The sequence below is a fragment of the Acipenser ruthenus genome, chromosome 9, assembly GCF_902713425.1.
Source record: "Acipenser ruthenus chromosome 9, fAciRut3.2 maternal haplotype, whole genome shotgun sequence".
NCBI classification, from domain to species: domain Eukaryota; kingdom Metazoa; phylum Chordata; class Actinopteri; order Acipenseriformes; family Acipenseridae; genus Acipenser; species Acipenser ruthenus.
The window spans coordinates 13637368-13709456 of NC_081197.1; the positions used below are offsets into that span (position 1 = coordinate 13637368).

General features: G+C 37.0%; 2 protein-coding genes and 1 long non-coding RNA gene across 6 annotated transcripts; 2 read left to right on the top strand and 1 right to left on the bottom strand.

Annotated features, from left to right (window-relative positions):
- Window positions 1-2683: 2683 nt before the first annotated feature.
- LOC131737965 (olfactory receptor 52B2-like) lies at window positions 2684-5539 on the top strand. The gene is made up of 2 exons (XM_059030433.1): window positions 2684-2712; window positions 3648-5539. Exon 2 carries the CDS (start codon window positions 3671-3673, stop codon window positions 4607-4609), a length of 939 nt encoding a protein of 312 aa, XP_058886416.1. The 5' UTR covers window positions 2684-2712; window positions 3648-3670; the 3' UTR covers window positions 4610-5539.
- Window positions 5540-13017: 7478 nt separating this feature from the next.
- Window positions 13018-45938, top strand: LOC131737966 (solute carrier organic anion transporter family member 2B1-like). Of its 4 annotated transcripts, XM_059030434.1 has the most exons (16): window positions 13018-13075; window positions 14411-14553; window positions 17923-18034; window positions 24712-24849; window positions 26856-27018; window positions 27677-27895; window positions 28275-28373; window positions 28827-28957; window positions 33334-33442; window positions 34209-34373; window positions 36813-37011; window positions 37577-37745; window positions 39122-39291; window positions 39858-39922; window positions 41834-41954; window positions 42429-45938. In XM_059030434.1, exons 3-16 carry the CDS (start codon window positions 17948-17950, stop codon window positions 42595-42597), a joined length of 2004 nt encoding a protein of 667 aa, XP_058886417.1. In that variant the 5' UTR covers window positions 13018-13075; window positions 14411-14553; window positions 17923-17947; the 3' UTR covers window positions 42598-45938. The 4 variants fall into 4 exon arrangements, with proteins under 4 accessions (XP_058886417.1, XP_058886418.1, XP_058886419.1 ...); XM_059030435.1 differs by lacking the exon at window positions 14411-14553 and having other exon boundaries at window positions 13019-13075; XM_059030436.1 differs by lacking the exon at window positions 13018-13075 and having other exon boundaries at window positions 13732-14553.
- Window positions 45939-55415: 9477 nt separating this feature from the next.
- Window positions 55416-59276, bottom strand: LOC131737967 (uncharacterized). The gene is made up of 3 exons (XR_009329543.1): window positions 59166-59276; window positions 58789-59065; window positions 55416-56496 (listed from the first exon to the last, which is right to left on the bottom strand). It is a non-coding gene; the product is annotated as an uncharacterized LOC131737967 (long non-coding RNA).
- Between the last annotated feature and the right edge of the window lie 12813 nt (window positions 59277-72089).

Below are 72089 nucleotides of genomic sequence, written 5' to 3' on the forward strand. Positions count from 1 at the left end.
AATAGAAGGAATCCTGCTGTAGGTCAGGTGATTGCAGCAGGACCATTGGAGTGAGTTCCAGCTACTACACATGGAATGATTAGATACTAGGAAGCACAAACAGTATATAGGGTTCCTTTGAAATATAAATTACAAGCAAAGACAAAAGACCTTCAAGACTGGTGATAATAATGCTAGTGCTAATACATGTTAATATTGGATTTGGTTAGCAACACTCTTTTAATTTAAGAATTAGCAGCATGCATGTGGTTCATTTACATGACTATTATTAACATATACACATTAATAACAGAATACATGTACATGCAATGTTAATATTACAGGTGTAGTTTGAGGTCCCTTTGTCCTGAGATTCTGACCATCTAAATCCTGGTTCGGGATTAATATCTGGCTGTTGGACAGAACCAGTCCAGAACCAGTCCCTGACTCCTCTAGTTCAATGGGGAAGAGCACTGTCAGCTTGATAGTACCCATCCCAGTCAGACACAGTGGCATCTGAAGTGATATGCAACACATGCACTTGAACATGTCCAGTTGAAGACTTTAACCTACAAAACTACTCTGTTTGAGGCTTGGGTGGCAGACTCCAAGCTTGGCCTGGTCAAAATATATTGAAAGCAAGAAGACTTCAAGTACCTCAAATATAATATGATACCTTTCACACAGTAGAGCACACCGATTCAGAATATATATTAACATGTATATTTTAAACTAGGAAGTTATTCTACCTTTCTAACAAGAAAGAAATGTTCGTTCTTTTTGACAACACTAAAAATGATATCCAGAAAGATTCAACTTATTTATTTAATATGATTACAGATGAAAAGATGTAGGCCCATATATTCAAAGCGATGCGCAGTCCCCTCGCAAAATTTGTGCAGTGCAAAAACTAATATTTTCCAACACGGCACAAAGTATTTGTGTGAAGTTGGAAAATAGCAGTTTTTTGCTCAATTCGCAAATGTGTTTGTGTCTCGCAAAACCACCTGTGCATTCATTACCAATATAGCAGAAATGCACAACAGCTATCCGTGAATGCGCAGAATTGGAATACTACACGACAATGGACTGTTAACAATACCCTGCCAAGCAGCTATCATAGGTGTACAGTACATACCAATATTCCTCAGACGAATCTGCACTAAAATGTAACCTATACATAGAAAGTAGAATCAAAGCTCAACACACAGCGATAGCATTGGCACACCCGAAGTTGCATGCCCACCCCCACAAATATATAAATAAGCTACTAAGGAGAAATGAAACAATGGACCAGATGATAGTGTAGGCTATTCAACATATTACTTAAATAAAAATATATTGAAGCGACTTGCTAACTGGATAAGGTGTCAACATGAAGGAGACGGACAAAATATCTCTGTAGCATCAAACTCCACTCTTCATTTTACAAACACGCGCCTGTCAGCCGGTGTTCTGAGTACCTCCGACCCGTGCTCCTTACACTATACAGTACGTAAGCATATTTACAGAGGTGGGGAATGTGAAACAAACCGACAATGCTGAAAACACTACTCTATTCGGAAGCCCCGAAGACAGTAATCTCAGCATGGAGCCGGCCAAGAATGCTGCCTGTGGATGTAGTCTGCACATGTGTATCCTTTACTCATACTCCTGCTGAAAGCCTCTTCCAACTGCCCCCCCCCCCACCCCACTCACCACGCACCCTGCTCCTAACACACCTGTATAGCATAGTCAATAGCATGGAATGCAGATCGTGACTGTCAAAGTATGCTTCGGATATCAATGAGAAATAAATAACAATACAATAAATAAAAGTGAGTTGTGTCCTTATACCTGAGTGTGGAATTACTGGGTGAGTGGCATGAAAAGGAAAGGGAGCCTTGAGAATGCAACTACAGGGATATTTTACGGATTGAGCCCTTGGGCACTGCAGCCCTTTGCCAATGTTGCTGAGGATAGGGCACTTAGCTAAACGCATGTAATGGAAACATTCTGCACATTGCAAGCCTGTCACGCTTATCGCAAAACGTAGCCATTTTCATTCAAATTTGGCCTTCAGAGCAATTCAAATAATTTTGTTCTCAAGAATATGAAATTTGCGCACATGCATACATTTGTATATAATGTTTATCGTTTTATATGAGTACATGTTACCTATTCTAAAAAAAAAGAAAGAAAGAAAAAAAACCTGTAGATTTTTACATTTTATGCTGGATTTTTTTTTTTTTATGAAAACAATTAATGTGATGCATATTTGCCATATTCCTTTAAGGTGCATTTCCAGCTCATACCACAAGGTGCATACTTTTAACACTTTCCATGTGTTCAAAGCATCGCCTGTTTGCATGAAATGTATAACTGTCTTCAGCATATTGTTTTTCCTTCCATTAATCCTGAAGGACCTGGCGTGTTGGGCGTGGACAATAATAAAGCATAAATAGGTATTTACTGGTTTCATAAACTGCTCGACTAAACGGAGGGAATATTGCATTGCCAAAGTGTAAGGGTAAGTACAGTGCAGCTAAGAAAATCATATGAATAATACAGAGTCATTGTGTATCTACTTTTGGGATAGAGGTTTATCTGTGTTTCAACAGTACAACTTTATCTACAAATAACTATCTTGTGTGTTTTTTAAATTGTGTTATTTTGTTGTGGGAAATATGCATTTATTCATCCATTTGTTTGCATTACAGTACTCCCCATTCACAACACTTTTGGGAGCCATAGGTAAGAGACTGCAATTTATATTCCACATTATACATTAACAAGAACACAAGTGCTACTGTAAAGGCACTATGGGGCAAATGGGTATAAAGGGCCACCTTAAAGGAGGGAACACTGTATTTATTTATTTTTAATGATATTAGGTTCTACAAGACGTGTTTCATTTACTGCCTTGAAGACAGTTCTATCTCTGCCGGCTGGTTTTTACAGACCCAGATCAGCATTAACCTTGCCTTAGGTTAGGTTACAGTATATACTTCAAGGCGCTAATTAGAGCCTGTGAAACCAGACATACCTGTATTTCTGGGTGAGGTTGTCTGTTAATCTGTATGAGGCGTTTTTCCATACAAAAAATCCTGTTGCTCTCACCTTAAAAGGAAACCACGACAGCCTGACAATTGTGAGTCTGTAGCTTCGACAGATTCAAAAATGCTAGTGCTATATTTAATATCCCCAGTGTGGAACTAACTACGGCGTGTATACAGTACCTGCCAGGCAAGATTCAACATTCAAAATTAAGGCAAAGGATCACATAAAATGTTTCTCACACAGTACAGAATATAGTAAAGACCTTTGTTTTATTTTATTTTTTTTTGCTTGGTAAAAGCAAAGCATACTTATACTTGTGGAATTTATGAACAATTGTAAATCTAAGTAAAGTGTTTTTTCTGGCATCTGTTTATATTGTATTAACATATATTAGTGTACACATTAAAGAATACAATATTGCACTTCTGTAAGGTACAAACAACAGTTCAGCTGACTATTCCTTTTATAAAGCACATACCAACTCAGTTACAGGGAAGCCACCTTTAACAGTAATTTGGATGAAATACATCAGGAGCAATTTTGTAATGCAAACTTTATTAAAAGCAAGGTTGCTACCACAGAGGAGAAATTCATCCCACTAACTTTTCTTCCTTTTTTATCTTTTATAGGTAAATTGGACTGTTTGGGCGGAATGGACAACACACCATTAAATAGCAGTTTTGTTTTAACTATGCAAGTCTTTGATATACCATCCGTTGGAAAGTATCCTGCTTTTTTACTTGGAATTGCTATATACTTTTTTTCTGTTCTCTGTAACCTGGCTGTTTTAGTTGTAATTGTTGTAGAACGTCGTCTACACACACCCATGTATATCATACTCTTCAGTCTACCTCTCAATGACTTGATAGGAATCACATCTGTGGTGCCACAGGTAGTGTTAAGCATTCTGACTGAAAGAAACATGACTTATTACCCTTTATGTGTCTTTCAGGCATTCCTGACCCACATGTATGGGGGTGCAGTGCTGCTTATATTGACAGCCATGGCTTTTGATAGGTATATTGCAATTTGCAACCCTTTAAGATACAACACAATCATGACAACCCACACTGTAATAAAACTCATTGCATTAGTTTGGGGGTTTGATTTCATTTTGATCGGCACACTTTTTGTCCTACTGTTAAGGCTGCCTACGTGCCGAAACAATATCTCAAATGTGTTTTGTGACAATCCGTCCCTTCTTAAACTGACCTGTGCAGCCACCGTCGTAAATAACATTTATGGGTTGTTCATTACAGCTGTTCTGCAAGTAATAAGCATATCTGCAGTGATATACACATACATTAAAATCCTTCTCACGTGCTTAGTAAAGAGACAAGCTGATGCCAGGAGTAAAGCAATCAACACATGTGTATCACATTTACTTGTTTTTGTTCTTTTTCAATTTGTGTCTGCTTTTACAATACTTTCGTACCGATTTGAGAACATTTCTTCAAATTTACGAAAAATCACGTTCATGTCTTTAATGCTCTTTCCTCCACTCCTGAATCCACTAATATATGGCTTGAAAACAAAAGAAATCAGGAATACATTAATGAAGGTTTTTAAAACCAGGGTGTTGATAAAATAATTCAGCCTGTCAAATATTGCAAAAACTAAAAACATTATACAATGTTTCAATGTTTTGTACAATAAAATATATATATAGACATACACCATGATGTACTGGCACCTGTATTTTCAGTTGGCTGCCAAACAACCTTTTCGTCTCTGACTTTAGGATCAACAGCATTCATTTAGGGGTGTTGCACAGTCCTGGACATGTAGTTTACAAGATCTTAAATTCTTTGCTTTTTAGAGATAATAAAAAGAATTCATAACACTAAAAAGTGTAAACGAGGTTTGAAGAGTTTTTTCATTGGATCTTTTGCTCAGTGGAGTTTCATTCAGCTTCAAGTCACATATGGTCTCTAACACTGTGAACAGTAGAGCTGGACTGTACCATTGGTGTATATACGATAAAACAGATTCACCGTAAATATGCATACTCTAGCTTCAGAGAGGTCTCTACTATGGCTTTCTTTTTACCATCACTGAAATATGATTTGTGGGTGGGCGCAAAGCAGCTTTCTAAGCGTACCACATATGTGGACATTTGGAGGAAACTTCAGGACTTTTTGATGTTTTTCACACACAGGACTGACAGCAGGTTGTGGCAGCAGATACACTTTGCTGTAAGTCAATTCTGTTGTAATAAAAAGCTAAGCCAGTTGAAATTTAGCAGTCCCCAAATTGCTCTGTATGTCATGGATCAACCTTCAAAAACACTTAAAACTATCTGATTACATCTCATTTTAAAAATCAGGTTGGAAATTTTATTTCTGATAAATGTACTTTTTTAAAATTAATTTTAAAGTTGCAAATAATCCAATGAAATGTACTGATTAATTACTTTTTAATAGTATTATTATTTTTGAAATGTTCATGTTAATCTATGTAGTTCTATGTGTGTGATTGTTTCTGTATTGCTGCTTTCTTGGCCAGGTCTCTCTTGAAAAAGAGATTTTGAATGGCAATGTGACTTCCTGGTTAAATAAAGGTAAAATAAAAAAAATCATATAATTTCTTTGCATTCTCCTGTCTGTCATTCAGTTTTTCACCTGCCATTGTTATATAAAAACACTACCAGTCGGAGCATGACTGTCTGGAACCCTACCATGCATCTCATGTTCATCTGATAATTGCTCAGACCTGAAGAGCATGTCAATACATACTGGAGAAAGGTTAGCATGCAGCCACCAAAATCTACAGCAAGGCATGAAACCCCGACCCACAAGCCGATGAGAACATGAAGCATATGTGGAAGCTACTGTAAATGAAGCTCAATACATTCGGTTTTAAAATTAAGGAAGAAGGATAGCATTTTTGTTTATAGGCTTAATGTACTGAATAATGAATGATGAAAAAAAGCTGGACAAATGGATTGCATTTAGCTGATTTATAGCACAACGTATTCTTAATACCTTTTGTCAAACTAGCGTAAACAACCGCTTTTAGTTTATGACACCGGTAGTGCACTTGTATTGTAACACTTGAAATGTATTTGCTTACGATTGTAAGTCGCCCTGGATAAGGGCGTCTGCTAAGAAATAAATAATAATAATAATAATAATAATAATAATAATAATAATAATAATAATAATAATAATAATAATAATAATAGTGAAAAAATAATAAAATAAAAAACAAGGTACTGGGTAATCAAGAACATTATTTTTATAAAGTGATTAACACAGGCGTAAGTGCTTAGTCCTCAGTGCGCCATGCGTTTTCATTTAGTTTACATTCAATATAAATCTACAATTGTGTGTAATTCGGTCATTTTGTAGCTGTTCAGTTCTGGCAGGATTAGGCCCAGACAGAGCAGTGAGAGGTTGCAAGCCTCTGAATCCATCAAGTTAACCACACCAAAAAATAGAGCCTGACGCAGTGAGTAAAAAAAGAAAGAGAAATGCCAAAAACTAAATGTATTTGTAATGATTTAATGTATTATTATTATTATTATTATTATTATTATTATTATTATTATTATTATTAGTAGTAGTAGTCGTAGTAGTAGTAGTATTGAACTCAATATAAAAGTATGCAATACGTGTAACACAATATGGCTACTTAAACTAATTAGCCACAAATTATTCACCCAGGAGTGTACTGAAATTAGCTAGCTACTTAAAAAAAAAAGAAAAAAAAGATAATACGAAGAGTGAGAGGGTGGCTATTTAAATAACCATAAAACAGCCTATATTTAAATGGTTTAATTAATCTTATCAATTATTTAACAATGTGTCCTGGTTTTGAGCTTGAAAATCTGGTCACTCTACATGAGTTGTATATATCCAGACAGCATGACTGCAGTACAAATAATTTATTCAGCCCCCCAATAACAGAGTCACTTTATTGGCTGCTTGCCCTAGTTTATAACAGATTGCCCTCTACACACAAAAGTCAATATCAAATCCTCAGAAATGGTTTCCCATAATCTAATTAACTGCTAACAAATATAAAATCCCCTAAATATTTGTTAAACATTTACCAAGTTTCCAAAACCAATATCACGTTTTAACAATAATCCCATTGTCTTCTACAATGGTAATGCTACAAAGTTTTCCTTGTAATTATTATCAATATAACAAATACCTTTTACTGCATGTGAATTATATCAAATATATCTTCCACCAAGGCAAATGAGTATCTTGGTTTCAGCTTGCCAACTGTAAAAAAGCATACTGGATGGTTTGCAACTAATTTAAAACTACACCTTTGGCTGATTTTTTACATAACCTTACTGCTGCTTATTATGTGCTGTTTTTTTGCCTGTTTTGTCTCTGTTGCTTAGATCAATTCTGTGACTGACTGTAGCCTCCTTGACCTCAAAACAAACCTGCAAACAGGTGGTCAAGCCTGGTGATCAAATTAAAAAGTAAAAATGCATGTACATATAGAGTAGTAGAGTAGTGGAGTAGTGGTTATTGCTCTGGACTCTTGACCGGAGGGTCGTGGGTTCAATCCCAGGTTGGGGACACTGCTGCTGTACCCTTGAGCAAGGTACTTTACCTAGATTGCTCCAGTAAAAACACAACTATATAAATTGGTAATTGTATGTAAAAATACAGTCATGTATAAAAAATAATATCTTGTAACAATAGTAAGTCGCCCTGGATAAGGGCGTCTGCTAAGCAATACATAATAAATATATATATGCAGTGCTCCTTCGCTATAAGGCTCTTGGTTACAACACGCCTCAGATATAACGCTCCTGCAGCATGTCCCCCAATTCCCTATGCTCATGATTCATGCACTATTTCTACAGTAAATACAGTACCAGTGTTGTTCAAACTGTAAACAACTTCTCAGTCTGTCTCTCCCGAGTTTTGATACAGTATTTGAACTGAAGAAAAGCTGCGCTGGCACTTTATAACATCTTATTCAGCATTCGTGTTATAACTAAATAAATATTAGCCCTATTACCTGGTTATCTTTCCTAATGTATTTACTTTTTGCTGCGAGAGGAGCTGCGGTTTTCTCCGGGAGACGAGACGCTTCAGCTTCGCTTCAGCCCCACTCTGGCAGCTGAACCTGGGACGAGCCCATTCCCTCTTCCCCTCGCCCGACCCGCCCTCCTTCTCGCACTTGGTTAGCTTTTGTGATGCTTCGAACTGAACTCCCGACCGCCAGGCTATAGTTTCAAAACTGCTAATGTAAATGATCCACGAGTGGGAATGTTCCGTTTTTTTGTTTTTTTTTTTGTAAAAAATATAGCATTGATAGTTACATTTTTGCTTATCGGTATGTGCATCATAGAGAGGGAGTTATTTTATTTTGTATTTGAGTCAGTTGTTGTTATGTGTCCCGCGGCGCCCCCCCACCCTCTACCCCGTTTATAACGCTCTTTGTTTATAACGCTCATATTGTGTGTATTCCGAGACCCGCATTATAGCGAGGGAGCACTGTATATATATATACTGTGAGAAAGACAAGCTGTTCTTTCAACACATCTGGGGCCATCTTGTGGATACAAGTCAAACACTGAGTGTTTTTGCTCACTGTGGTTTTAAAACACTACCAGTATTAATGTATTAGACTATGCTGACACCTGTTGGTATAACAAGTTAAAACAAGATTTAAATGACAAATGATTCAGAGGATTCTAGTGAGAGTCTGAATCAAAGAATGTATTTAATTATTAAAATAAGCAAAGCAACAAAACAATGTCTGCCCTACAAATGAATCTCTTTCTCTCTCTCTTGGAATAGACTCCGCAAGGTGCTGGAGGTTGCCTCAAGGAGAGGTAAAGGCAGATTGTGATGTCAAGTGCTCAGGTTCATCCAAAATATGCTCAAAAGGATTGAGATTTGGGGATTTGCGGAGGCCATGGAAGATTCCTCGACTGTGTGGTCCAGTGGTTAAAGAAAAGGACTTGTAACCAAGAGGTCCCTGCCTCAAATCCTGGCTCAAATTGAACCTCCTTGTGCGCCGTCCTTCCGGTGAGATGTTATTTTAAGTGACTCTGCAGCTGATGCATAGTTCACACACCCCAGTCTTTGTAAGTCACCTTGGATAAAGGCATCTGCTAAATAAACAAATAATAATAATGCCTGAAGTCTCTGTCATGCCCCTCAAAGCAATCATGCCCAATTTTGCCACAGTGGACGGTTGCATTATCGTCTTGAAAGCTGCCCTCATCAAGTGCAGGAGCACTGTTAGATAAACTTGCCTTCCTGAGTTATCAAGGGACTATAGGTTATACCAGGAGAGTATGGTTTAAGACATGCTGTCCCTCCACTTCCATGTGTGGGTCAAGTTATGTTTAATATCCTGTAACTAGTTAAAGTTGCTTAACTAATTACATGTGCAGAATTCTTGAATCTAGCAAATGGAACACCAAAATAATGAATGGCAGATGGCAAAACCACGAGGGAAGAAATTGCCTATTGAAACTACGGTTGACTGGCTAGTGTTTTTGATTTATTTATTTTTCATCACTAGGAACCCATCGAATACTGGAAATAATTTTGCTTTGTAACGCCCACATGCGTGAGATAAAGAACCGGTGTAGCATTCAAAGCTTTCAATGGGGAGTTTACAGAATGCAGCTCCTGTAGGTTTCCTAGCTGTTGAAAAACCTGCTTTATGTGTGAAATGTTAAAAAGTTACTGTTGCACGCTATTCTCAACGTAGTGAGCAGAGAAGGTGGGGGCAGCTGCATGACAGAACATTATCTCTATGGGGAAGGAAGGGTCTGTGGGACTTACCCTGCAGGCGAAAATAAAAGCATTTCAGACCTTTACATGTTTACATAACAACTCTGCCTTTAATTTACTACTCAGTCAGAATTAATCAAGTGTCACAGCAAGGGCCACAACCTTTTGAGCATTTGAAAGATGAAATTGAAAGTAGTTAGAAATAAAAAATGAATTAGAAAGAAAGAAAGAAAGAAAGAAAGAAAGAAAGAAAGAAAAACGTTGACGACATTAATGATTAATCTTGAACTGTTTAGCTGCTGCATATTCATTTGTGAAACCCAAAACTTGCGTGACAAATGCAGCTGACCAGCAGGAACTGAAACCCAGGCTGAGAGCTGCATGTATTGGATTTAAACTGAGCTCTTTGAAAACAAACTAACAAATAATAATAAAAAGACAGAGGTTAAGAAACAGTTTAAAGGCGTTTAAAAGTAGGCTACTGAGAGCCTGGTGAGAGTAGAAACCTCGGCATTATGTTTTGGGATTGACCTTTTTTATTTAAAGGTACAACAAATATTCTATTAAAGGAAACGGTCATTTCAAACATCAATTTACAATACCAATTAAATGCATAAAACATGTAATTAGTCGAGTTTTGTTAACCCTTCACAGAAAAATTACATTATGAAAACTTAAATTGAAGAGCAGCTCTTGAACTCTGGTGAAAGCATTTCAGCACTGAAGAGATTAAGAACATAAGAACATAAGAAAGTTTACAAACAAGAGGAGGCCATTCGACCCATCTTGCTCGTTTGGTTGTTAGTAGCTTATCAATCCCAGAATCTCATCAAGCAGATTCTTGAAGGATCCCAGGGTGTTAGCTTCAACAACATTACTGGGGAGTTGGTTCCAGACTCCCACAATTCTCTGTGTAAAAAGGTGCATCCTATTTTCTGTTCTGAATGCCCCTTTATCTAATCTCCATTTGTGACCCCTGGTCCTTGTTTCTTTTTTCAGGTCGAAAAAGTCCCCAGGGTCGACATTGTCAATACCTTTTAGAATTTTGAATGTTTGAATCAGATCGCCACGTAGTCTTCTTTGTTCAAGACTGAATACATTGATTTTTTTTAGGCTGTCTGCATATGGCAAGCCTTGTAAACCTGGGATAATTCTGGTCGCTCTTCTTTGCACTCTTTCTAGAGAATGCCGTCCAGATCATTTTGAATGACCTTTGCTGCTGCAACAGTGTTTGCCACCTCCTATTTTTGTGTCATCTGCAAACTTAATAAGTTTGCTTACAATACCAGAATCAAAGTGATTAATGTAGATTAGGAAGAGCAGAGGGCCAAATACTGATCCCTGTGGTACACCACTGGTTACCTCGCTCCATTTTGAGGCTTCTCCTCTAATCAGTACTTTCTGTGTTCTACATGTTAACCACTCCCTAATCCATGTGCATGCATTTCCATTTGTTTTCGTCAATTTCCTGTAACAGGACTAGACTCCAGCTCGCAATATGATTACTTGATAAATGATCTGCATTGTCAATGAACCCACTTGCTTTGTGTGTATAAAAAATGGAATAGTTAATTATAATAGGAATGTGTTGCACTTGGCACATTTGTTTTTATTGGTTTGTATATGTGTGATTTAAAGATGTGTTTGGTGTATTTGATTTGTTTATTTTACTATTATGATTAGTATTTATTAGCGTTTTTGCACAGTTGACTTGTTGCTATATGAGTGTTTTTAACTCTTATATACTGTCGATGGTAGTAGTAATTGTTTGTTATTGTGCATATTTATGATCCGAGTCTGTGTCCTCTCCAAATAAAACCTGGAATTATTTTTAATCGTTGTAGTTCAATGTGCTCCTTCTGATTTGTATCCCAGCTCCACGCTCTATAAAAGAACCTACTGTTTTAAACTACCATTTGTTTTAATTCTTAGGGTGAAATTCCCTCAGTGGCGTAGAGTCAGGCTCTACTTTTTGAGCATTCTGTGGCGCTTGCCCCGCTCTGTTCCGGCGGGCAGGTGCTACAATAGTTTGCCTTTTTAAAATTGTAAACCTTAGCTTTAATTGTTACTTTGGGGGTTTCAACTAGCACTTCAAATGAGACCATGTTGTTATTTGAGTTTGCCAATGGTTCTCTGACCTCTGTTTTAGTTATTCTGTCTTTGTTATTTGAAAAGACTAAATCGAGGCATGCCCCACCCTCTAGTCAGTGCATTGACAAATTGCGTTAGGTAGCAGTCATTTGTCATTTCTACCATTTCAATTTGTCTGTCGTGCTCCCCACTAGGTTTTACCATTTTATATGGGGGAAGTTGAAATCCCCCATTAGTATGGCTTGTCCTTTGCTACACGCATTTTTATGTCATTGTATAACAGATTATTTTGCTCAGTGTCTGAATTTGGCGGTCCATAGCATACCCCTATTATTATGCCCTTTGAGTCTTTCAAAATAATTTCATAGAAGTAACATCAAAATACCTTGGGCCAGATTTTTCAAAGTGTAGTTTTGTAACATTAGCAGATTTCATTTTCGTTCTCATAAAAAGGTCCATAAAGCATTTTGGTGTAAATCTGTCCTCCGAGGTTTTTTTGTTATTTTCTACAGAGTTGAGACAATCATTCCTGTATGACATTGTGAACTCATGCCCCAAAGAGGGCTCCCCAATGGTTGAACTAGAATCAGTTTACTTAACATGTGGAGAAATCACAGTTCCACTTTACCTTTCTCTAAACAATCACAAAATAGAAATATTTATCTTTCTTTAGCCCAGAGACTGATCAATAAAACCCTAGTAAAATTCACAACAAATCCTAATGTACACCAAAGAGTGGCCTATGAGCAGTTTAGATCAAATTAATGTAAATACATTTAAAACAATCTTAATAAAAATATATTAATTTAAAAAAAAATTGAGTGAGACAATTGGAAGCAACTTTCTGTAATGCTGGTAAGTGCCTTAGACTGGATTTCCATCTAATCAGACTGGATTTCCAGTTGAACACAGCAGTATGAACAGCTATAGATATTGTGCAATTTTGGCACTGAAGCAAACATCTCAAGCAGTCTGTAAAAGTACTTAGACTGCCTGTATTTGTAAAAGCTCTGGATATTGTGTAATGTTGCAGGGGAACATTACACAAAAATAATTGTTAAATTACTGAAGCATTCTGGTTTTCAAATGATAAAATACCATAGATTTTGTTTAAATTTTGCCAGCATACAAGTGGTTAATACTAGGCACGCCCATTTCCTGTCATAAAAACAACTGTTTCAGCGTGATTTCACTTACAGGACTTTCACACTGAAAACGACATTGACTGAAAACCACACTCTTCTGTAAGTGTTATTTCCTTCAATAGTGTATACCTTAACAGTGCTGTTTGCCGGAATGTAATTGGCTACAAACAACTTTAATTCCATATTAATGACACAAGTTAACTATTCAATTTTATATGCAGCAATTATTATCAATAGTTTTATTTAATATGTGTTTGTCTATTTAAAACGGATTGTTACTAATGTTAATTTGTTTTCCTGTAATGTGCTAACCTCTCTAAGACTGTGCTTTTACTTGGTACCGTTAATCAAGTTCAATCTAGTACATTTTCATTACTTTATAGTTATGATGAACACTTACTATGCAAGTATACTATGAAGTATACATTTAGACAATCTTAAATATATATAAATATATGGTAAGTTAAGTAGAGAGAATGTCTATAGTTTTTGTCCAAAATATTTTCTTATCATATGTGACTTCTTAGTGCTGAGATAATCATGTTTGCTTTAAAATGCATTATTTGGTTTCCAAATAGCAGCAGTTTAATTAAAGTACTTGAAAAGACTGTCATGTAAAGCTTTGTAGAAAATATGTGTCTACTGATCATTTGATGACCCTATGCACTCCTTTAACTCAAGTTAAGTGAACTCATTAGTTATTTAAATAATGCTTTTACAAAAGGCTATTTAGATGGACTGAATAAACTTAAAAAAAAAACTTTTCACTGCCACCTTTGTGTTCACATGTCACTTTGACATTGTTCTGTTACAATCTTTGATTCAAATTTTTACAAACAAATCAAAATGTTAATACAGTGGTGGAGTGATATCATATAGGTTTGGACAAGAAATCAGAAATCTGCTGCAACTGGGGAGAGTGTGTGTTGTCAGTGTAAGAAACAGCCCTGTCAAATCCTAATAATTTACACATAATGGACAGATAAGTAATTTGATCTCTAAAGCTTGTACTGTATTTAAGCATTAATGACTGCTCTGTTGGTCCTTAGGTGTCAGATAATGACCTGTGGGGGTGGTTGGGCACAAAGCCCAAAGGTCTGAGGTCCCTCAACAAACCACAGATCATTCTCTGACATTTAGGGACCAACACGGAGGTCATTAACACTGTTAGAATATTTGGTGAACATTTTTTTTCTGTATTGTTTTAAAAGAGGTTCTAAACTGTTTAATCATCCGTGCTTTATTAGAATGTTGCAGAACAACAGAACAATGCATAAGATGACAGCGCGTTCACATATCTGAAGCAACTCAAAGACTTTGCACATTTGTGTTTTTGCTATGCAAACAGTTAAATACAAACCTTAAATACAATTTTGCTTTCACTTAAGAATGTGCAAAGTAAACAAACACTGATAGCTGTGTTATGATTGCCAGCCCCTTGTATTCAGGAAAAGCCCTCACACTGGACGCGTGGACATTTGATTTAAAACAAACATTTTCAAATACATTTAAGCTACAGTATCAGCGGCATAAATCATTGGAATTTAATCAAAGTGACACCGCATAGCCAGATACAGGTAAGTTTCACACTCTTTTAAATGCTTATGTTTAACAATATATTATTGGAGTGACTTCTCAACGTTAGCACATGAGTGGACCTGAAAAGATGTCATAGGCACTGAAAAAGCTAACAAAAAAAAAAAGCTTTCTGAATTATGCCTGTATAAGTTAAAAAGCACAGATGTTTGAAAGTAATCAAAGAAAACTTCAAAGTAAAAGTGAAACTTGGCTTATCCCTATCTTTTATGTTCTGACACATCTTTAGGTATTGTATAAAAAACTTTTAACTGTAAAAGTGAAACTCTGTGCTCCTCAATACTTTATCTATCACATTTTGAAACATTTAAGGGAGGATTTGATCGACCAAACTGGCATATACAACAGCTAGTTTGTAAACAGCCATAGGCAATCCAGCTGGACTGCATTGCACATTTGAATGTGGTTGGTACAAATTACAGTGATTCCACAGAGTTAGAAAATGCTCTAAAAATTCCAGCTGTGATTTATCCCAGAAGGGTATAGGTTGATCAAATAATCCCCTAAAACATTTTGATTACATTTGTGGGGTCAGTTTAGCAATAGCTTGGCCGTTCCTTTTATTGTGGTTCAATTATCATATTTTGACTGGCTTCCAGCCCCTGTTTTATGGCACAATATAATGTGTCTTTGTTTGTTTCTTCTACATTATGTGGGTGGTAGTCTACTTTATACATTGCTGTTTGTTCTGAGGTACAGTCACACTGCATAGAGGCATGCAACAAATAAATAAATAAATACATCAGATTGTTAAACATTAACATCCACATGCGGTCATTATGTTTTCAGTTTAAAATGCGTGACTGATAAATACTGTTGATATCACAGAGTTGGGCATTTAACATTAAGTTAACTTGAACAAAAGAATTGATTTTAGAAGAAAATCTAAAAGAAATGAATACATTACAGGGCCCTCATAGAAAGGACAATTTAGGTAGTTTCTGCTTTTAAAAGCTACACAGGTAGTAAAAAAGAGACTTATACATCATGTAAAGATTTAGTCCAGCTTATTCATCTGAACGTATTCTTAGGGCAATGGTCAGTGGCAATGATTGTCACTACATTTTGCATTGAAAACTGTCATGTTGTGAAAAGTGGTAGAAACAGATTCTAGTGTACTGATTTGAATACTTTCCAGAGTAATATATACCATTGTAGTTTTTTTTTTAACATAGGAACGGGATGGGTTATTCAAGAAACGTGACCAAATATTGGTCGTAATCTATATGCTGGTTGTTATTGTGTTACATCTAGGATAATTTTCACACTGTTTTGGAATTTTCCCATCAATAATGTAATGCAATTTAAATAGCATTTAATACAAGCAGAATTTTTTCTTAAATCCATGTTTTGCTTAAAAAAAATCCAGTTTTAAACATTACAGCCTATTGCATAAATTAGTAGTCTGGTCAATCAACAACCTCATTTTAAAAAATACTCTATAAGTATTATTAGTTGAAGAGTTTGTTAATACAGTATTAAACAAGTCTAGCAAGTTATGTAATGATTCCTAATTTTAAAAAAAAAACTAAAGAAAAACAAATTTAAAAAAGTGGTACTGCAGAGATGATCTTGTGAATACACCAAGGTATTCAGCTCAGTGGTGAATCTGTAAAAGCTTTCTGGTACACTGTGCTGAAAAAAGAAAGTTTTAATTTTAGACTCAAAGTTGCGCCACAAATTGCCTTGAGTTACCATGCCAGGCTTTGCCACTTAGAGGTAGATGTAAGTATAGGCACAGTGCAAATAATTACGGATGCAAAATTCAAATTGCATTGTGGCCAGGCAATTATTTTGCACTGCTCCCTATGTAAGCTTAAGAGCAGTGCAACTTACTCAACACGGGTCTCAATGAGCGCTTCGGTCTATTTAGCGGACGCACTTGCAGCCCAGAGGTGCCGGAGTTAGGAGTACAGGCGCTGTATGACATTTGTGGAGCACGAAAATACAAACTAAAAAAAAAAAAAAATGTCAAAATAAGGGCAGCAAAGTCCTCTTGGCTCATGGAAAAGAAAATACAAGTTTTCTGAGAAGGAGCTGAGAGTCCTTACAGCTGAGGTCACTCAGCATGAGTCGTCTGGAAAAGCCTCAGAAAACATCAGTTATGCTAGTATCCTTAGGCAATTATATGTATTGGCCTGCCCTTTTCAGCATGACATACAGAAATTTGCCTAGCACTGGAAAATGTGGATTGGGCTATCCCTTCAGACATTCCAACTGTGGTTTGAAAGGAACCAGAGGCTAAGTAGTGCAGAGAACACAGCACTTTCACATGTGCAGGGATAGAGGCCCCTAGATTGACGCTGGGGTCTAGCTCATCTCTCAATTCAGATATTAGGTCTAGGATGACCTGCAGAGTGAGACGATAATGCTTTAGCACCGCATCCTCCGACTTCCCAAACAAAGTGACTCTGGGATTGAATATGCAGGGTCTTCTATGACTTGCCCTTCTCCTCTGAACATGTTCCTGCCTGTCCTCAACAAGAGTCAAGTGTCTTCGCATCAGGAAGTGTACCACAGCAGCCACCCTGAAGCCAATGACAGGTCTCTGCAGGTGTGTGGTTTTATACAGCTCTTAATTACTCACTTCTACAATGGTTTGCACCTTGTAAGAAGGTGTAAACTTTTTGGCGGGTCAGCAATGCCTAAGTGCAAGGCAAAATCCTTACATAGTATCCAGATCCCACCCAATTCCATGCTCTTTTGTTAATTTGAATGCATTTCAATATAATTTTAATGGATTAATGATGGCAAAGTGCAAATTCTGATAGCGGGTGCAGAACGCCAGGTGAACACCATTCATTACATACGCCACATTTTTAGTGGCAGCTAAAATCAGACTTTATGGCTGCTAAACCCGATTTATGGCTGCATTATTAGGGTTTTGCACCCGCATCCTTACATCTACCCCTTAATGTGATAATTTTCCATTTATGTTAGATCAGCTGCATTATACAGTGCCTGATCGAGTTGGCAGAGGTAAACAATGATCAAGTTGGAAGTCAATCATATTTAAAAGCCCACCTTATGGACAATTCCCCAATACCTAAAGGGTTCATATCTAACCGGTTTATTATATTGAATCAGAAGGACCTGTACTAATGCTGTCCTTTAAGTCTTTCTTATTCACCTTTAAACATCCAGGTCCTTATGGGATAATTATTCCGTTAAGGTGGATCATAACATATGATCGCCATCCCACCTTTCAGCTTTGTTTGTCTCTGTCTATTCTTTCTGGCTGTGTTTAATCAAAGCCTTCAGGATATGGCACAGTGTGTGGGTTCAAAGTACAGCGGTAAGTAAATAGTACACTAAGTGCACAGTGCATTCCCTTTTGTTGTTCTGGACAGGTAAATCAAAGGCCCAGAAGACACAATGACTGCTACGAGTGCCCTAAAGGAGAGTTCTGGTGAGGAAAATACCACAAGAAGATGCAGAAAGAACCCGTTTTACAGTATAAAGGTAGGACAAAATGCATAACGTACAGTACGTGTTTGTACGTGTACAGTGATAACAGTAAATATTTTATGCTTTGCATATCAAGGCAGGGATTTGGGTAAAATCCTTGAATTTGGTTTAGTTCCCTTCTAACAGGCAGGGTAGTCACCCATGCGGGATTGTTGCTGGACCTGACTGGTTGCCAGTTTAGCTTGGGCACATTTGGATAAAAGGTGATCAGAGAGAAAGCTCCTCAGTTTACAATGGAACTTGAGAGTAGTTGCCTGTGTTTTAAACCATTCGCCTGTTCTCTTCTTTCCACAATTCCATTGCCCTTTCATGTCCCAATCTGGCCGACTTACGCCAAATGTAACGGGGTCAAGGGGGGAACGAAGCCAAACCAGTATAGGAGCGTGCACAGCTACCGCAGGGGAAACTACGCTCATGCTAAGCCACCACTGTATGTTTTTTTTTGTGTATATCAACTGAACATATGCCATTACGACAATGCTACAATAATAAGTGTTTGATTTATAATTCGGGAATGCTGAGGATTGCTCTTTGATGCTATGCTCTACGACACAGATTAAATGGGTGTTTGATTATTGATAAACTAGTGACATTTGTATACACTTATTGCACCTTGAGATTTTGCTTGCGCTTTGCACTTTTGTTTGATACAAATCTAGTTGGTGTTTTAAAAGATTAATCATTGGATACTATTTGTGGTACTGTGATATTTTGCCATACTATTACACCAGCCCAGTTGGTGTTTTCTTTACTATTGAATGTTATAAATTGTGTACGATTATCTGATATTGAATACTATCAATTGTATACAATTGCTGTGCCGTGCTAGGTTGTCTTAGTACTATATCGATCTGATCAGTGATCTGGATTGTTACTGTTTGCTTACTGTGCTTGAATTGCATAATATACATTTTGAACTTTTCTATCTATAGTTTTATTGTATAATAATAAATAGCTCCATTGGGGCAATTTGAACTGCATTCATGTCTATGTATTTAATTTAATTGAAGGGAATCTGTTGGGGATTAATATTGAACGGGGTAAAAATCTGATGTCCCTTGTATAATTATAACATCTAGTAAGGGTAGAGTAGCCTGGTATTTTTTATGTTGACAATCCTGAAAACTTTTGTATAATGCCAGCCAGCAAACTAGGTGAAATGGATTCCCAATTTAAACCAACTAGAACATGGGTCTGCTGTTAATGGAAACAAACAGATTTGAAATTATTTGAACTGTTGTTCTACTTTTAAGTCTGTCTACGTTTAGTTACAATTAAATATTTGCTGTAGTTGTAGATATTACAAAATCTTCCAGTAAATAGTCTCAAAAACCATTTTAATGTGTTTGTTTTACCTTTCCTTAACTTTCAAAGATATTTATAGTTACTCCAACTCATAGAGCAAATAGACATGCTTCAGGGTTCTCTGGTGAGGCCATGAGGGTGTTTTAAGCTTCTGAGTTTTAAAAGGAGATGATGTGAAAAAAGCTATCTGCAAAGAATATGTTAGTTAAGGTAACTCAGATATTTGATAGTCATCCTTAGTTGCTCTTTAGGGATGGGCAAATAGATAGAATCTGCTTGGATTTATTTCTGTATTACGAAATTTTTTGCAGAGACAAGTCTGCACAAGGAGAGAAGCGGCCTTGAGAAAAAGCTTCCCTAAAAAAAACTTAGTTATGCTGGTTTGGCATAAAATGTGTTTATTTTACTACAGTTATATGTTTGCCAGAGTCCAAACTGAACCCTCAAATCTGTTATTTTAGAGCAATGTATTCAGAACAACCTTCAGTTAGAACAGCAAAGCCTTTATTAGACTTTATTGTGAGGAAGGGTGTGAGAATTTAACACACCAGTGCATAGTTTATCGGATAGTGCTATCTGACTCAAACCAAGTGACGTTTGCAATCATTTTGAAAGGTTTGGGGATATGTTGCTCCAACTTCGAGCTGCTTTGAGCTTGTCTGGAATATCCTCAGTGCTAGGGCTGAGCAGCCTTCCTCGTTCAATTCGAATTATGTGACAAATGTTGAAAGGTCACAATGTTACATGCTTTGTACAGAATAAAGAAGGCTCTTCAGTCAGCACTTAGGATTCTTAAGCTCAAAGCCAGGCACATTTAGAGAATGGTAAGAACTTCATGTTGGAGCAACATGACCCAGAACCTAAGCCTAAAGCCTAAAGTTTCATCAAAAAATCCCATTTACAATATTTGCTTTTTACAGGTAAGCCATTCGGGAACCCATCTCAGTTATATGTGTAACTCTCTGCAATAGTTAAGCTATTAAACTCAAAAACTGGCATTGCTTGGATAACATAGTCTATTGAGGTTTGAAATGTGAGAACAATAGACGCTCTAGTTATTGGGTGCCTGCTGTGTGTGCCGAGTAACGAGTATGAACGAGCATCTGTAAGAAGTCTGCCCCCCCCCTCCCCAAAAAATATATGCATTTCATTGCCAAATTACATTAAAGCACAGATCACTTTCTGAGAGCCAGATATGCATTTTTATGGCACTTTTGTTTTTTTTAGCAGGAACAAGTACGAGTATGAGTAAATAAACAAATACATTATCAATAAGAAAGGTGAGGGGGTGTGGGGCTACACAATTTATCATAATGTATTGTATGTTGTATTGTAAGACATAAGTGAATTTTTTAATAACATTCTTTAAGAGGTTAATGGGGACCATTTACCTTTTACTAAGACATAACATGATGCATGGTCTTAACAAACAAAGCAAATCACTACTAAAAGGGTGTTTGCCTAACACAGCAAATCATGCTCTGTGCACACACATTAATTATTACTAGCCGGTGGGTGTTTCCAGTGTTTTAGGACAAGCTTTGTTAGAGCTTTGTTATACAGACATATACACATTTGTACAACAATACAACAAGTTGTTCACAAATTCACAAGCTTTCATATTATTATTATTATTATTATTATTTATTTCTTAGCAGATGCCCTTATCCAGAAACAGAGAAACATAAAACAGGAAGACACATGGAAACAGTGTGTGTGCAGCAAGCTCATGCACAGACATCTGCACCTCCTCTACACTGCAGCGACACTCATAGAAACATTATTATGCATATGTTTTTAAGTACATTAATAATTAATTATAGACATTACTAACATCCACTAATCTGATACTTGTAGCTACATCTTGCATGATATAAAACCAACTGTGGACTGTAATTAACTGTAGAAAGCAAGCCAGGACCCATTACATTTGCATTACTGTACATATAGTATTTTTTTTCACCATACAATTTGGGTTTGTTGGTCATTGTATACAGTGAATCTGCCTGATGATGTCAGAATGAAATGCACTCTTTTAAAAAACAGTTGCACCTTTATGCATCTACAAATAACTTTTTTTAAGCTGTCAAGGACTTCCTACCTTACAGTAACTAATAACATTTGTTTGTGATTAATCATGTTCAATATTCTAGGCGTTCATACTTAACCACCTAATATAAATGTGACAGTTTCTTCAAAAATGAAGAACAGGATTAACAGTTTCAAACATGAGGTATCTTATTGAAAGGAAACAGACTGTGTCAGCAGTGCCTGTCACCCTTTCTTAAAAAGAAGAATCATGACGTCTTCCAACTTCCCATTTTTTCTGTTCTTTATCACATTAGAATTTGTGTTTGAAAGACAATTTTAAAAGGGAACAGAGTAAGAATGAAGTAATAAACCTCATAACCTCATTATTATCATCCGTTTCTAGATATGTTTTAAAACACATGATGGCTTTCATCACCATTATGCACACTGGAGTAAAATTTAAAGGTTATCTTATATTATAATTTAGGTTTTAGTGAGAGGTTATATTAATACACTTCACAGAATCTATAAAGTTTTCATTTCACTTGTTTTTTCATAAAGTTGTGAGTTGTATGGAGGATGGAAGTGAAGCTGTGGATTGAGACTAAACCACCATTCTTTATAATTACTTGAAATTCTATCCAATGAAAGGTGAACTAATGTGTTTTGAAAAGTGATCTGCAAGTAGCAGAGGTTCAATCAGTATCCCAGCATCAAATAGGAGGTAATCAACAATAAACACACTGAAAAAAAAAGTAGACTCCACAAAAACCATCAAATAGAACTGGCAAGATGCATTTGCTGGTAATATAATATATACTTGAGGTGTGAGGCTCCAAATAGGGTGCCAGGGCTATTCATTGATCATAAGAACATAAGAACATAAGAACATAAGAAAGTTTACAAACGAGAGGAGGCCATTCAGCCCATCTTGCTCGTTTGGTTGTTAGTAGCTTATTGATCCCAGAATCTCATCAAGCAGCGTCTTGAAGGATCCCAGGGTGTCAGCTTCAACAACGTTACTGGGGAGTTGGTTCCAGACCCTCACAATTCTCTGTGTAATAAAGTGCCTCCTATTTTCTGTTTTGAATGCCCCTTTATCTAATCTCCATTTATGACCCCTGGTCCTTTTTTCTTTTTTCAAGTCAAAGAAATCCCCCGGGTTGACATTGTCTATACCTTTTAGGATTTTGAATGTTTGAATCAGATCGCCGCGTAGTCTTCTTTGTTCAAGACTGAATAGATTCAATTCTTTTAGCCTGTCTGCATACGACATGCCTTTTAAACCCGGGATAATTCTGGTTCGCTCTTCTTTGCACTCTTTCTAGAGCAGCAATATCCTTTTTGTAACAAGGTGACCAGAACTGAACACAATATTCTAGGTGAGGTCTTACTAATGCATTGTAGAGTTTTAACATTACTTCCCTTGATTTAAATTCAACACTTCTCACAATATATCCGAGCATCTTGTTAGCCTTTTTTATAGCTTCCCCACATTGTCTAGATGAAGACATTTCTGAGTCAACATAAACTCCTAGGTCTTTTTCATAGTTCCCTTCTTCAATTTCACTATCTCCCATATGATATTTATAATGCACATTTTTATTGTCCGCATGCAATACTTTACACTTTTCTCTATTAAATTTCATTTACCATGTGTCTGCCCAATTTTGAATGCTGTCTAGATCATTTTGAATGACCGTTGCTGCTTCAACAGTGTTTGCCACTCCTCCTATTTTTGTGTCATCTGCAAATTTAACGAGTTTGCTTACTATACCAGAGTCTAAATCATTAATGTAGATTAGGAATAGCAGAGGACCTAATACTGATCCCTGTGGTAAACCACTGGTTACCTCACGCCATTTTGAGGTTTCTCCTCTAATCAGTACTTTCTGTTTTCTACCTGTTAACCACTCCCTAATCCATGTGCATGCATTTCCTTGAATCCCTACTGCGTTCAGTTTGAGAATTAATCTTTTATGCGGGACTTTGTCAAAAGCTTTCTGGAAATCTAAATAGACCATGTCGTATGCTTTGCAGTTATCCATTTTCAATGTTGCATCCTCAAAAAAGTCAAGTAGGTTAGTTAGACACGATCTCCCTTTCCTAAAACCATGCTGGCTGTCTCCCAGGATATTGTTACCATATAGGTAATTTTCCATTTTGGATCTTATTATAGTTTCCATAAGTTTACATATAATAGAAGTCAAGCTTACTGGTCTGTAGTTACCTGGTTCGGTTTTGTCTCCCTTTTTGTGGATCGGTATTACGTTTGCTATTTTCCAGTCTGTCGGTACAACCCCTGTGTCAAGAGACTGTTGCATGATCTTGGTTAGCGGTTTGTAAATAACTTCTTTCATTTCTTTGAGTGCTATTGGGAGGATCTCATCTGGCCCAGGGGATTTGTTTATTTTAAGATTTCCTAGTCCCTTTAACACTTCTGCCTCTGTTATGCTAAAGTTATTTAAAACTGGATAGGAACAGGTCGACATGTGGGGCATGTTGTCCGTATCTTCCTTTGTAAAAAACTTGTGAAAAGTAATCATTTAATATATTTGCTATTTGTTTATGTTTTTGCCATTTGTATCTCTTCAACATTTTACCTCCTCCTTGAATGGTCTTTTGCTGTTATAATATTGGAAAAACTTTTTTGAATTGGTTTTAGCCCCCTTAGCAATGCTCATTTTCTTCTCTCTCTTGGCCTTTCTAACTTCCTTTTTGACTTCCAAGTACTCTTTTTGTGTACTTTGTTTTTGGTCCCTTTTAAACGCACTGTTAAATGCCTTTTTTTCTCTGAATATTTTTTTTAATTGATCTATTAAACCATTTTGGCCATTTTTTTTTTAGATTTTGATTTGTCTACTTTTGGGATGTAATTGTTTTGCGCCTCTAGTACTACATTTTTTAAAAAAATAGCCATCCTTTTTCTGTGGATGTTTTCTCTATTTTACTCCAAAATACTTCTGTTAGTCTCTGTTTCATTTCTTCATAGTTTTCCTTTTTAAAATTGTAAACCTTAGCTTTAGTCGTTACTTTTGGGGTTTTGAAAAGCACTTCAAGTGAGACCATGTTTGCCAATGGTTGTCTGACCTCTGTTTTAGTTATTCTGTCTTCGTTATTTGAAAAGACTAAATCAAGGCATGCCTCCCCTCTAGTCGGTGCCTTGACAAATTGCGTTAGGAAGCAGTCATTTGTCATTTCCACCATTGCAATTTCGTCCGTCGTGCCCCCCATTGGGATGCATGTTTAATTGAGACTCACTAGAAAGTAGCTAAAGATTAATATTCAAAGTGTTTATAGACCTAGGTCCTAATGTTATTCTTTTGATTTTACAGTTTTTCTTGTTCTGTCATGGGCTACTTCAGCTTGCTCAGCTACTGGTCTCTGGATATCTCAAAAGCACCATTTCAACTATTGAGAAAAGATATGGACTCTCCAGCCAAACCTCAGGAATGCTGACTTCTTTTAATGAGGTATTGCATTATTATTATTATTATTATTATTATTATTATTATACATGGTTAACTTTTATTTTCCTATGAACTTGTAATTGATCCAAGTGGCTGATTAATTAATAATACTGACATCAGCATAAAACAGCTACTTGCCTCTCAACTCTGCTCTTTAGTTGAATGGTCATTTTTTTCCGGTTCACGTTCAGCCCTCTCCCCTCCATTCATTTCAATGGGCTGAGATGCCAAGTCATTACAAACTTCAAAGTAAGGTCAAAACATTATTATTATTATTATTATTATTATTTATTTCTTAGCAGACGCCCTTATCCAGGGCGACTTACAATCGTAAGCAAATACATTTCAAGTGTTACAATACAAGTAATACAATAAGAGCAAGAAATACAATAACTTTTGTTCAAGTGTGACAAACCACAATTCAATAATACAGCAGATAATAGTGATAGTTACATCAGGATATGATTAAATAGTGATAGTTACATCAGGATATGATTAAATACAAAATACTACAGGTTAAACACTTGGCAGATTACAGTATTCTGAAGTACAGGATTAAATGCAGTAAAATAGGGGGCAGATAAGAGCAAAATAAAGCACATTTAAATGAAAGGTGATAGTGTCCCAGGATACAAACAGAGGAGTTCTACAGGTGCTGTTTGAAGAGGTGAGTCTTAAGGAGGCGCCGGAATGTGGTCAGGGACTGGGCAGTCCTGACATCTGTAGGAAGGTCATTCCACCACTGCGGAGCAAGGGTGGAGAAGGAGCGGACTCTGGAGGCAGGGGAGCGTAGCGGAGGTAGAGCCAGTCTTCTAGTGCAGGCGGAGCGGAGAGGTCGAGTGGGGGTGTAGGAAGAGATGAGGGTCTGGAGCTAGCTGGGTGCAGTCTGGTCAAGGCATCTGTAGGCTAGTACAAGAGTCTTGAACTGGATGCGAGCGGTGATCGGGAGCCAGTGGAGCGAGCGGAGTAGTGGAGTAGCGTGGGCGAAGCGAGGCAGAGAGAACACCAGGCGGGCAGCAGAGTTCTGGATGAGCTGGAGCGGACAGGTGGCGGACGCAGGGAGGCCAGCCAGGAGGGAGTTGCAGTAGTCTAGGCGGGAGAGTACCAGGGCCTGGACCTGGAGCTGGGTAGCGTAGTTGGTGAGGAAGGGTCGGATTCTTCGGATGTTGCTCAGGAAGAATCGGCAAGTGCGTGCCAGAGTGGAGATGTGCTGGGAATAAGAGAGGCAGGGGTCCAGGGTGACTCCAAGGTTCTTAGCGGAGGAAGAGGGAGAGAGTGTGGTAGATTCCAGAGGAACAGAGATAGAGAGATCAGAGGAGGGGGAGGAGGAGGGAAAGAAAAGGAGGTCAGATTTAGAGAGGTTGAGTTTGAGGTGATGCGAGTGCATCCAGGAGGAAATAGCAGACAGACAGGTAGAGATACGGGAGGAGATGGTGGAGTCAGAGGTGGGGAAGGAGAGGAAAATCTGAGCATCATCAGCATAGAAATGGTATGAGAAACCATAGGATGCTTTCTGCTACAACATTGGGTTCATTTTCCTCTTACACCTAAATTACTATTAATTTCCATTTGCATGGCTATTAAACTGGGATATTTAAACTGACATTTTGTACACCTCAGTAAAGAAAGTGGAAAATCCAGATCGATGACAAGATTGGTCAATGCCTTTGACCAATCAGGAGAGATTCGTTGAGCAGGTGAATCAATGATTAGGTGGCAATGCATGTTGACATTTTTTATCAATATGTGTGCAGACAGATCATGTCTTTTGGATAGCCTACAGTAATGTTTTTTTGGTAGTTTAGTAAGCATTCTGTATTATTCTTAAAATAATACAATTTCATCCGTCATGAACATGCACATACAAAGCCCTGTATCTCAGAAACCATTTGAGGTGCAAATTTCATCTTTGCAGGATTATATCAACCTAAATGTGTTGCTGACCATGAAATTGACCACTGACCTGAAATGGCTCAACTGCATAGAAACAATGTTCTTATTTCCTTCAGGTTGGCAACACTGTACTGATAGTGTTTGTCAGTTTCTTTGGCAGCAGAGTACACAGACCTCGCTTCATTGGAATAGGAGCATTGATTGCCAGCTTGGCTGGATTCCTGATGGCCTCAGCACACCTAATAACTAGCCCCTATGAATATGATCACTCTATTGCAAGTGAGTTCATGAGTATGGTTTGTCTCAAACTTTCTTTGATATAGATTTTGTTTTTGGGAGTCAGGATATGTGAACACAATACAAAATGAAATCCCTTTCATAGAAATGTTTATTTTTGCAAACTGACATTGTTGCTGATGTTGATTTAGGCTATACAGCAGATGGTCAAATACTGTGATCATGACAATATATGTAGTCAGTTTTCTCAATAAGATTGCAATGATAAACAGGGAATGTTTTGCAAAATAAATTATCCTTAAAGCAAGAGGAGACTTGTAAGGTTTTCCTGAGATTGTTTTGATTGGCCCACAGCTCATCCCTTCTCAAAACAGTCCTAATCTGATGGTCACAGATGTACATTTTGAGAATGTTTTTATTAGACGTATTTGCATGCATTTATTGTCTATGCATTTTTAATGTTAGGGTTTATGAAGAGCTGTATTTTGAGTAAAAGGGACTGAATATGAATAATTCTCCATTGTTGTGATATTTTCATATAACAGATTTTATTTGGGGTAAAGTAAACTGGTACAGTAACAACCAGTTACACTGTGGTTGAGCTAAATTATCTCAGGAACAGACATCATTGCTTTTGGGAATTTTTACTCCCCTAGAGCTTTCAATACATGAGAAATCGAGGAATCCTGTTTCTCCACAGATCATCAGGATAACAACACTGATATATGCCAGTTGAGTCCATTGACCTCACAGTTCAGTATGAAGCCTTCGGAAGACAATGCCCATGAGCACAAGAGCATCCTGGCCCTCATGTTTATCGGTCAGCTCTTGTTAGGAATTGGTGGAGTGCCTATCCAACCGTTTGGAATCTCCTACATTGATGACTATGCCAGTGAAAGGAATTCTCCACTGTATATTGGTAAACAAAGATCATTGTTCCGTTTAATAAAAGTTCAACATTGTAATTTAAATCTCACATTGATATTTTAAATACAGTCTATTAAAGGTATAGTGTTTTGCTATGTAATTTTGACTATTCTTTTTGTCATTTTGCCCAAAGACGTTTTTATATGGGTGGTTTGGGTGTTTTTATTCAAGGGCATTAAATAACGGGTTAATATTCGAGATATGTCTCACCAGTAATCTCCACTTTTATATTTAAACATCATGCGTATGTACAGTAAAATTATGAAGGAACATAATACTACATGTATATATTATCTTAATCAGTTATATAGCAACAGGTTGTATTATTAATGCTTAAATGAAATCAGTCATTATCCTGTACTTTTTTTAAGGTCTGTTGTTTGCCATAACCACCACTGGACCAGCTCTGGCATTTATGTTGGGATCTGCCATGTTGCGCTTCTATGTAGATATAGACAAGGTTTCTCGTGGTAAGTGTCGTACTCTTTGCATTGCCCTGAGTTAGAGCAATGGAAAGTGGTTGTCAATACATGAGGTGGCCAACTAGCCATCATGAAATAAGATACAACTTTCCACATTATGAATGCAGTAGCCTCATTGGTTGCATTGTTAATACATATCTTTACACATACGCACCAATTAGTATTTAAGTTAACTCTTATTATTCATTCTTTATGGTTGTGTGGTGGCAGCCCAATTATAATACTTGCTCAATTGTTTCTCTGTTCCCTTGGGCTAAGTAAACAAAGTAGCATAACAGTTTCCCATTAATATAATGGTATACCATATTGTTGGTAATTTAATATCTTGTTTTGGGGAGGAAATTCTGTCTGGGTGTTATTGATATTGCTAATATAACAGGTATTATTTGATTTTATGTCTGTGATCAATTAGTGTGTGTTTTCCCCCCCTTCTTTTTACAGACAGCATTGACATAACTACTAGTGATCCCCGTTGGGTGGGAGCTTGGTGGCTTGGTTTCCTAGTTTCTGCCAGTTTTCTTGCAGTTACTTGCATTCCTTATTTCTTCTTCCCAAGAGAGATGCCAAAAGAGGTGAGGAATATCCAGAGCGTATTTTATTTGTAAATCACTCCCCATTGGGTATTAATACAGAATGATAACTTTACACAACAAGGACAATTCACATGTATCCTGTGTATAAAATCCTCTCCTAACAATGGCAATTTTCAGTACAAACGTCCATTTATTTTAACTTCTGTCACCCCCTATACCAACAATGGTAGGGGGTAAAACGGCGGGTTTTCAGTCCCCAACAAAAAGGTTAACTAAATAATAAACAAGTCCTTTAATCCACCCGTGCATGGCAAAGTGCTCCATGACAGGTGGCGTTCCTGTGGTGCTGTGCTGTGCTGTGCTGTGCTGTGCTGTGCAGTGGTAGTGTTGCTCTGGGGTTTGTGCTAGCTCCATGGCTGAAGCTCCCTAGCCTCTACTGGTCTGCGAACACAAAAAAACAAATCAAAACAACAGCACTCCGGCGCTTTAGTATTTTCAGCCTAAGGGGCCATACTCACATCCTTTGTACTGCCAAACTCCTCCCTGTGACCAGCCCAGCGCCACGCTCTATCCAATCGTTGTGTGCCTGTGGTAAGGATGACTGGTGCAGTGCAAAAAGAGTATAATGTCCAGGCTGCCGTTTCCCAATAATAACAATATTTATTACAATCCAACAGAAAGTTCAAAAAGTAATACAAAAATGAAATAATAATAAGCCCCGCTACCAATCGATGGTATTGGGGCAAAATAACAAAAAGGTTAAAAGTCCAAAAAGTAAACAAAAAGACACGCCATTAGCCACAATCCTCCGTGCACGAAAACTGTGCTCTTTTCCTCCGGGGATCGTGGTGCGTGCGCTGTGCGGTGTTGTGCTGTGTGGTGAGGGGCGTGCTCTGGGGTAAATGCTGGCTCTCCGGCTACAGCCTCCCGTCCTCCTGCTCCTCTACTAAAACACAAACAGACACGTAACACAAAGGTAAACAAAACACTAGCTCCGGCTGGTCGTTCTCACTTTCTCAGCGCAAGGGGAGGTTTTGACTTAGCTGCTTCCCCTTTGTACCCAGCAAACTCCTCCCTGCAGTCAACGCGTCGCCCTGGTTTCTCCAATAGAGAGCTGCCCCGCAGCTGACTGCAATGGAATCGTCCTGAGTACTTGCAGCTACGCGCCCCTCCTAATATGGTCACCTTCCGGTTTCCACCTACCACCGAGGTGGTGGATCTAGGAGGCAGCGTACCTTCCCCCTTACACAGCGCCCTTTCTAATCGGGAGGGAGATTTACAACATCGATCCTTTCTCTCTCTATCATAGTGCCCCACAGCTGATCATAATGGATTTGTTTAGCAGTCCTGCAACTACGCTCTTTCTCCAAAATGGCCGACTTCCGGTTCCGTCCTACCATCAAGTCGGGCCCTCTCTATGAAAGCGTACCACCAACCTTACCTAGTGCCCTCCCTGGTCAGGAGGTAGACTTGCAGCTCAGTTTCCTTCTCTCCCAGTCACAGTATTTAATATTTTTTCCTTCTTTTATTCAACCATTTCTTCTGCAGTGCTAAAAACAAACCTATGTGGAACATAGTCTGGGTTAAAGAAAGGAAAAGTATAGCTAACAAATAAAACTGAAAGCATTCTCTGTTTCAGCAGTTTCATATCTATGAACCCAATAATTTGACATTAAGTTTCAAAAAGCGAAACTGTTTGAGTAACATAACCATATTATGTCACTCAGTGTTTGGATTCAAGGAGCTAAGACTGTCAGAACTTGCCTTTTTAATCTATACCATCATTAGTGGTGTGATTCAGAGGAAACTGGGCCCCCACCTTAGAAGAAGTGTACAACAGGAGCTCTTAATGCATATACCTTTAACGTGCCTCATATGGTTGATTGATTTTTTTACACATTTAAAAAAGATTAAGTCTGCGTTGCAAGGGCTTCTTGTAAAATGTTTTAAGTATAAATAAGGCAGTTCGCTTCTTCATTTCTATTTTTCTTCCCACTTTATAATAGAGCCTGGATATGCCATCTATAATTGCCAGTGCTACAGGTAGTGCAGGTTCTAACAGGTTTCAATAGGGGAGGAAGCTTGTTAACGGCGGATCACAAAGGTCTGCTTTCTTACGCAATTAGAATTCACAGAAGGGTAATATATATATATAAAAAAAGACAACAAGGTAATTATTTTAATGTCAAATTGAGGAACAAGTGGCCGTGTTTACATTGACATTAAAGTTGGGCAGAATGGTATGCATTGAACTTCTGACAAGAAAAAACAACAACTTTTTTGGCAAAACATTTTCTATTCAATCAGTTTCCTACAAAAGCTTGTTTCTCAAGCTTTCCCTTTTCGCCCCATGGGGTCCCTCACTTACTGGAAAACACAGAGGCTTCATTTTCAAAGAAATGAAAAGCAAAGACAAATTTTAATACAATCATTAAAGTATTATACTGGTAATCACAAAGCTACTCTCAGCCACTCAAAATACCATAGTTCAGAACTCAAATTATGCAATGTTGTACGCAAGAGTCCTATTGATATATATTAGCATTGGCTGGATGCCTATGTGTTTGTGCACAGTATAGGACACAGTAAAACAGTCAAAAGTGTCTCTTTTACCACTCACTGTAACAAACAGAGTAATAAACTCCACTTTAGAATAATGTACAGTATGCTATCCGGCCGTCCTTGCTTAATGTTAATAAACACAATACTCAATGAATGTTTGTAGAGTTCTTTATTTATTTAGGCAGCAAGTTTAATTGAAAACAGTATTGAAACAAGCCAGGGATAATTACTTCAGGAAGAAGTGAGCAACAATTTAGATGCAGAGGCATAATATGAGAAACACTTACCTCAACAACATAATATAGTTGGCCCTTGGGAGACGAGCTATTTAGAATATTGATGTCTAAATATAATAAAAGGTAGTTGAATTTTTAGGTTACAGTATGTTTTCTGGGTAAGACGGAAGCTGAGCTGTTACACAGAATGCATCCTGTTGGATTCTTAGTTATTGTTAACTGCTGTTCTCCCTGTCTCTGGTGACTGTTGTTTCCTTCCTTATTGGGACCCTGCTTTGTGTTCTCTTTGTTTGAAAAAGTTCCAAATGGTTTCTTTTTGGTGCAACTGGCTGCCTGTGTGTGTGAAAAAAGCAGTGAAATCAAAATGCTTAATAGATCATTTATTTAAGGTTTCTCTTTCACTCCATTTACAACAGTATAATTTACTGTAGTCTTTGAAATTTACAAACAAGCAGCTTTCTTTTATATAGAAATATATAAAGTGTTAAATATAAGTGGGGAAGTAAGTATAGATTATGATTCCAGTGGCTCACTGTGATATAGGGAATTGCTTGACAAGCAAGCTACATCACAGATTCAAAGGGAAATGGACTCTCATGGGAAATCCGTCACAAAGAAGAGGTTCCAGGCTATTACCATGTCTTGTGCAATTTCAGTTCTAAAGAAGGAAAGAAAACAGCATGTACAACTGGGCTCCTGGCCCTTTAAGGCAAAATCCTATCTCCATCAGGAAGCAATACATTCAACTTTTGAGGAGGTACTTTTCTCCTCAGAACTGCCATATTTTAAACTCTGGGGGAAGGCTAATTCCTTTTACTGCTACCAAATGACAGAACTTCCTTGATTCAGTTGTTTGAAATCAGAATGATGTTTTTTTTGCAATGTACACGGATGTACTTTTTCTTTTTTTTTTTTTTTATTAATTTCATTCATTCACAACACTCACTTTTTCTGGCTCATCTAATATTGTATTTTCCTATTCATTTATGCCACTGTTTTCTTTTTCTACCTTCCATCTATACAATTACCATATTAGTAGCCAGTTGAACACCTACCAAAAATAATGAGGAGGGCGTCTTAGTAGACTTCCCACTTTTTAAGGGAGTGCACGAGAGCTTTAGGGGCATTTTGTGTGATGACACAGTCATAGTGCAGATATATTTTCTTACAGGTCCTGTACTAGGGGACAATGGCAGCAGAAGGATAGCTACAACAGTGTGAAACATTGGTAGAGTGTTACTATATTACATGTTCATATCTGACACTTTCATGGCAATACAGTAATATGCAATATACACGGATACTCTACTGCAGGTCCGTCTTCTAGTGTGTTTATAGGGTAATTGTATTTTTAAAGTTCTTGTAAGGGTACTGTTCATGCACTTTGTAATTATTTAACCTACTTTTTATGTGTAGAGTTTTGTTATTATTAGGTCATGATTTGGAATGGTAGAGTGTGTTTATTTTGAAGCTGTTTCAGTAAAAGATGTCAGTTCCAGGTTGGAGTGGCTTCTTAAATGCTTTAAGTGCTGCTTGAATCTAAAACTAAAACAAAGCACATGGATATTATTATTATTATTATAGTTTTTTTGTAATTTATCTTATTTATTCATTCAGGGAAATGAATTGAGAACATCTGAAAATAAAACAAAGAAAGGACTAATGAAAGATGGGAAAACTAAGGCAGATTTACTAAAAGACCTCACTCTGTTGGAATTCATCAAAAGTAAGTTACTTAGCAAAAATCATATTTGACTTGGTGTGAAGAAATCTAAACCAGTATGTGGATGATTCCAATAAGGTTCTTTAAGTAGAATACACGACTTTTAATAGATGTAAGACTATTAGGGGCAGCAGTGTGGAGTAGTGGTTAGGGCTCTGGACTCTAAATGGGTAATTGTATGTAAAAATAAGGGCGTCTGCTAAGAAATAAATAATAATTATGGTATACAGTAGACTTTTTGGTATACAGTAATTATATTGAATACGGGTGCACTTAAGACATGTCATCACTTTAAGCAATATTGGCCTGGATTAAAACCAAAACTAGGGCACAGTCATACACATAATTAAGTATAAATATGGAAGCGTCATAAACTTTGATTTTTCAGGCCATTCTCATTGTCCTTTATTTCAAAGCTTTTAAAAAAGAGAAAAAAAAAACATAAAGCTAACTACTGTCATGTAAAGGATAATGATTCTGATGTTAATGTAAAGATAAGGATTATGATCTCTACAGTATGTTGTTTTTATGTTCAGGACGGAGCTACTCCACGTTGGCACCAGGATCAGTATTCTGACTTTTGGTCTGGTTTTATTGCTTTGATGATTCCGGTTTAAGTTACTATATTTAAGAGAAATGGAAGCAAAATCTATAACTGGACAGAACACTCTGGTGTTTGACTCATCAATCCCTTGACGTAAATTAGTCTAAAAAAATATCCGACCTATATAAGGCAGTTTGTCACCTTGCATTTGATCTTTATCTACAGGTTTCCCTAGAATTTTGCTGAGGACCTTGAGGAGCCCCATTTTTCTACTGGTGGTATTGGCTGAAGTTAATTTGTCTGCTATGGTTGCTGGACTAGCTACATTCATGGCCAAGTTTCTGGAAAGGCAATTTACTGTCACAGCATCTTTTGCAAACTTATTGATTGGTAAGCAGCTGGGCCGAATTAACCTATACGAATTGGGGCCCACGCAAGGTCGTCAGTGTTGGGACATTTTACAAAAACTGCATGTGGTCGGCCGGGCCCAAAATCACAGGAAGAGAGGCGTACAGAAGCTTGCTTTCGGTTCATTTTTTTCTTTTATGATGGCTAGGCATTCCTTCTCAATTACAGCATACCTGCTCTGAGTCTCTCACGCAAGCAGCTCCGTGCTAATGTATAATACCAAAAAAACACCTCCACTCCTTTCCTTCTGAAATGGGCTGGGCTTTTGGGCTTCTTTTGAAAGGCAGTGCCGTTTTTTGTTTTGCTTGTGAGATTTAGCAACACTGAATCTAGGTGGGAAATTAAAATACTACACACTGTAAACAAGAAAATGGATGTCTCTAAAAAGTCTAAAAATGTGTCTGCAGTGCAGATCTTTTGTACATCCAGGGTTGCCAGAAATTAAAATTCATTTGTAACCCAAAGTCAACCAAATACCAGCCCAAAAGTAGCCCAATGTTATGTTGCCTAAACAAGCTCTAAAAGTAATCCAATAAACATGGTATTTTTCAGTTTCTTGCTACATTTTTATCTTAAGGTATTAAAATGATCAGAACTCATCAGTGCACAAACACACACACACACACTGTGTAGCTACTCAGTGCATTTGGAACTGCATAAGCAAAGGTCTTCAAAGAAAAAAACAAATGTTTTGTAACCAGGGTTAAGCGACTAGTAAAGCTACACAGATATTATAAATTAAAAAAATACAATTACTTTCCCTATTATAATTTATCTTATACACCAATAATTTAAAACATAAAAAAATCTAACCTACTTGAAATCTCATTACTGGTCTGTTTGAGGAGGATATACTGTATATCTAAGAATGTATGTACAAACAATTTAAAGAAAAGGTCCTTTATGAACTGAAATGTTTAAGTCTTTTAAACTTCAGTTAAACTATGTACACGTGCAGTCACCTTGAAATGGTTTGCATTAGCTGTTACACATCAAACTTTGCCAGCAGCTGTGGAGGAGGCCTGCTATAAATTAGGCTAACGTTCGGTTGTTTCTTTGCAGTCTAAATCAAATGTGGAGTATGTATTTGACAGCAGTTTTAGTCCCATTCTATTTCAACTGTCATTGTTAAGAAATGACATCTGAGAGAACTCTCGCTACGTTTACTTCACCATCAGACTTCCACTCTTTCCTATATATTTTGTATCAGTATCTCCTTTGTTACCGGGCATGAGCGAAACATAAGTTACCCATAATGCAATGTCTGTCATAGCCGCAGATATTGATGCGTGTTATTGTTAAAATGTTTAGCAACAGTGATGTAAACACTAAGGTATAGCTTAGTATTTTGCTTGAAAATGTCGTTAAGACTTTAAAACCATGCAAAATATATCCAAATGTAATACCCGCACAAATGCCCAAAAGTTGATTTTGATGATGTCAGTGCATTCTTCTCTCTATCTGCTGTTTTAAAAATATCTCTACACATAATTTATAAAATAGTGCACATTCTGCGAATAACAAATCTTTACACCGTGACACTATCGTGAATGAAAAAAAAAAAAAAAAAAAACTGCGATTTTTACAGGGCCTTAATAATAGATGCTGGACTTTCTGGTAAACTAACAAAACCACTTACCCATTAACCCCAGTGGATGTTATATTATGCACTTGCTAATGCTGTTGTACTTTACTGCCTGAGACTGAAGCTTTTTTTATGTCTGTGATCCATATTGCATTATTTTGTGTTCTATGTATGCCCATAACACCATTCACCATGCACAGGGCCCCCAAAATATAGGTTATCGTAGGGCCCCTGCATTCTTTAATCCGGCCCTGGTAAGCAGTGATAAAAAAAGTATTTCCTTTTTAAACTACACCCAGCAATTTCTTTTTTTGCATCTCAAAAACCCATCATTATGTTATGTGTACTTGTATGATCACAAATGAAGAACAAAAGAAAGTTAGTACAGAAGTAAAGAACGTAACTACATGCAAATATATACTTACAGGGGCTTCTGAAATTTGTATTTTGAGACATTTTATTTCCACTTATTTTGAGCAATAGCAGGTGTTGCACATGTTAATTATCAAGGAGGTGTCAATTGAAAAAACGTGGAATGTGCAGAAGAGATTCTTTTGAAGCAGTCTGTGTTCACTGCCACCACCACTTCACTTCTCCTGCACCCTATCTACAAACCAGTGATAGTGGAGGACTGTATGCTTGTATAGAACAGTGACAGTCCATTTCTGGGGCTGGTGCATGTTACCATAATAGTTTGCTATTTGCAGACCAGCGTCAAAAACAAAAGTGAAATCTGAAATTTTTAAATAATTAAACACTATATGTGACGACTCATACTATAAACAGTGCACTTCAGTTATAATTACACCTATCTCTTTTTTTCTCCCTTTTGTCAGGAGGTGTAAATATCCCCATAGCTGTTGTGGGAATTGTCACTGGTGGTGCAATCATGAAGAGGCTGCATATGTCACTGAAGCGCGCAGCTTTGATGAGTACAGTTTCACTTTTTATCTGCGTTTTGTTGGCCACCCCTTTGCTCTTCATTGGATGCTCCACTCAGAAAGTTGCTGGACTCAATACTGAATATTCAAATGGGTAAAATATGTTACTGCAATTTAATCAAGTCAAGCACTGTTTTATTAGCATAGAACTCATAGAACACTGTTTTATTAATTAGAACCCAAGCATGCATTCCACAACTGGTTGCTAATTTTATACTTTAGTATTTTGCTATCTGGTAAAGTTTCATTGGCTTATCTGGATCCAGCCATACTGTATAGTTATTCAAAACTGTCAGTGTCACAATTTCTAATACAGTATTACTATTGCTGTTTTAATTCAGTGGTCTGCTTTAATTTCTTCAGTCAGGAGTTTGTTTTCATTTTACTTAAGTTATAGACTGGGACTTAATAAGCTGTTTAGCAGCATTTGGGAGTAATCACCCTTAATATGGATGCCAGTTTCCTTATTTCCCCATTGTTCATTTAAAGGAACATACAATTCCTATCTGCAAATCAAGTGGAAACTAGAATCTTAAGAATCGGTTTTGCCTAAATCCAGTTGAAAGATCACAATTAAACAGGCATAGAGAGAACATGTTATTAATAGAAAGATATTCAAAAAAGTTGAAATATTATTTTCTTCATTATGTCTGTTTCAGGTATCTTGATAATAATACACCAGAATGCATCAGTAGTTGTTCTTGCCGGACGGAGGCTTTCAATCCTGTGTGTGGTTCAGACGGAGTTGAGTACAGTTCTCCATGTCATGCTGGCTGTAGAAACGTTACCCTTGAAACTATGGAGAAGACCAAGGAACCAAAAGTCTTGGTAAGTTCAGCTGTTTCTGATACTCTTGTCTGTTTATCAATACTTGAATTGGGCCCCAATTATTTTGACTGTGCATCTTGCTCAAAGGGGTAATAACCAAAAGAATAACAACTTGCTTCCATTTTACAATCAGCAAAGTGAATTTGTAAACATATATTGTTAAGTATTTGCCTGCAAATGACAATAGATATACTGTCATTATCATTTATTTAAATATATTTCCCCCCACTTAGTATTCTACAGGAATGTTCTAAAAGGTTTACAATGTAGGTTTGACCGTTTTAGTTTTACCAGCTCGCTTTATACACGAAAAAGTATTAAATAAAAGAAAATAAACAGATCAAGCACACATCCATGAAAGAGTAAGACGTTTTCTTCCTTGATAACCTTTAGAGTTTAAAAAGCAGTATGACTGCATTCTTAAGAAAGTTTAAAGTTTAAAATAAACCTTGCGTAATGTTCATGTTGTAAATAAACTTCAATGAACTCATAATAATATAGCACAGTAAAAAAATAGCTGTAAAGAAGGATGATAATGAACAATGAATCCCTGTCTATATGTATTCCCCATGTTAAGTATCTTGTATATAAAGACCAAGGGCCCTATACACAAAGCATTTACCACCATGCTGAGATTGCAACCTTTTTTTGTAAACTGCTAATGTTACATAACTATCAAGCAACAGCAAAGGTGTGAGTAGGGGCTCTTAAATTAACCTCTATAGTTATTTATGTGAAACTTTTTTACAGCCAAGTTTTGTTTTATTTTTAGAACTTAGCATAAATGTTTTGTGACTATATGGCCTCACCTGTTTATAAAGACCACAATAAAGTTGCCATTTGACAAGCCAATTCAATTATAGCAGTGAAAAAGCATTTCAGTAAAATTTAAGCAATAGTGGCGCAGAGGAATCGGTACAAGACTGACGACCTGAGGTGTAAATGAGGAAGTGCATATACCAGGTCTTAACAGCTCTCACCAGTAAGCCTGACCTGAACAGTGGTTCAGAAATGTAGCTTGAGAATCCATTAAAAAAAAAAAAAAAAACTGTATGGCATTTCTAAACGTTTCAGAGACCTAGTTTAAAGCACTATAAGCTGTAATGACACATGACTAGAAAGTATAGCACCCTGTGCAAAAGTTGCCAATGTCCCAGCTTTTCCTAATATATAGCAGAATATTCAGTAGCATGTGCAATATCATCAAAGCAGGGAGAATGAACAATAGCATATAAAATTGTTACAGGTCAGAAAAAACCCAAACATTTTACACAGAAATGATGCACAGTGATATCTAGAACCAGTAGTTGTATACTGTGATTACAGAATTGTTTTGCATAATAATATTTGATTTATTTATTGTATTCCTACAACAGACCTACACAGACTGCAGTTGCATCTCTACAGATCCTTCCAATGCCACTGCTGCTCCAGGCCAATGTGGCAGCAGCTGCTCCCACCTTCTCTTACCCTTTATGGTGTTATCAGCCTTGGCAGGCTTCGTTGCGTCTTTCTCACACACTCCCTCCTTTATAATGGTATTACGGTACGGTACTTTTAATCCAGTTCAATCAAGGAATATATTTACATGGGACTATCAGAAATCAAACCGCAAATTGACAAGCTATGTGTTGGGAAAGAAGCACAAACACTCTTGTAGTGGGTGTTTAGAAGAACATTTAAAATGATTCTGTACAGGCACCAGTGTGACAGTGATCCTACTGTATGTGTCTGGCTTTGTATGCTGGTTTTGCAACTTAATGTAAAGTAATTTAACCATGCACTTGTACACAAAGGCTAGCCATTTTGTCAAGCAGCTACACATGTATTTTTCACTGGCAGGTGGCTTCAAGGCAAGTGCTTCGACAAAATAGTACAAAATAAGTAATTCCTTCAAATATATTGTTGCTTTGCCAAAACCAAGCAGTAGATTCCAACAGAGGGTGTCTGAAACTACACAGTGTTGAAATGTATTTGGATGGATGCCCAATGCCACTAGCTGTTTAAATGGCCACTATTTTTTGTTTAAATGAACCAGCAAACCTTATGCACCTTATTATATGATAGCCAAGACCTTTTTTTTAACAAGATTACACCTTCCTTATTCTACAGGTCAGTTCCCCGAGAAGACAAATCCCTCGCATTGGGAATTCAGTTCATGATACTGAGAGTTCTTGGTAAGTTATTTAAAAACTACAGTAACAAAAATCACATTTCATGCCAAAACAAATTCATGCACAAATAAAACATTTTAATGTCAGAAAGACAGATTCGTAAAACAGTCAGCTGTGTATGGGGTGCATGAAATTATCATTTCTGCCAAAGTTAGGCCGAAAAGTGGAGGGCGAAAAGCCACCCATGGATAAGTGATGGGTGGCATTTAGGATAAGAATCTACTGAGTGCAGTTTGAGATAATACAGCACATGCTTTCCTATGTTATTTTCTGAATGGATATCATTTATTATCGTTTTTTACCAGTTTTCATAAAAATAAGTGAGGTTTTAAAAGATTAGGTCTCACTCAAGAATGTGACAATTCTGATCTATAACAAGAAAATCTGTACCTTCACATTGTGTAGATGCATCTATGTAAAAACAAATTATTTTAGTGCAATAGAAGGCAAATAGTGATTGTACCCTCAATACATGTTGCATGGAATCTCGTTCAGGGAATAGGCCAAAACAAGATATTTGTAGTCTTAAGCTGCAGATGTTGACAAATTAGCTGGAAGAGAAGACACTTATGTTTGAACAAATATATAAATATATTTTTGTAATTCTTTTTTTTACTATTATTTTTGCATTTTGTTAGACAAAACAGGTTCCAGATGTGAGATACCCAAGAGTATTTGCTACATTTGTTTCAAACTTAAATGAGTTTTTTTTCCCATGTGTTTACTGCCAAGCAAATTGGTCTAAGATAATGTGACATGCTACTCGTCAATTTTTTTGTTTTGCCAGGCAAGTTTGAGAGTGTTATTTCTTGTTCAGTTTGTAATATAATCCGTTTGTTATTCCCTTTAGAAAATGGCGTAAATGCTGCTGTATAGCAAATGCTTAGGGTTAGATTTTAAATGGACGAGGGAGGTATTTTGTCAGCACAATGCTTATGCAATCCTTTTGGCTTTGCTTTTTTTTTTTTTTTTAAATCTTGTATCTTGTCAAGTGTGTTGTGACTTGCAGTAATCCATTCAATGTCCAATACTTCGGGCTACACTGTGTTGCAATTTGTTACTGAGTTCTACAATCACAAGCACTCATTAACTAAACCATGATCGATTCCACAAAACACGTTTTTTTCTCAGTCTTTAAATAAGTAAACCTTGTTGAAATATTAAAATACCTGGTTATTTTATGATTTAAAAGATCATGTGTACTGTGGCAAAGTGCCCCCCCCCCTGTGTATGTTATATGTTACGTGTTGTATGTAAATGTTGGTGTATAGTCATTGGTACACGGGATATAAACGGGTCTGTGTTTCACGTGTATTTAAATTGTGTATTTGTATTTAGGCACGGGGATGGCACATCACATCACGTGCAAGTAAAAAGTAATATGCGAGCACGGGGAATTGCACTTTAATTAATTCACGTGCAGTTGTACCGAGATTCCAATTGAATGATTGACTAGCAATCGAATCTCGGTACAACTGCATAAAAGCTGCATGTTTTCACTCACTGGGGGTTGGTGTTCGGTGAGTGGAGAACGAGTGTGGAGAAGGAGAAAGTAAATAGTAAGAAAGTAAGAACGTAAGAACGTAAATAACTGTCTCACTCACCGTGTTTCGTTTGTCTGTCTGTTTACTGTCTAGTCCGTTTTGTTTACCTGTTTATTTTGGCGCAAGTGCCGTGTCCTGTGTTTTTGGTTGTGTTTAAAACCTTTTATTTTCTGTTTATTAAATGCTGATCGCAATCACGCGCTCAGCTTAAACCAAACTCCACATCTCTGTCGTTTGTGTTCCTGTCTTCTGGTCTGACGTCACCCACTCAGCCATTCTTGTCACAGTACCGAAGATGCATAGCAATTTTGCAGAACAGCTTGAAGTTCACTAGTAAATGTTGTAACTTGGTTTGTATTTTTCATTTTAGCTTGGATGCCAGGGCCGGTTCTGTTTGGCAGCGCTATTGACACGGCATGTATTTCATGGGAGACCAAATATAACAAGACGGCTTCCTGCAGATATTATGACAATGATCTTTTCAGACAAAGGTACTGTAAAACTATTTTTTGGAAATACTAAAAGTTAATTGGAGATGGTGATTTTTTTATTTTTTATTTATTAATTAATAAAGAAAATGTATCAAAGATTTCCTTTCACCTGATTGGTCAGCAGCAAGAACTTGAATTTTACCTTTCTGAAGCAATACATGTGGAAATAATTTTTGTAATTGACCTTTACGTACTTGATGACCAATCAGGTTGAAAATAAAAGTTCATGTTGTAATGGTTCCATTTTTTTTTAGGGCCAGGTCCTATTGCTTAAATATCCTTAAACACGGTCAACTGAAAACATGATGAAGAAAACTTAATTTTCAGACCCTTTCCTTTTTACACACTCACAAAAAACCGACCCTGCAGTGGACAAATAACACAAAACTGAGAAAGTGTCAATACAGTTAAATCCTCTTTTGCCTGTAAATTAATGCTTATCTGAGGAACCTACAAAATCCATTTGTCTTGCAGATACCTCGGCCTGCAGCTCCTGTTCGAATGTGGTGCCTTCTTCTGTTTTCTGATGGTTTTCATAATCCTGTCAAAGCTGGAGACAGAACGAGAGGGGAAGAAAAATCCTGAAATGTGTAAAGTCACTGAGCAGCTGGTTCTGGACAAATCCAGTAACTCCTCTGTGTGATGAAATCTTACAGCAGAAAACAGTTGGAATTTAAGAATGATTTAATTTCTCTGAAGCCAACCAGCCCAAAATAATAGAACAGAAAAAATTGTTTTGGATGGCTGTGTATCTTATTGAACTATTGGATCATTGTGTCTGAACCAGGACTTGCAACCCTGAAGAATTGCCTATGAACAACTTAAGCAAGTGCATTTAAAAAGGCATTTGGGAAGAGCATGAAATTAGGTCATATTTTTATGCTTCACTATTATGTTTAAAAATAACTAAAAACGGGTAAGGCTATGTGGTCCAGTGGTTAAAGAAAAGGGTTTGTAACCAGGAGGTCCCCAGTTCAAATCCCACCTCAGCCACTTAACCACCTTGTACTCTGTCTTTCGGGTGAGATGTAATTGTAAGTGACTCTGCAGCTGATGCATTGTTCACACACCTTAGTCTATGTAAGTCGCCTTGGATGAAGACAACTGCTAAATAAAATAATAATAATAAAGCAGTAGCTTTGACACCATATTCAAGTGCAATGCTTTTTTGAGGTTCAAATGTATTAAAAAATCTACTTCCTAATTGAAACAAGTCAGGTAACTACGTGACATGAACAGGATAAGCAAATATGGTGTTTATTCCAGTTTTAACTCCTGTTTTTTGAAAGGAGAAATGTATTTTTTTCTACAGCCTTACTTATATAAAGTATAGTGTTATTAATAGAAGCTTTGGCATTTTTTTCAATTTTAATCTAAATCATGGCTGCTCTTGGTTCAACAATCAAGATACAGACAGCATATATCTCTCTTTGCTGGTATGTAGCTCTAATGGGATGCTCTCTGCATTGCAGACGTTTCTGAAATGGAATGTTGCTGGTGATATTCTTCCACAAATATATCGCTGTGCTTTAATAAGACTGGGGAATGAGACGGATATATCAACAAATACTGTGCATGTTTTGCCTGTTTACACATTGGGCTGTATATGTGTCTGCATAGATGAATGAAAGTTAAATATGAATGAACTATAATTAAGCACACCTAAATGTAGAGTATATTTTTATTAGTATATTTTTTGCAGTTTATTTGCTTTTTATACACTGTGACATAAATTAACTCTTTATTACTGTAGCACATGGTTTTATGTTTTAGGATGACATTGATTTAATGGAAAATTGTCTGTCATCATATGGTCAAATGGTGTGTACTAGGACCTCATCATTTGGCGAGTTATTGATTAGCATCAGGACAGTGTCACTACAAGAAGAGTGCTGCTAATGCTGTGAAACATATATTAACCTGAGCATTTAAGGGCACTATCTATCAAGACTTGCTGAGCCAGCTGACCCTGATGAAGATATCGTATCTATGCACCTTTAAAGCTGAATTTTATATGCTTTAAGATGAATACCTGAGTTTCTAAACAATTAGTTTCAACTGATGTGTATCAGAACCCAGGTTCTCATTGATATAATCTGAAGTTTTCAATCCCTTCCATATATATTCCTTTTCATTGATATTATTGATATAGTCTCGAGTTGATCGTCATCTGTTTTAGTAGATGCCTGCTGCAGTGGTCCCCTACAAGCTATGACGTGTGGTGGTTGTGCTAGCCAGGTTTCATTACTTATGGTTAATAGTCTTTCTGCAGCATGAAGTGATTTATACCAGTCACATAGTTTCAAAACAAAATTCTTTTAAGTGCTTTTCCATGTATCCCTCAGGCATAAAAGGTTCAGCTTAGTGGACAGACGTAGATACTTCGTTAAGGATATATGCTGTACAATATTTTACAAATATATTTGAATGCTTTCAGATTTAAGCAAATTCCCCTTAGGGAATTAAATCAGGGCACAACACATTTTTAACATCTGAAACGTTTTCAGAATGTCTGTATTCAATTCTGTGGTGGCTCTTATCATGTTAGGTAACAACCAAAGATTTTGGACTAAAAGCTATACCTGCCTTTTATAGTTTTTTTTTCTTTCTTTTTGTTTCTAGTCATTATGACTAGTTCTGAGTTCTGTTGCTCTAATTTCGGGATTTATATTGTTCTCTCTTGTTCAATCTGACAGCCATCTTGCTTGCTTTTTGGCAAATATTTGTTGCTTCCAGGTCCTTCATAAATGATGTGATATTGTGGCTTTTCAACTCTGTGTCTATGATATACCACACGGTGGTATTCACTGGGGGCTTTCTGTATTTCTAGGGAAGAGGTTTAGTCCATTATGTTAACCCTATTGGCTAACCAGTACTTTATAGACCAAGCCCACCTTTCACAAAATATTCTGCTCCTCCCAACCACCTCCTTTGCAACTCCTTTCTGGGGGTCACCTGGCATTGTTTGACCTCAATTGAGGGAATCTCTGTCAGATAGTGAGATTCTGGTCCAAACAGTCTAATCATCCCGCAATACGTTTTATACTGTATCTAGCAATGCTGTTTCTTAATCTTTCATTTAATTAGTTTTGTACATTAAAAATATGGTGGCCAGTATTTACATACTAAAATTTAAATGAGAAAGTAAAAATGAGAAGAATGCCACATCAAGAAAATATTTTAAAACTTCGAGAAACAGTAAAGGTTAAAAAATACACACATATATGGAAATCATTCAGGTTACCACAATAAGTATTTTCAAAACTAACTAGACTAATGTTAGTAGTACTTTTCGAATAAGCTTTTTTGTTTTCCAAATGTAATGCTGAGAGTTTAGATTGTGTTTGGTATGTATTATTAATGTAAACAGACAAAGGAAATGTCCCTCTAAATCACTACTCCCTTATTCGGATATCTTTTTTCATCCTCAGACTCAAGCTACATATCTACCGGAATCTATGCTGATTGGTCAAAGCTTTGTCTACTGTAACTGAATCTTACAGCTGTAAATACTTTTAGTATTAATAGTTATAAAACAACCTAGAAATTGTTTAGTATGAAAGTAAAGAAATAGCATTAAACATTGAACTGTTTATTTGGGTATAACAGTAGGAACACATTAAGCTGTACTTACTGTATATATTGTATGTTGTATTTGCTTTTGTAATAACCCTAGAAAAATGTGTTTTGTCATTCTCTTTTAAATTTCAAACACTGATCTGTTAGTTCTTTGCATGAAATGAATCACAGTTCCCAACTACGGTAACTGTGTTCCCCTGTGAGGATGTAAGAACAATTACTGGCAGTTAATCACTGGAAGGATAATCCACTTCTGGAAAATGAATGTGAAGTGTATTTTTTTTACCTATTGTTTGAGCCATTGTATATTTTTCACTGTTTTCTTGTTTAATAATAAAAAAGTGCACACGTATATTAACAGTCATAAAAGTAATAATACTAATAATAAAAAGATAAGAAATATTATTTGTGTATCTTGTTTTTCGATTTTTTTAAACCTCATTTTGAAAAAACCTTTCCCTTTCTCTTGAGTTATATCATGCATTTCGGTATTTTAGTTTTAGTTTTGCTATTTCATTTTGTATTTTTCTATTACCCACCTCTTGTTAAACTACTACTGCATAAGCCTTTAGTACACCATTATCAACCCATGCAACCACTAGCAAAGTGCTACAGTGCCACTGGTGCTCACCAGGGTTCACTGTTCCAGGAGAGCTAGTGTGTAACAAATAACATAAACACAGACTTTGTCCATTAAAACATTTACATTTCTCCACTCCACATCAATGAAATGTGTAAAGAAAGGCTATCCCTATGATAATCAAATTACAATATATATCAATTTAGCAAAGTGGTGGTTCAGGCAGGGAACTCCCTTTTTAAGATAGATTAAAATCAAGCATATTAGGCACCCTTATTACCAGAACATTCATCAATCAAATGGTTAGTATCTCATTCATCATTCGATAAACAACTCGTCCAATGATCAGCTAGAAAGGTCTTTATATATTACCTCAATCCATTCATTCCCGCTGCACTTCAGAGTTCGCTTCCTCCTCCCCAGCCTCCACCTGTTTTTCGGCTTTGTATAAGGAGGAGGGCAGCTATCCTACCCCCCTCTGTCCATGGCTTCCCTACAGTCACTCTCTCCACTATCAGCAAACTAAATTATAGGCAGGGGTACCTCGAAGGGCGAGGCCAAAGATGTAATGGAAATATGCATAGTATTTCTTGTGTAAGCTTTAATAAATATTGTTTTCCACTGCATATTGGTCAACATGCAGTTTATGTTCTGACAGTTTGACAAGGGATGTTGTATTAAAATAACAGTACATCATTCAGGGCTATATTACTGGGATTTTCATTAATTTGAGACTACCATACCATACTACCAACAGAGTTGAAAGTTTACAATATTATGACAACAAGCAAGATGACTGTCAGATTGAGCAAGGGAGAAAAATGCAAATCCCACATTTAGAGCAACGGAACTCATAACTAGTCATGATGACTGCATTCTTCCATGACATTCTCTGAAAGAATGAATTCCAAATGCACGTGGGTCCAGTAACAGCTCAAAACAGCCAAAGTAATGCAACAATCCCAAAACCTATAACATGTTCCTTTTCAAGAAAAAAAAAGTACTCCACACATATATGTACAATTCAGTACTTGAAACCATGATTTCAGCCATGGTTTTGAATTAGGAATTGCTTCAGCAAAAAAATCACAAACCGACCCTGAGTGAAAAACAATGAATAGGTGCAAATAGAAACTAATAAGTATTCTTAATAAAAGAGGTGAGGGGGAAAAAATTGGACATTCTAAATTGAGGAGAACATTGGATGTAAAATAATTGAGTAATTAAAATAAAACAAATAAATAAATGTAATTTATTAGGAGAAGCAGCCAGTTGCTTAATGACAAGAAATAAAATGAAAGAAGTGGTGGGGACAATTTCACTCTCAATGTGAAAGGACCAAGGAAGTATAGCACTACTTGAAAGTGAAGCCTGTAAACAGAATGAACAGAACTTGAATATCTCTGCCGCCTTTTTTTTTTTGATTGATTAATTCTACAAATTTTCTAACTAAAAGTGGTTGTGTGGCTTTGAAGAGAAGGGGAGTGTGGGGCAGATATATTGTTGATTAACTAATCCATAGATAGGTCTACAAATCTGTAGATAACTGTTGATTTGTCAATGAAACCACAGTCAGAACTATTCAACACGAAAGCGAATACCATTTTATTACACAACAATCATTTCAACAATTAGATAATTATAGCATTACACATTTCAAATGTAACACTTAGTTCACGGGACAGGAGCTAGGTGGGGGAAGAACCTCAGGAATTAAGAATAGGAGAGAAGTGCTTTGTAATTTAGGAAAGGGGAATCTAGAGGGGAGAAAATGGGAAAACAAAAGAGAGTTAGGATACATTTGTCCGGGGGTCCCCTCTGATGGGGGAAGTAAAGACTAATCTCACTGCTCAGTGGAGAGGGGAGGAGACCTCTGGTGGTCCTGTCAGAGAGATGGCCCCCACTCTGGTCAATAGATATATCATGGGGAGAGGAACGAAACCGAGACCACTGCAGTGGAAGACCTGTTGACATTGACGTGATGTTGAGGTTGGAATAAATATTATGTTTAATCAGGACATATCTTGAAATACCTGTTTTTAGACCTGAAATGCCATGAATAAGCTATTTCTTTACCGTGAAAAACACACAGCCATAACTATATGTCACAATGCCTCAAAAACATGAATACAGGTATCTATGACTATATATATACGTGTCCTAAAACAATGGAAACAGTTTATCTAAAAAGTATAATTTCTGTTTACAGCTCAGCAAGCAGCTTTTGAAGGAGCTGTTTTATTATTCTTGCTTGCAATTTCAGGCTACTGGGTCATGTCACATGCTCCAAGAAAATTAAAAGGTGAAGAACAGGCAGGAGAACAGATGAGCTGAGGGAAACCGAACGTCTGAACCGGGAAACCTTAAATAATATTGCATCTAAGCTAAGGAGAGAGAGAGAGAGAGAGAGAGAGAGAGAGAGAGAGAGAGAGAGAGAGAGAGAGAGAGAGAGAGATCCGGTGGACCAGAGAATCAGAGGCAAAGCCAGATCTGGAAGCAGTAGCGAGAGTGAAGATTGAAAGCTCAACAGAGTTGATTAAGATGCTTGATATCGTTGGCAGGTTGGAGAAGCAATCAGGAGAAACAAGGATCAGGTAACACGACAGGCTGAAAATCTAAGTAGGAAGAGCAGGATTGGGTGCATGCACAGCGGGGGAGGAGTGTTCGCTGCAAAGTTTGGTTTGCTGAACAGCTGATGGATTGGCAGTGGATAGTAAATAAAGAAATCTGATCATTGGGAACAGTGGGAGCGGGCCAGCGACGCTGGGATTTTTGGTGCAAAAACCAAATCCAATTACCAAATTAACAATCAATTGAACCTCATTATCGAACAAGTATCAATTAGGAAGAAATGTTTTAAGTGACAAACAACTCAGTGTTGAGTCTGTAAAAACATAATCCACTGTTTCGAGTGCTGTTAAGCATGATAAACTGTGTAACCTTAAGAACTATACAGTTAACAGAAGAGCAGAACAATTAAGATTTAAGAAATAATTTTGTCATCTACCACCAATTTAAGATTTCAGTAACAAGAATGGTTTGAGTAAGTTCAAGAAGGCCACTAAAACAATTTGCTTAAACAAATCCTGGTTTAAAAAGGATTGAAATTACATTTTTGAGTCCAAGTCTGAACCAGTTAATCAAATTATGTATTTAAATAGTTTAAGGGATTTTTTTTCTGGGAAAGAAATTGCTCACTAACAAGAAATTCTAACAAGAAATTGTAGTTGATGCATTCGAGTGGGATTAGATGAGGCAGAAAGTTTTTTTTTTGGGGGGGGGGGGGTACCTAACGTAAGTATGATTTTGCTTAAGAATTCAATTTTGTGCCTTGAGTACATTGGTTCCATTATAATGGCAATTCACAAAGACATTTAAGTATACTGTTGATGTTATTCATTGTAATTATGTAAACTATGGTGAATCTATACACACATGATCTTTCAGTAAGCTATGACATGCCACAGGTGTGCCCTTATTTCAATGCAGTATTAAGCAATACAGTATAAATATTGTCTTAACCTCTTATAGTTACTTGTATATATACTTTGTTTTTAGTGGTGAGGAGAAATACGAGTTCATGGCTTTTGTATATCTGGCAAATCAACTGTAACTGTTCATAAATCCTCTTATAACAATTTGTGACAGAAAAATGTACTTGAAACTAATATTTCCAAAGCTTTTCTGTCTAGTTTTCTATGTAAATGTATTTAGAGATAATCAAAAGGATATATCCGTCCCATATGTAAGCTTCTGGGAAATGGTGCTTTTAACAAAGTTGTTGGCACGATTTTTTACTTGGAAACTAGTGGCTAAGATTATTGCAACATCTGGCAGACAGAATCAGCTGTTAAAATACATTAGTAAATAGTATGAAGTACAAATTCTCCTTAGCCGATTTAAGAGACAAATATTTACTGAGAATAACTGTGGGAAAGTCCAGATTCACTCTAGCTGCTGAATTGGAACTAGATGTTAAATGTTTTTTAAAAAAGCAATAGAATGTTGGAAATACCCATTTTGTATGTAAGGAAAAACACAAATAACTGATAAAGGCATCAGAAAAGGTGAATAAAAGCATTTGTATACTGCATTTCAAATGCTTATCTGGTCAGGAACCTATATTTAGTAAGCATTTACTCCAAATCATTAATAGGGTCAAATTTTAGACATATTAAATCAACACTTATGTGATGAAGACATCATCAGTGACTAAGCATTGCACAACTTTCCAATAATGAAAATGCCTCATCAAGCAATTCTTTAACAACTAAAAACTGCAGAGCATACTATCACCTCAACCTCGCCTCCCCATTCCATTCCTTTCACCCCCACACACAAACATGAACTCCACTAAATTACATACTTCTAATAGTTTCTCTGGCAAACCAGTCAGTTACTTTTTCCAGCTAACAAGTGGTAAAAATTGAATAAGACCCTCAAATGTAAAAGTAAATAGAGATTCTTATACTAGAAATTGGTATTGCTGAACAGTAGACTGGATTTCCTTGAATCCTATTGTACACCATGTGGTACTCAAATCACTCCAATAAAGCTGGACAGGAAAACAAGAGAATAGCATCACATTTCTTTAAAGGTATAGAAAGTAGTTGTATAACAGTGATGTGTTGATAAACTTGGAACTGGATTAATATTGTGACTTGGAATAAACAATTGCTTAAATATGTTTTGTTTATAATTCAGTATAGCCATAGTCATTGTTGCTTTTTGAAATAATCAATTTCTGTCAACATTATTTTAACCCTGCTTAGAAACCAAGCACCCTGGTGTGTAAACATGAAGTAATATGAACATGTGTAAAATATCTGAATCATTAATATGTCCAGAGGTTAAAAAAAGTGAAACGTGCATTTCTACTGGAGACCACCTGTAGTGAAACTTTGTTGAGAATCATAAAATACAGCTTGTAATGTCTGAAAGTCAATTATCTGGATCTGTAATCTAATCAGAAGTTGACAGAAAAACAATTAATGGGTTAATGGCTACTGGTAATGTTCACTGGACACAACCTGTAATGGGACTTTAAAAAATTGTAATTTTATATGTAGATCTGAGCAAGATGTTATTATATTGGGTAAAATTTAAAAAAAATTCCAAACCAGGAAAAGATAGCCAAAGATCTAATGAATGTGAACTAGCTGAACCCTACTATTATTAATTTCTTAGCAGATGCCCTTATCCAGGGTGACTTACAATTGTTACAAGATATCACATTATTTTTACATACAACTACATTATTTTTTAAACATTATTTTTACATACAATTACCCATTTAACAGTTGGGTTTTGACTGGAGCAGTAGTAGGTAAAGTACCTTGCTCAAGGGTACAGCAGCTGTGTCTCCCACGTGGGATTGAACCCACGACTCTCCGGTCAAAAGTCCAGACCCCTAACCACTACTCCACCCTGCTGCCCATACTACTATTAATTCTATGTAACGTTGTGTACAATGAATAGTTCAGACGCCCTGTATTTCTTATAAATGTAATTAATATTCAAATTGTTGGTAACCATGGCAGGGTTTCCATAAAAAAATAAAAAAATAAGTCTCACTTTTTTCTCATGCTATTTTGGTAGCACCTTTCACATAATTTGGGTTTCCATGTAGTTGTGTTCTCTTTCCAAATTCAAATGACCGAACAGCACTTAACTGTAACTATCTTGTTTCTGAGTCTGTAATCCTGCCGGTAACAGCTTGGGCCATACAAACATGCCACAAGAAAGTGCTGCGTACCTTCCATGTATTATTTGCTAAACATTTTTTGACTGGATAAATATTTATTATAAACCCATTATAAACATACATTTATAATTAGTGCTGGGACAAATACCCAAGGGTGGGAGCATACATATTTATAAACAAACCAGTTAGTATAACACATTGCATGAATCTTTTAAATGTAGCAGGTACCGTGCTGGAATTAGCTTTCATTTCAAAAACATCTTGGTTGTGGTTGTAACCTTATCATTTATAAGGTCATACAATTCAGGATTCAAGGATATTGTGGCACATGTTACTTTTTATTTTTTTAAATGTATAGCTGTCTTTATAGGTATGTATGATTTGTTAGTTACCGAAATCTCAGTCAACAACTGAAGACATAAGAGGATAATTTCATACCACTTAATCTGCACAGATGAAACATATCCTGTTTAACCGTACTGATGGCATATCAAATGCTTAGATGACAGATATGGTTGCATTCTTGTAGAACTTCAGGATAAAACAAAATGCATTTCGACAAGGAATTGCATTAGTTCCATTACTTAGTTGAGCACAAGGTGGTTTAAATATTATTATTTGTTTATTTTAGCAGATGCCTTTATCCAAGGAGACTTACGTGTGTGAACTATGCATCAGCTGCAGAGTCACTTACAATTACATCTCACCCGAAAGACAGAACACAAGGAGGTTAAATGATTTGCTCAGGGTCACACAATGAGTCAGTGGCTAAGGTGGGATTTGAACCAGGGACCTCCTGGTTACAAGTCCTTTCTTTAACCACTGGACCACACAGCCTCCTGGTTAAAAAGTGGTTCAAAATAAATACTTTCTGATTTAAATATAGGCCTACTATGTGATAGTTTGGGTTATTAAGTCTGCTTTATAAAGTTAACTTCTAGCCCTGATATTATATATTTTTGTTATGTGGAATGTTATAAACGAGAAGCAAAATGGTGAGTTTTTTCACCTTCATTTTACAATGCCATTTCCATGTTTGTTTTATTTGAAGTTGATTCTTAAAATGTATTTTTTGTTTATGACTATAAGTCGCCCTGGATAGGGTGTCTGCTAAGAAATAAATAAATAAATAAATAAATAAATAAATAAATAAATAATAATATAAAGCCCTGCTGTTTTAAAAATATTGTTTATTTATTTTTAGAACGGGGTTTCCCCCTCCGCCCCTGTGTTATTTTGTAATTGTATTATGATTTATTTATGTATGTATACATGTCGGCGAAGCGCCGTATGTTTTGTTATTGTATTGTTTATTTTAAAACGTGTTCTGGCAGAGGTGAGATTGGTGCTCGTCCTCTGCCAGGGATAATTAATAAACTCATGCAGATTGGGTCACTACTTTCAGCTGGAGTTACTTTTTGCAAATAAGAAACCGACTGTAGGTACATTTTTAAGTTAATTAAATTATTTCATAGTTTTCATATTTCAAGAGACTGCTCGTACCAGTATCTTTACAGATAAGAATGGGGGCTAAAGAAGATGATGAAGTAGTGAGTAGTTGTTTCTTGATGTGACCTTGATGAGTCCTTTTCTTCAGATATTGGTTTATTCAGTATATGCAGGGAAGCGTTTTTCCCAGTAACAGGTAGAAAGCAGATTCAAAGATGCACACAGAAACAAGCTCTTTAATACCCATTTGCACTCAGGTTTTTTCCCTCCCGCTTCTTTGTAGGTCCAGTCACCACAGGGCAACACCCTGTGGGCTACCCCAGCGGAGGGGTCCCATGTGCAGAGACAGAGACGTGTCGTGGGCTAAAGTGATCTAGAGGCTGCTATTGCAGAAAGTAAACTGGTTCTGGCTTGACTGTGTTTATGTCATCTGTGTGTTCTTTTTGTTCTTTTTGTTCTCACACTATGCGTAAACTATATCATATTGGGCGTATCAATCCCTCCAGCACTGGGTGATTGTAGTTTCTTCAGCTGCTAACTGCCGCTGTTATTCTATGCACAGACCTGTAGGATAGCCGAACTCTGCCGAATTGCACTACTTGATGCAATCTTGCACTTATCAGCTTCTCTGCAAAACCAACAGAGTGTACAAAACTGTAAATGCTTGCATCTTATATTGCATTCATTCTTCATTTTCCATGTTATCCAACAGGGGCCATGTCTTAAGGTCTGGCCAGTTCCAAGGATGAATACAGACAAACTTTTTTATCCAACATTAGACCATTGCTTGCTCTTCCTTTGCTGCAATAGTTTTTTTTTTTTCTGCTGGCTCTATTAACCTTTAACAAAGTACAGAGTTGTTACAATATTCAACATTGTTACAGTTTCGCAAAAGTCATTTTCTTAATCACATTCTCCAAGTATCAGCTTGCTCCCAACATGTCTGCAAATCTGGGTCAGGTTCTGCTCTCAGCGGATCTGTAAAAGCGATTACAGGCTCCTTTTTCCATTTTTGTGCATCCCAGGTGTGGTTGACAGTTTTAAAAGCCTGATGCCTGCAAAAAACTTAAGCCTTGTTAGCCAGGCTCCCAACTTTGCATTCTCATCTCCATCATCAGTGGGGAAACCCCAAAGAAATTAAGTTGGTTCTATCGAAGGGCCATACATCTCTGCCACATACACCTGCCACTCAAAGGGTGCCTTGTACAAGGGAAGAAAGGTTTTAGGGTGAGTATCCAGTCAAACATCTGTGACTAATACTCTTCACTTGAAATATCCCTACTCTCCAGCCAGGCATTATTGCTTCACTTTGCAATCTGCTTTAAACAGTCTTTTTACTTCCCTTTGTTTGTCCCTAGTTGGCTTTAAAAGTACTGTACATTGTTTTACTTCTCTAGAACATGACCCCCTTCTTGTGTAATGCAATGCTTACACTTTCTTCTTTTTTTATAAACATTGCACATGAACTTCCTTCTTTGGGTTCCAGCAACAGGAAATAATGTCATCAGTAAGTGTGTGACATAATGCTTTGAGAGCCAGTATCATATCTACAGAATGAATAACATATCTGCTGTTTTTTCCCTGTGTTTACCTTTCAGTATGTCTTCTGTTTAAGAATGATATGTGAAGGATAACTCTGATCACCCCTGAAGCTTGGAGAGCATGTGGGTACTTGTGTAGCATCACCATCATTTGTCCATGTGTTTGAGGTTCTTCTTGCTGCAAACCCATTTTTCAACAAAGTTTAAGCATCTAAATGCTGACCTGCAGGGGTCTGCAGAGAACTGTATCAGTACTGAGATCGTACCCGGAAGTCACTGAAAGTGGGCACAAGGATTATTATGACTGTTGGCCAAGAAAGATGACGATATGAGTAGAGAACAAAAAGGTATCACTGCACAAGAAGCAAGAACATTGTGTATGTATGGTCATGGGGAAGGTGCTTGTGTAAACAGCTGAAGCATGATGAGACAAATTAGAGCAGATTTCAACCAACAGTTATCTGTTATTATTTATATTATGTATTATTAGTTACTTGGGGGTTTCAGGTGTATATTGTGCTGGGGAGGTTCCTATCTACAGTACACACAAACGAATGAGGTGATCAATCAGTGGAAATCCTTTGCAATCCTTTTATTTATAACTGTCTAGTTATTTGGAGGTTTCAAGTGATTATTCAGGTGTTTTTTTATACTCAACAGTTGGAAAGACAAATAAAATCTAAGTTCAATCTAAGACTCATAGCTGGTTATTGCAATACACAATTATAGAACCACTCTGGACATCTTCAGCCTTAAAAATACAGACATACATGTTTTTCCAAAAATATACTTTGGAAAGTCAGATACAAATTTGGGAATTTGTTAAACATAGAAAATATCTCACTTTTCTTTTGCACATACGTCCCCAGAAATATGTTCCCAGAAAAATCCATGTTATCCAAATTATTTGGAAATACCATTTTTAAAGTGAAAGTCTGTCTCTGAAAAGAGTTTGATCTCAGTGGAATGTTTAATGTGACTCACTGTCTGCAGTGTCGAATGACTGCCAGGTTGAAGCTCATGGTCCCTCAGTCCTTCCCCTCTGGACTGGCTCTTAATTCATGCATTTTTTACATTGAAAATATGGCCCCAAATTAAAATAAAAGGATTTTACATGCGTATAAATTATACTACTTGTTATGAGTACTTGTTACTCTGCACAGTTCTAATGTGTATTGTCAGATTATTATCAAGTCTGGTTTATTATCAGCCCAGTAGGGCACCGGGAAAGCAAAACATTTGGTCAATGATAAGAATCTTAACCTGCTTTCTTTATCAGTTCAAGGGGTAACAGAGTTCATTTTATTTAGAGAAGTTTTCATACATGTGGTCTGTGGATCAAATCTCAAGGTTGTCGGTTCCACCTTCATGTCTGTGCAGAGGTATTTGGACACATGCACGATAAACAAACAGCTGAAAAGGATGTGTATACATACATTTTCAGTTTTTTGAAGGGAATGTAACTTTTAAGAATGTGTTTTTAATTTTCAATAAATATCGCTTTTTCTATAAATTGTTCTTTCTCTTCCTGTTCTTTATAAGAGCGTAAGAAGAACATAAGAAAGTTTACAAACGAGAGGAGGCCATGCAGCCCATCTTGCTCGTTTGGTTGTTAGTAGCTTATTGATCCCAGAATCTCATCAAGCAGCTTCTTGAAGGATCCCGGGGTGTCAGCGTCAACAACATTATCTGAGGAAGCAAAAACATAGAACATGAAATATTAAATGATAATGGGAAAGAAAATAATAGCTATGGAAGGCATATCTGGTGGTAGACTACAGTACAAAGCTCAGTGCTGTTGGTAGCCTATATCTATAAACAATATAGTTATAACATTTTTAGTGAATACAACAATAAACGTGTAAATAAACTAGCAATACAAATATATCCAAATGGAAATATACAAACAGAAATGTCTACATAGAATAATACATTTCACTATACATTGTTTTATACAGTACAGGGCACCAAAATATTTCAATCACAGACGTAAGCATAAATATATTTAGAACATTTCACAAGGAGCAAATATGATACCAAAACAGTCATATGAAAATACATAGTTTTTTTTTTTTTTGGCAGGCAATATATAGCATTTCTGGTAAAAATGTGAAAACCCTGTAAGAAACATTTTGTATGCATTGTGCATTTTTCTCTGACAGATCTGTTCATTCTCAGTTGGCTGTTATTTACAGCACTGTAATTTTCTATCTTTTCATTACAAGAACAATCCAGAAGAGGGCAGTATAATACAGTGCTCATTTTAAATTGCTTTTCTAAATGTCCTTTTCCAGTACTGTTTTATAATAAATCATGCTTTGTGGTTCTGTTGCTCCAATATTAAGTTATCATCAATTGTCTCGGAAATGTGCCTTTACCTGTCTTTAAACTGACTGCCTGGAGGCACTGATCAGTTCCCCACAATCCAAGTTTATTGTGACCTTTCAACTCTGCCATACAGCTCCCTTATATAAATGTAGGTAGGGGTGGCAGAATTGAAAGGTCACATTGACAAATGGTTTAATGGAATGAGGATGTCGGTTCAGTCCAGGAATTTAGGATTCTGTACTCTAAGAAGCCAGGTAAGGAAGCTTTATAGAAACATTATAACTCAATGGAACAATATGGACCACCCTCATGTTTGCAAAAATAGTAACAAAATGTAAAAAATGAAATGTCATTTAAAACTACTTAATCTTAAAATCTATAAAAATTACCTCAGGAAGGATTCATGCATACCCAACTACAAGGCAGTAAGCTCTTTGGGCAGTGCACAAAGTCATCACATCACTGCTCATAAAAATGCAATAGACTCCTGACCTGGTTCCTGTTTTAACTCCCTTTTAGAGTGCATGGGGTGACTTATGACAAAGACAGCCCAATGCCTTTCTTGGTTTATTTCCTTAACTCTTTTTGAATGCTTATTTACAGCTTTAGTTCTGGTAGAACTTGAGTTGTTTATTAATTTATTTTCTCCATCCCCAGTTCTGTAGTGAGCTGTATAAAATGATAATGCAGTTCTAACTTCAAATCATTGTATACATATAACGCTCTTACATCAAGTTACCAAAATAATTAGACCATAAGTGTTTTTAAAACAACAGGATTTAAAATGATATCATTCAGGAAATGTTAAAAGGTCAGTTGTGAGGATAAAGCCTTAATTGATTTTTTTCCTGTGTTTTCCTTTCAGACACATGTCAAGGTTTAAGATCCCTTGGGGGAATGAAGTTGTATTTACTTCACCGGTCTGATGAAAGGATTTTTAGTAAATGGCAGCAATGCTTTCATGTTGTCCATGGAAAAAAAAAATCTAGTTACATTTTGTCCATGGAGAAAAATCTAGTCACATGTTGTCCATGGAGAAAATTTGAGTTTTAAGGTGCTCACATGACTGCTACAATACAGCTACAGTTTATCTAAACTCTAAAATTTGAGATAATAAGTATACCCAGACCCAGTAAGCCAATGAAAGGTGCTTCCAGGTGAAAGCGTGAGGAAAATCCATCCAGTCCTGAAGCTGCTGAAGGTATTCCGGTCTAGCCGGTTCAGGGGTATTGAGCTGCAGTGGCCTATCGAACACAAGGTCCACCGGGCTGCGGAGCTCTCTCCCAAATAGAAGAGCAGCTGGCGTGCACCCCGTGGACTCCTGGACAGCCATCAGGACCAGGGACAGGTGTCCCAGGATGTCCACAGCGATGTGCTCCAGCAGTGCCACCACCTGGTACTGCTGGAACGGGGCATGAGAGCGGTTCAAGAGGTCCTTCTGGGAGAAGGTCTCCTTGTCGCTGAGACACCGGCCCTAGTAGAACCACTCTCGGAGCCGGCCCAAGGTCTCGGTAGCTGGTCCTTCCCCTGGGCCACGAGGGCCAAACCCACTTCCCTCGCTGGGCGCTGCTCCATCTCTAGACCCTGCAGGCGCTGTAGTTCACCCTCAGACAGCTCCAGCTGGGGCTCCACACCCACAGCAGCGGAACTTACCTGCTCATCTGGGGTCTGCTGTGCTTCCTTCTCCTCCAGCTGTGCACAGTGCCTGCACTGGCGCCGGGACAAGGCATGGGCATTCTGGTGCAGGTCAGCAGCTCAGTGCTGGACGGAGTAGCCATACCCCTGCAGTGCTTCAATCCAGCGGCACCCCTGTCCCTCCGGCTCACGGAAGCTGAGCTGCCACTTGTTCAGTGCCAGGCTGTAATATGCTCCGGCTTTCTCTGTCGCATCAGTATCCAGAAGGAAAGTTAGGGCTTCACTGCCCTGAAACCTATAGTTAAAATGACAAGTAAGGGAATATACTGTGTACCACAAAAACATGCTCCACCCACAAAGACAAAACATATCATAAGCCCAAAACTAATACTTACACTGAATGTGTTACTGCAATCTCCCAAAGCTATTGGAACTGTGTGCTCAACAGGGAGTAGAGCCTTTAAAATAGGAGTGACACTGTGTGCTTTTTCATCTTGGTGAATAACCTACTGTATGTCTGTTAAATGTGGTCCTGCAAATAGAGTTATAATAATTATTCAGGATACAATTACATGACAGCAAACATTTAAGAACATATGAACATTGAAAGAGAGTGCAGAATCAAAAACAACACGACAGACTGTAAGTGTCCCTACAAAAAGTAAGCTATGCTTATGCCAATGACTTGGATGTTCATTATAATGATGTTTTCTTCTAGATTTTATGTTTTATTTTCCATTCCATCACTCATGTTAATGGCACCATTAACCAATTAATGTAGCATTAACAGTTTTCCTTTTATTTTCTGATGAAAATAAAAATGTCAGTAACTGCCCTGAAGCCGTCTTTATGAAAGCACTGCTATTCTAAATCTGTACGTGAAACGCAGCATTAGATCACAGCTGCTTGAGGGACACTACACATGATGTCTAAAGTGAGTTGCTGTGCCCCTGGATGGTCACTGGATTCTGTGTTAGACCCCTGCTGAATATACAGATGCATCACGCGCAGCATGACTTCATCATTCTTGAGGCTAATGACACCTTTTCTGTTCAGTGCCTCAGAAAGGACACAAATTTGAAGAGAACAGGAAATTAGGTTTCTTCTGAAACTCTAGAAGCGGATGCCTCATTGGGAGGCTGAGGTAAACTGAGGTGCACCTGCAGCACCTGCAGCTTTTCTAGTAACAAGAGAATATAAGTCTCCACAACTCTCAATCTTCCACCCTCCAGAGGAAGAAATTATTGTTGAGGACTTTTGAAATGACTAACCCCGGTTTAAAATTTCTTTCCTATTTTTAACAATAGCAACAATATTATTATTTAAGTGACTTGCTCAGGGTCACACAATGAGCCACTGACTGAGGTGGGATTTGAACCGGAGACGCCCTGGTTACAAGCCCATTTCTTTAACCACTGGACCACACAGCCTCCTTTATTACTGGTAGGTTGGAATGTGCAGTTTTTCCAAGTCAGTGCTATGGGGAAAATCCCTTCCTGTGTTGTAGCTCAGTTTTGGAAATATTAAAAGTATTTTTATGTATTTTTTTAATTCAATGACAAACGTCTACAAGAAAGAGAAAGACTAAAGGCCGGACCAAATCAAAGTTAGCACTTAGCGAACAAGGACGCGATAATAAAACACAAGAAAAATTCCAAGAAAAATTTCACAGAACCAAAACAAGCCCTTTTCGCCCTTCAAAAAGCAGCTATCTCCTGTTGACTACAAGTGGGTTGAGAAGGAGGAGTGGTTTGCTATCACCCAACCAAATCTACTCAATTCCAGCTATAAATCACATCGCAAGACTTTCGCAGGACCAGATTTTATAGTCAGCTTTGAAGTTGTCGAAAGCTATCGCGTATTAAGCAAATAGTAAAAAAAATAACACTAAACATCTTGATATTTGCACAAAAAAAAAAAACAGTACATGCTTCAAGACGCTCCAATCATAATATATGTTCTGTTTGTTGCACCCTTAAATGAAACACCCACAAGACTGTTTTCTTCTTTAGCCTACTACTTTCTTTTCCACAGTTCGAGTTAAATGTTTAATAAAGCAATACGTATTATTTCTTTAATACATACAAACAATAAACTCTTCTCTACTCACGGAGAGGTTTGCTTGAAGTAGTGTCTCTTTCAGTGATGGTAAAGCTTTTTTAGATATATTTTCTTTTATTTCTTATCTTTGTAGTAAGCTACGAATACGGTACATTTTTATTTTGAAGTCCATGGACATACTCGCATGTCATCTGTGACGTCACCTACCTCTGTCCAAATTATTCATTTCTTAAAGGCACAGTGCTCCATTACATTGAACTTTGATCAAACCCAAGGCTAGCAAATGTAAACAAACTAGAATACTAATAAAGAACGTATGAATATTTTTACCGCTTTTAACTTTTAGTTTTTAACATTTGGTTACTCTCGTAAAGTACTTCAACATGTAGGCCTACAGAGGGATTACGTGAAGCCCAAATTCTCAGCATGTGAGAACAAGGTAGCACACATTTTATTTTGGCTATACCGTGTCAGCATGCCAAGCGGTCCCCTTGAAACGTATAAATCCGTGTAGATAACAAAATTACATAATACCTCTAATGGTCACCTAACTGTCACCTCAGAATCATCAGAATGAAGCTTTTAAATTTGCTTTGGGCTTTCGACAGGAGAAATAATAATAATAATAATAATAATAATAATAATAATAATAATAATAATAATAATAATAAAATACAACTACCCGACACTGGATAGCATTTCATTCGACTTCTTATTGTATAATATCTATATCTATTTTTTTTTTTTTTTTTTAAACAGCATTTTAATTTGATAATACTCGCACAGAGTTTAATGGACATTCTTTTTTTTAAAATCTGCGTTCTTGAGCCTTGTGCACAACAGGGCTCTGGGCAGCACTGTACCAGTCGGGTATGAGGATGCTGGCATTGCATGGTGCAGATACAATGTGGCACGCTTTCATAACAGTGACAGAACAATGCAGCACGATGCTGCAGACGTCGTGGAAACGAGGTAATTGCCAAGTGTGTGTGTGTGTGTGTGTGTGTGTGTGTGTGTGTGTGTGTGTGTGTGTTTTTCTTTCAAACCCGTGTCCATATTTTTCAATATTGTACACAATAAAAATAAAAGCAGATTATTATTATTATTATTATTATTATTATTATTATTATTATTATTAATAATAATAATAATAATAATAATAATAATAATAATAATAATAATAATAATAATAATAAACATATTTTTTGTTATTATTACTACTAGTAGTAGTTGTATGTAATAGCATTCACTGATATTCAAACGAAACAGTAGTAGCCTACAACACAGATTTCTATTGAATTTTTTTTTTCTGCCCTGGCTGTCTTCGCCTGCCTTTTCGCATGTTACTGCCTTGTTTCCTCCCCTTCAAAATGTCACAAATACCGGCTGGGGACTGGTCGACAGCTGTTTTCATGTTGCTTTCGCCAGTCCCTCCTACTCCTGCGAAACTTCTCTCCGCCCCTAGTCCCTGTGGCAGGCAACCTATAGAAAGTAAGGGGTTCTTATCAAAACTCTCTGATTGGTCAAAATCCTACAGAGCTTGGCTCCACTCAGTCTGGGCTCACGCTGTGACTAGATGGTTGTCAAGTGTACCGCAGCGTGTGTGACTAATGCTTTTGCATTGTTACAATCAATCTTATTGTACATAATTACAACAAACCAACATTCAATAGTGTCTGATTACAACATTGCACAGTACATAAAAATGAGCATTTAATTGTGTTCAAGGATTACAGATAATACTGCATATATTTATACTTTTAATTGTCAATAGTGTTTTATTGTCAATAGTGTGCAATTCCTGCAATATAGTAATAATAAAACATAGCTAATTTGCTTACAATTCACAATCTCATCTCATTAACAGTTTATCATTCATGTTGATTGTCCTTTCACTATAACAAACCCTTCGATATATCGAACAAAAGGCTTGGACCCCAACAGGTTTGTTATAGCGAGGTTGTACTGTATGCATGTACATGTATGTATGTGTGTATATATATATATATACACACACACAGACATTTTGAAAAGAGCTTTGAAACAACCTTTAAAGTTATAAGTGTAAAAAAAGTCATCAGGATGATTGCAATGAACAGAAAAATGACAGGTACATTATGTAAACAGTTGTATCAACACATGGGGACGTGTACCGCTATATTTGTTGGAACCCCGCTATTTACTCTTTAAACTTGTATATAAAATGGCCTTAAGTGCCTGAACTGAAAGTTATCATAGTCTGTTATACATTGGCCTATATTGTTGTGCCCAAAAATATCACAATACAGTGGTGTTGCCAAAAGGACAGGCATCAGACTGAAAAAACATTTTCAGCAGCGATTTATAAGCTCTCCAAAGAGCGTATCTGTCATTCTTTATTTTAGTGGCGCCTGATAATGTTATTTGATGCTAATCCCCGGGAAACAGAGCTCAAGGTTTATTTGCTGTTGCTGCTGCTTGACTTCACCCATTGTAATCTAAAATAGCTGGGCTTGACAGCCAGTTAATAAGGGTACGATACAAAATGTCCTGATTAACTGTCAGCACCCCAGGGGAAACAGGAATATTTCTTTTTTAAATCTGTAACAAAAAAAAACAAAAAAAATCTAAATGGCAAGAAAAATGTTGAAATCCTGTGAGAAATCAACTTCATTTTTTGTTTTAATATTTTGGCATTTTACTCTCTGTACATCAATGGAAAAGGGATTTGTGGAAGTGTGTTTCTTTTGTTAGGGAAACTTTGTTTTTTATATGTCTTGCCTGGGTGAAGCATCACAGGCGGTTTCTTTTGTTGAAGCTTCCAGCTTGCAGTTTTTTGTTCTGTGTATTTCTGAGCTCTGTTTAAACAACAGCCTCCATCTTTCGTACTATCAGTGGATTCTGATACTCCCTTTACAGTCCCACAAACCATTTTAATTAAGACAGTTTATAACAGCATTGACCGGTATAAGAAAGAGGATTTGAAAAACAGCTGGTATTATAATATACAGTCTCCAATATATCATGGGTCTGCAAACATAACAGTACTGTGTTCTCCTGTAAGGTAATGTCATAAAGTGTACTCAACATATTTACAATCATTTAAAAAAAAAAGAAAAGCTACAAGCTATTATCGCAACAAATCTCAATTAGTGGGTAACATGTCGTTTTCAATAAATGAAGTTTGGGAGGAGGGTCATACATCAATCACCAAATTGAATCATTCAATTTACGCATTAGCTAATTAAGATTGTTAGCACTATAAATACCCTCTTCACTTACCTCTCAGTTGTGTTTCGATTTCATCATAACCCACCACCTCCCCATCTCCACCTGTCTTAAAAACAATTTCTATGTTTTATCAATGGGGGTCTTCGCCTTGTACAGCCGGCCAGGCAGCGAGCCCTCAAACCAAGTTAGGTTTGATGCCAAATGAATGTGTATATACAACACACTTCTCTGTAAAATCGCATACTCCACATTTTGTCCCGAACTACTGAACTGTGATATGTTTTTGTTGGTGCTGCAGTCATAATGCAAGACAAGTCAAGAATGGAAGCAAGTCCCTAAAACCACCAAATATACCATTTGGTAGAATTCGGCATTCAGGATCCGGCCTCGTGCACATGCTTTTATACTATAAAATAATTGTGCAGGTTCTACACAAGTATTTTCAATACAGTATGTCCACTAAGATTTAATATATTCAATTGAATATAATGTGCTACAGGGGTTAATTTGTGCTGGATAGCACCAGATCCAAGATCTGGTGAACAAGCAAGAATTATAAAGTTTGTAAATGCTGAATTATTTTTATATATATATATATATTTGTTTAAAAAAAAAAACTCGGCTAGGCAAAGGTTGACATGCAGCTACCGACACCAACAATAAAACCCTGATCCACAACATGAAGCATATAGGGAAGCTACTAAATCAAGGTCAGTACATTAGATCTACAAACAAAAACGCTATCCCTCTTCCTTAACTATAAGATCTGGTACCTTGTTGTTTACAAATTAACCCTGATGTGTTACAGATGTAACAGTTGAAAACTGCTACTTTCACCAAGAAAAAATATGTTTATTCCACTTAATCTTTTCTTCATTATATTAAAATATGAAAATGAACATGCCTAGTATGAATCAAGCTCAAAAGATTTAATGACTCTTCTTTCCAGAATGAAACTATAATCTGATAAGTGTTAAAATGTGGATGGATGAACTCTCTTCATTTCCTTCTCTGCAGGCTGCCCCAGTCTCCTCTGCAGACAGACTTGCTCCATTAATTTAATTTATGTGACGAGATCAGCTGGCTCTTGCATTAATCTCTGCAAGGTCATTTCCTGTAGCAGAGAGCAATTTTGCTTTCCATGAGCACGTCATCTCCAGATTTCAGAAATTAAAAACAAATCAAAGATTTCTGGCACCCATAACTAGATGCATATATTCCCTCCAATTAGTAAACTATGTTTAATATTAATGAAAATTAACAGTTCAAATACTATAGAAAACACTCACCACCTGACCTAAATAGCATACATACATCTTACACCATTCATTCACTGTAAGGCATATACAGCTATAGCCAAAAGTTTTGCATCACCTAGAATTTTAGGATTGAGACATAATAATAATAATAATAATAATAATAATAATAATAAAAAATATGAACATAATTTAGATATTTTATTTAACATCATGTAAAATGAACTGCCACAGATGGAACAGATCAAAAGGAAGAGAGTGGGGCTGTAGGAGCCACAATGTAGATTTATTTGAATCTAGCACTGTGTGCGCAGCATTTGCCAGTTATTTGTTAATATTAACATTAGGGATACATCATGATTTAAATACAATTAAAGAGAATAAATATTCTTTAGACAAATAATTATTATAAATTAGTTTTGTCTTGCATTCTTTCTGGACATTTGACCTTGTTGTTTGCTTATGCTGCATGAGACATTCCACATAAATTGACTCAATGAGATGGGTTATTTACAGTATCCAATAAACCACTACATTTGTTCCTGGAGTCTTGCCAACATATCCACAGTGCTCTAAGTTCGAAATCTGAAAAAAATATTTATGCATTTGGGAATCCCCTATTGTTATGATCAGTTGATTGTAAAAATATTGCAAATATTGCTAAGCAATCATACTCAATTAATTATTTAGAGTGTTTCATTTGCCAACAACAGTACAGCCTTTTTTAAAACAAAAAAATACACATGAATTATAATGTTAGTATGCTTTCTCTGTTAGTAAACGAATCTATCATCGTTAAATTCAATTATCATGGGATTTGGAGAAGTCAGATGTGAAAGTCAGGATACATCCATCCAAAGAGGATTAAATCCTACACCGGAGGTTGGGTAGGTCATCAAAGTAGGAATTGATTCTGCATTAGTCCACTCTGCTGCTTTTCACTTTGAGGAGTTATCTACAGTAAGTAGCTTTGTTTTTAGTGGTTTACTTGTGCAAAATTAATAGCTAAATTTAATTAAATGTTTGTCTTTGACTTGATTTTAATTCTAATTAACTGGAGCACTCTGTGTAACTAAGTAGTTCACAAAGGATAAATATATAAGGGTTGTGGAAAACATTTGACCCATATGTATATTAGACTTTTTACAAGCAGTGTGCTGAGTAATGAGTACAAACGGTTATTCGTGACAAATGTGGCAATGTTTCCATGTACAAGTAATACACAAGTAATTTTGCTATTGCTGAGGGGGGGTGGGGGTGGGGAGTATGTAAAAAATGCAATGAATCAATTCCTGGTTCCAATAGGGTAGTGTCTACCATCAATCTCAAGTCTAGAGCTAGAGAGCCCATACAAGTAGAAAGGAGGAGGGACAAGTGTGACACATTCTCTAACACAGAAATCTTTCACATGGCATGCAAAACTGAAGCACAACGACATCCCATCTCATGCCGATAACGACTCTGCATCAACATGCTGTGAAGTGTTTCAGCCAATCAGTGCTACATTTTTTTTCTTTCCTGAGTTTCACAGCACCTACATGGTCACATTAGAAAACTGCAATCAAATTGCATCACTGTTTCGTTTTCTAAAAATGAATAAACACAGGGCACTGCCACCGAGACAGAACAGCAACTACAGTGACAGCCAAATAGTCCACGACAACAACAAAAGGTACAAATAAACCTATTTGAAATACAGACTTAAAATAGGAGGAAAACTAGCTCACAAATCGCTTATGTTGGTTCCATTTCTAATCACACAATCACTACAACTAATGTAATCATTACTCACCCCCTAAGCATGGCATAGAAACATAAACTTTTTTTTATCTTACACGTGACAAAATAGGCAGTTAAAAAAAAACACATCAACAATAATAATAATAATAATAATAATAATAATAATAATAATAATAATGATAAAACACAACTTGGCAATTATGTGTTAATCATTAAGAAATGTATTATTCCTTTTAATATAAGACTGATAAAATTAAAATACAAGTTAAACTTGTATACACGTGCACTTACTGTGCTCAATCCTGGAAGAGCAACAGAATTCAGGTAATGCAGTACTAACATTCAATACCGCCAACATATTTCTGGCACTTTAAACAGACAGCTCGGTGCTTTTACTGATCTTTTCCCTCTGACATTCTGAGTCATAAGGAGAAAGATTTTTGCTATTTTTCAAGCTTCAACCAAACTTATCTGCTTCCATTTGTTCATTACTACCACTAAATAAACAGTACAGTCCTATAAGCTTAAAATGTCTGTTTCGCTACAACCGATCGCACAAGATTATATGCAAGTCCACACTTATGCAACCAAAATTTTGCAAACCAATGCTGTGCACTGTGCGTAACATGCGTGCAGCTGCGGGCACCAATGCTCTGACACGTGGAACTAAGCGTCATTCTGTCTTGCATTTGGTGAGGAGATCAGACAGACAGAATGTTCGGCTCAGAAGTTTTTTTCAGATATATATTACTTTCACTTTGAAAAAAGGATTTCCTAACACATTTTCAAAATGAATATAATTTATTAAAATGCATACAACAGGCGTGGGTATGTCTAACGCAAGATACATTTTCGTTATCCCACTCGATTTCCTTGTGAATGAGTTCAGTTAAGAAATGACCAGTGACCGAATGGTAGGAAACAACAGAGACCAGAGAAAATTAACCTTAAAGTTTCCTTAAAGACAATGAAAACAAAAATACATTAACTAAAACAGCCTGTAGCCCATTCATTGACACAGGTAACAGTAGGAAACAACAAAGAGGTTGCAAACCTTGTGCTCAAGGTTCTATCTAAAAAGACGGTTGCGAAGAGGCCATAAACAGAGTTCGAAATTAATCCGCGTCGAGGCATAGTCATTTGACAATGAAAGTAACTATTCGCCAGGTAAAATAATCCCTGAATGAATTTATTTAAAAAAGTAAATAAATAATAATAATTGTATTGTTATTTATTTTAAACATGTACTTGTGGTACAAACAGAATACTGAATGATTGTTTGGGGTATACGTTTTTTATTCCCCATAAGTCTCTTGATTTATTGGGACATCCTCTTGCAGCGGAAAAAAGGTATACCTAGAATGATCAAATATATATATATAATGATCAAATATATATATCGTGAAATTAGCACCGCCCACTTCCAGAGATGTCATTCGAGTACAAGTATTCATGTGAGTATTGGTTTCCGAGTACAGGTATAATTACAAGTATGAGTGACAGATCCTCTGCGCACCCCTACTTACTGAACCGATCAACCATTTGTGATTAAACTTTGTAGCATATTCCAGAAAGTCAATTTTGGATGAGGCCCATGAGGCCTGTGAGAAAGAGTAACTCAAGCTACATCTGAGTTGTACAAAAATCAAGTTCTACCAGTTCTAGAATGAGTACAGTATAGTTAATTAATACTACATAGAGGGTGTCTGACTGTCTGATGCCACGCTTGTATACACTGCTTGTCCAATTGTAATGAAACATTCTTTAGTTCAACTTATTAAAAGTTACAGAATCTCTTATTTATTTGTGATGAAACTTGGTTTGGACATAGATACATCACTCTCATGATTTATATGTCATCGGAAACCTGAGACAGAATTACAGATATAATATGCACAGTTGGGTACACATTAGTCCTTAGTAGTAGTAGTAGTAGTAGTAATAGTAGTACTACCGGTAGTAGTATTATCACTAGAAGTAGTAGTAATAGTATTATCAGGTTACCAACAGAAAGCATGTGCAGTTTTATGTAAAATATTACAAAATGGCGTACAGTGCAATTGCATAAAATAAAAATAAAAAGCTTTGTTTACAAGTTCTCATTAGATCTATTGCCAGTTCCAATATCACAGAGAGATAGCATGCAGGGTACATTATGATTTCATTAGAGGGGTATTTTATTACTGTTTATAATAAAATTGGCTTCAGGCAGTGTGCCAGAGATACGCTCAGGGCCAAGGTGCTAAGTCCTTGGTGATAACGTAATTGCAGCCTTTTATTGATGTCTCCTTCAGATGACACTGTCAGCTGGCAGTGATAAGGAGAGCTTGAACAGGATCTCCGGGTGATAAAGTCCATCAGTCATTCAAAATGACTTCTGAAGGGCTTTGTTTCCCCACTTATCTGGAAGGAAGCCATTGAGTTTATTTTTTCTCTCTCGTCTTCTTGTCACATGAATCACTGCTCTTTTATTCAATTACACCTCTACTGCGCATGAGGCTATTTGACATGATGTTTGATGCGACCTTTGCTGTCACATTCACCCTTTATATATATACAGTAAAACCTCTGTTTAAGTAGAGCCATTTCCTATGTTGTAAAATGGGTAACTAAACAGCCTGTCCACTGAAGGCCGCTGGTCTATAACAATCTAGACTTTCTGCCAACACCTGTAGGTAATAAAATGGTTAACGGGGATAATTGGTAATCAAATTAAGTTGTAACTGGGTAAATACAAAATACAAATACAAAATAATACATAATACACACAGGGGCAGGGTGTACCCCGTCACACTATAGCATAAACCTCATCCCATTAATTTACAACAGCAGTGCAGTTATGGAAATACCAATTTAACAGACCTCTACTAGCAGCAACAACAAACAGATATATAAATAAATTAACACCCATTACTGTTAACAAGTGCTTGGTCAACAAAAAAAACAACATAAATAAAAATCACATCTAAGAGGAACACAATATATACGCTAACAACTCTGCAACACAGAACAACTCTGCAACACAGAACAACTCTGCAACACAGAACAACTGCAACAGAGAACAACTCTACAACACAGAACAACTCTGCAACAGAGAACAACTCTACAACAGAGAACAACTCTGCAACAGAGAACAACTCTGCAACACAGAACAACTCTGCAACAGAGAACAACTCTGCAACACAGAACAACTCTGCAACAGAGAACAACTCTGCAACAATGAACAACTCTGCAACAGAGAACAACTCTGCAACACAGAACAACTCTGCAACAGAGAACAACTCTGCAACACAGAACAACTCTGCAACAGAGAACAACTCTGCAACAATGAACAACTCTGCAACAGAGAACAACTCTGCAACACAGAACAACTCTGCAACAGAACAACTCTGCAACAGAGAACAACTCTGCAACACAGAACAACTCTGCAACAGAGAACAACTCTGCAACACAGAACAACTCTGCAACAGAGAACAACTCTACAACACAGAACAACTCTACAACAGAGAACAACTCTGCAACACAGAACAACTCTACAACACAGAACAACTGCAACAGAGAACAACTCTACAACACAGAACAACTCTGCAACACAGAACAACTCTGCAACAGAGAACAATTCTGCAACACAGAACAACTCTGCAACACAGAACAACTCTGCAACAGAGAACAACTCTACAACACAGAACAACTCTGCAACAGAGAACAACTCTGCAACACAGAACAACTCTGCAACACAGAACAACTCTGCAACAGAGAACAACTCTGCAACACAGAACAACTCTGCAACAGAGAACAACTCTGCAACAGAGAACAACTATACAACAGAGAACAACTCTGTAACAGAGGACAACTCTGCAACACAGAACAACTCTGCAACAGAGGACAACTCTGCAACACAGAACAACTCTGCAACACAGAACAACTCTACAACACAGAACAACTGCAACAGAGAACAACTCTACAACACAGAACAACTCTGCAACACAGAACAACTCTGCAGCAGAGAACAATTCTGCAACACAGAACAACTCTGCAACACAGAACAACTCTGCAACAGAGAACAACTCTGCAACACAGAACAACTCTGCAACAGAGAACAACTCTACAACACAGAACAACTCTACAACAGAGAACAACTCTGCAACACAGAACAACTCTACAACACAGAACAACTGCAACAGAGAACAACTCTACAACACAGAACAACTCTGCAACACAGAACAACTCTGCAACAGAGAACAATTCTGCAACACAGAACAACTCTGCAACACAGAACAACTCTGCAACAGAGAACAACTCTACAACACAGAACAACTCTGCAACAGAGAACAACTCTGCAACACAGAACAACTCTGCAACACAGAACAACTCTGCAACAGAGAACAACTCTGCAACACAGAACAACTCTGCAACAGAGAACAACTCTGCAACAGAGAACAACTATACAACAGAGAACAACTCTGTAACAGAGGACAACTCTGCAACACAGAACAACTCTGCAACAGAGGACAACTCTGCAACACAGAACAACTCTGCAACACAGAACAACTCTACAACACAGAACAACTGCAACAGAGAACAACTCTACAACACAGAACAACTCTGCAACACAGAACAACTCTGCAGCAGAGAACAATTCTGCAACACAGAACAACTCTGCAACACAGAACAACTCTGCAACAGAGAACAACTCTACAACACAGAACAACTGCAACAGAGAACAACTCTACAACACAGAACAACTCTGCAACAGAGAACAACTCTGCAACACAGAACAACTCTGCAACAGAGAACAACTCTGCAACACAGAACAACTCTGCAACACAGAACAACTCTGCAACAGAGAACAACTCTGCAACAGAGAACAACTCTACAACACAGAACAACTGCAACAGAGAACAACTCTACAACACAGAACAACTCTGCAACAGAGAACAACTCTACAACACAGAACAACTCTGCAACACAGAACAACTCTGCAACAGAGAACAATTCTGCAACACAGAACAACTCTGCAACACAGAACAACTCTGCAACAGAGAACAACTC

Bases quoted from the DNA above. Each gene is read 5' to 3' on its own strand.
- LOC131737965 (XM_059030433.1), top strand. From the start codon at position 3,671: ATGGACAACACACCATTAAATAGCAGTTTTGTTTTAACTATGCAAGTC.
- LOC131737966 (XM_059030434.1), top strand. From the start codon at position 17,948: ATGACTGCTACGAGTGCCCTAAAGGAGAGTTCTGGTGAGGAAAATACC. The intron at 28,374-28,826 runs GTAAGTGTCGTA...TTCTTTTTACAG, and splicing joins TATAGACAAGGTTTCTCGTG to ACAGCATTGACATAACTACT. The intron at 37,012-37,576 runs GTAAAATATGTT...TGTCTGTTTCAG, and splicing joins AATACTGAATATTCAAATGG to GTATCTTGATAATAATACAC.